The 72,089-nt window shown below is 26.3% G+C and overlaps 1 protein-coding gene across 4 annotated transcripts; it reads left to right on the forward strand.

The window, feature by feature from the left end:
• The first annotated feature begins 11,720 nt into the window (after positions 1-11,720).
• LOC108002350 (CYFIP-related Rac1 interactor B) lies at positions 11,721-38,703 on the forward strand. 4 transcript variants are annotated; one of them, XM_028669005.2, is made up of 7 exons: positions 11,721-12,422; positions 32,234-32,368; positions 32,542-32,766; positions 33,960-34,294; positions 36,393-36,472; positions 36,592-36,718; positions 37,322-38,703. In XM_028669005.2, the coding sequence occupies exons 1-7, from the start codon at positions 12,389-12,391 to the stop codon at positions 37,457-37,459; spliced, it is 1,074 nt and encodes a 357-aa protein (XP_028524806.1). In that variant the 5' UTR covers positions 11,721-12,388; the 3' UTR covers positions 37,460-38,703. The 4 variants fall into 4 exon arrangements, with proteins under 4 accessions (XP_028524806.1, XP_016919473.1, XP_016919472.1 ...); XM_017063984.3 differs by having other exon boundaries at positions 12,277-12,418; XM_017063983.3 differs by lacking the exon at positions 11,721-12,422 and adding an exon at positions 29,016-29,323.
• Positions 38,704-72,089: the final 33,386 nt, after the last annotated feature.

The raw sequence follows: 72,089 nt of genomic DNA on the forward strand, positions 1-72,089 counted from the left end.
ATATGTAACATTTTCTATTGTATGAATCATGAAATATATTCTATATCATTAAAAAACGATATAAAAATTTCGAATGAGGCGAAGAATTTAAACAATTATCTAATTATTTTTTAAATAAATCTTAATTCTATATTTTCTATCCATGTTCTTACTATATGCGAACATAACAAAACACGATTCTTTTACACCGTAAGCTTTTTCCTTCGTGCTCACCATCGATCGAACAAGATGGCTGCATTAGTTCTGCCTCGTTTCGCAGGTGCAACACACGAACTTGCCCCAATACGAGTTGCCGCACTGCAATTTCGTTGCAATGTACTCCGCATAATGTTTCAGAAAATGTATCGTTAGCATGATTGAAACGTAAAACGCGGGGCCTCGATGAAAGCTTCACGCCGAAACTGGCCAAGGTCCATATTTCGGGCAAACCGTGTTTTTTTACAAGCCGAAGCGAATTCCTTTCCCCTTCAAGTTCTTCTTCATTTATTTCTTTTTTTTATTTACACTTCGAAACTACACAAAATTTACACAGTCTAATGTCTTATTCTTTTTTCTCTACATTATAATAATAATTGTTCCAATAAATATTTCTTCGATTCCAATTGAAACCAACCGAATAATTAGAATATAACAGGAAAAGAAATTTTTGAAAAAAAAATAGAAATCTTCAAAAGTGTTACGATATCGCTATTCCTTTCAAACAACTTCCTCTAATTAAAAGAAAGTAAAAAAAAAAGAAGAAAAAAAGAAAATTTCCTTCTCAATTGAACATTCAAAGGAAGTGAACAATATCTTTTTATTAACCATTATTCCCTTCGAACGATGTACTAATAACACGTTATCAAAAGAGAGAGAGAGAGAGAAAGAGAGAGAGAGAGAGAGAGAGAGAGAGAGAGAGAGAGAGAGAGAGAGAGAGAGAGAGAGAGAGAGAGAGAGAGAGAGAGAGAGAGAGAGAGAGAGAGAGAGAGAGAGAGAGAGAGAGAGAGAGAGAGAGAGAGAAAGAGAGAGAAAAGAGAAATTCGGTGTTAACCACATCGTAAACCGTAGAGCAAAGCACGAGACGAGTTTCATCGCTGGTAAGAAATTAAAGGGATTAAAATCCCAACCGTTTCTTACTTAATTAATTCGCAATTCTCGCGGCACGTGTCCTCGTCTACTAGAATACTATTGCACGCTTCTCCACAGGCGTTTTTATGGTCGCGGAAGCCTTTAATCGCGCGATCTTATCATCAACGACCACAACGACGATGCCATCGTTTTCTTGGCCGTTGTTAGACCCCGCACATCGCGATTTAATGCAACGTTAAGGTTAAAATAAAACGAACAGCCAATTAAATTTCTCCGAGTGACCTCGGACTTCCTTACCAAGTTTATTCCTCTCTCCAGGATTTTTTAATTTCGTTCGAATGCGGGCGCCACCTGCTTACGCGGCTCTAGAACCTGCGCACACTCCATTGCGCATATTCGATTGCGCACGCAACCCAACCTAGGATTGATATAAGAAATTCGAATGAGTTTGCGTTCAGACCGATAAAATTTCAAATATATCGCGATAATATCGGGAAAATTGTATATATTTTATTCATTTTATTCATTTTGATTCATTAAGAATATCACAGAAAGAAAATCGCACAGGATTTTGATGATCTTAAAATATTAGAACGTTAATTATCTAAATTAATGGAATTGTCTAAATTCATTCGAACAAGCAATTCTTTGGACAATCAGAATCAATATCTAATGAAAGAAATAAAAATTAAGTTAAAAAGAACTTATTTACTTCAATTTTGCCAGAAGCGACAATCATTAATGAACGATATGTTTGCAATTATGTGTTTACCGAGAATTTTTTATCGTATATATCCTTTCAATTTTCTTTTATTTCGTTTTGTTTCAAAGGAGAATATGCTATCCCACTGTAAAAAATTCGAATCGCGTGATTTTCTGTCGTAACAATTCTCAATTCGTGGATCGTGATCATAGATTTAAAATAATTTTTTACGGACATTAAAGTTACGTGCAATCATTGACACGTATGCCGAATCGATGATGCACAGACTTGTCAAAGAAAGTTCATTGGAAAAATAGGAGAAAGTGATAATGATGGATAGATATTTTATATTATTTTGATGAATTAACGCTTGCGTGTAATTGTCGTATTTGCCAGTAAAGGAAATCGCTATCTAATGCGGTTATTTTGACATAGAGAACACGCAACATTTAAGATACCGATTCGCTTCAAATTTCATGCATAATTAATGCATATTTTGTGTAATAAGTGGTGTTTGAATGCGAAATAATTATGCTAACTCAAAATTCCATTAACTAAGTTGCATAATAAAAAAATGTTCTTTTACCTATTTTAATTTCAATTTATTTTCCAACACTTCCTTCATAACCGTATAACTTCCTCTTAAAATTTAATTATCAAGAAAATTGAAAAACAGTTCAAGGGGGTAGGTAAAGGAAAGAAAAATTTCTCTGCTTCTATTTCAATTTTAGTTCATTTCAAATTCCACCCGTATCTCGTACATTTCTTATCCTTACGCGACCAAAGTAAAATACAAAGTAAAATCAGAGGGTGAAGACTAAACCGAACTGTTTAATTATTCTAGAAACGATTAAGGAAATGTTATTCCTCGAATGAGACAGACACGGAGCTGCCATAAAGAACACGGCTAGACGATCGATAAGAAAAGTAGGAAATGGGAAATTTAAATAGGTATCATTGGCGCCAAGTAATTAACGAGCGTGCCTATGTCGAACACGTGTGTAAACGCGATGCGCCGCTCTTAAGGAAGAAAGTGCTTAGAATCGTTAATTTTTCCGTCGAATCTTTGAACGCAGGTTACTCGGAACAAGGACACAATATTTCACCATAATGGAAATTTTTCGATCGACTTCTGAACAACGTATCTAGTTACTGGAACTTCGATCACGATCGATTTAAATATTCGATAGATCGAGGAATTAAAATTAGACCTACCTACTTTCCTAAATCTTTGTGGATTTATGATCTTAATATTTGCTGTTCGTATGAAGCTAATCGAGTGGAAAGGAAGTTATTGCTCAAACAAACTCGAAATTACTATTAAGAAACTATATGATTATTTTGAAGATCGAACGAGTGGAACAAGTGGAACAAGTGGATAGTTTGTGAGAATTTTAAAGATATATTTTTAGCTAATATAACTTCAATCATTTTTATAATTGAGTAATAATATTATAATATTAGAAAATTGATATTACTCGAGAATTGATATTTATTAAAAAATATTTAATTGGAAATTATGTATGTAAAAAAATTATAATTGTAAAAAATATTTAATATATAATTAATAATTTTCGCATAGTAAGTAATTATAATTCATTATTTTTGACCCACATAACTTGAGAACTATGAATGAAAGACTCGACTATTACCTGAATTAGAACTTTAAACATTGTACCGACTATCGACTGGAAAACAGGTTCTGGGTTTGATTAGAAGAGAATGTTAAATGTGTTCACACGAAATAGTTTTAGGCGGTGAAACTTTGAAAGGAATCGAATGCGAAAACCTTGGAATTTAATACTTTGGACTATGTTAAAAGTTTTAAAGGAGAAAAGTTTTCTTTCTACTCTAATATCTATTAAAACTATATTCAATTATATTTTTCATAATTTAATTAACAATATATGTACAATTATATTTTTAATGAAAATAATATAAATTTATATATTATTACTATATATATATTTATTATATTTATATATTATAAAAATTAAATTATTAAAACTTAAAGAATATAATATCTATATTTTTTATCTTTAAAGATAGACATATTATAGTTTTAAAAAAGAATAATCAAATAATAAATAATTTTGAATGAATGAAATTAATATCTCGAATTTTAACTGTAGTTACCCGCAAAGTCCAAGATAGAAAGAGAAAAGTATGAAAAAAGGATAGAAATAAGTGCTAATATTGATATTAGCGCCATCTCTAGTGCCACAAATGAAACACATAAGAAAGGACAGTAAATAATAGAAAAGGATAGAAACGGGTAAAAAGGAACTGCTGGCGCCATCTGTTGAACGTTAAAGATACTTCTTCAAAAAAAATATAATGAGATATTATCGACACTCTGAAGATAATAAAAGTTATTTTATATTAAAAAAAATATACTTGATTCGAGAGATGGCGCTAACAATCAATTTTTACTCTATCTCTATCCTTTTTTCGTTATTTGCTATCTTTTTTTTTGGGTATTTCACTTGCGGCACTCTAGAGATGGCGCTGATTTCAATATTTTTATTCTATCTCTATCTTTGTTTAACTATTTGCTTTCTTTATCTACACTTTATAGAATTCATGTTTGAAAGAGAGTTCGAATATTTAATTAATGTTTTTCTTTACCTCTTTTAAATACAAACTACGAAAAATGATTAAAGATTATTAATTTTTTGTTTCATTGACAATGTTAATTAATATTTTATATATATTTTATTTTGTAATTAATTAATTAATAAAGAATTAAAATAAAACAATTTTAAACCTACAGAATAATGAAAATACAGATATTATAATAAATAAATTAATCCTACAGTAAGTAAATAATACTAAATTTTTTTTAATTTTAAAAAATTTCACAGAAATAAAATATGAAGATATTGAAACGCTAGTAAAAAAAAATATTAGGAAAGATGAAAATTTCTTTCAATATCTCATATACTTAATGTCTTCTATAATTTAATAATTTCACGTTTAATTATTTAATTCTCCTATTTCTTAATATTCTATCTACCAATATGGTATTACAGGTAATAGCTTTTCCTTTTAACTTGAGCGTAGTAATTTAGGACACGCTTTGATTAAGCTGAACATGTTGACTTAAATAGGCGTGGAAATGGCATTAGTCTTGCATAATGTAAATTAAATAAGAGTTGCATATATTCTGTGTCGATTTCGTTTGTATATGTATTGTGCACAATACGTCCTACGTAAGTACTTACAGAAGTAGTCATTCTAGAATGAATTGCAGAAACAAAGCTCTTCAACCCAGCCAAGTAGAGTTAAGTAGAACTAACTTTGAACTCTGCAATATCTTTTGTTTGTCATGAATTAATCAATTCGTGCATCTATTAATATTATTGTAGGTAATAGACATTTTGTATGGAGAGAAATTCATAATATTTGATCGTGATCAGCTTTATAATAAACAGTAAATAAAATAATTTTTGCAAAAATATTATATTATTAATATTTTATATTAATTTGGTATATCTTTAGATTTATGTCTTTTCTCTATTTAAAATTTAAATATTTTTAAATATTTTTGAATTAGTAATTTTGTCCATATGAGCTTTCAGGATATAACCTATAATGAAGATTATTTTGTGATGATAAGTTTAATATAATCATTATTTATAAATAAAAATTTTAGTTTTACCTCAAAATGACAATTAATTAAAAATATATTTTATGCCATATTATTTAATATGTATATATTAATATGCATAAATGTATATAAATAGAAATTGTTGACTGTCTGTATAATTGAAAGAAATCATTTTCTGATTATACTTGCTAAGTATTCTATGCTCTGTTTCGTACATAATTATTCAAGCATATTTAATGTAATAATTACTTAATCCATAAATAAGATATCGCTTTTTGAAAAAAAAAACTATGTATAAAATATTATGTATATAATTCTATGTATATAATTCTATTTTACATAAAAAATTTCGAATATGATTTATATTATTGTTAAATACCTAAATAAATTAAAAAAGAAAAGAGATATAACCTGATTCACAAACTTCTTTTTTCTAGAATTTAACATTAAAGAGATTGATATGTATAATGAATAATAATGAAATTTTCCTCGTAATACCAAAGATTGAAGATAAATTTTAAAACTTCTGAAGATTTATCTATATTCATTTACATATTACTAATCTCGTGCTGAATCATTTTTCGATTGTACGAATACAAGGATAAATATTAATAGATATCAAATCAGAGGAAAAAAAATATTCTAAGACTTTTCTTTATCGAATCAAATTATCTATTATTCTAACTCCCAACTCTTTAAAATTATTCATATTTCTCGAAATTATATAGACATTAACAAAAATAAAAAAAATATAAATAAATAAATAAATCTATACAATCAAATTTACTTAAATTTACAAATCGAATAATTTTTTTTAATTTTTAATATATCACGTAAAAATTATTATTTAAAAAAAAACTTTAAAAACAAATTAATAAAATAAGAAAAAAATCCAAGAAACATGAGAAAATATAAAATTACCTACATATTTAATAATTATGTATCACGCATGATATGATAATTATTATTTTATTCATAAAAGAACTTCAAAAATAAAAAACTAAAAAGAAATCAATGCAACGCGAAGAAAATGGATCAAGAATAATGAAAAAATTAATTTTCATTAAAATTACGTTCTTCGTTGATTGAAAATATTACATGTCTTATTTCGTGTGTATAAAAGGATGTGCATCCGTGGACAAGACAGTTGCGTTGTTTGCGTGCAGTTTGCCGTTTACCAAGTCATTGTACTCGGCATGCACAGATCGTTATTACATATGCACATTGCATTAAGGCAGGTCGCTGATGCACGTCAAGGAAGCACTTTCGCGCAACAATCAACTCCCTACCGATTTCGCTGTTTCCATTCGTGAAACACTTATTTCATCGAAAATAAAATCATCTCTCTTTATGAAAATCATCCATTCCCGTGGAAAACATCGACGAGCATTATTATTAAACGATTGCACGACGACATACCGATTTCTAAGCTTTCTAGATTTGATTTTTAATATTTTTTTTTAATGATATACTTTCACCCTTTGATTAGTATCTACTGAACACGACTTAATTTATGGATATATGTCGTATGTAAGTACGTTTATCGTTTATAATTTTTGATTTGATTAATTTGCTAGATTTTGAAATGAGGAGAAATTGACATTAGAATTAGAAACTAAGAGGTCATCAAAAGTATTTCACATGATATTCATGTGAAATTTGATGCAATAGAAAAGTATTATAACTGCTTTCTAATATTAATTAATCTAATTTAATATTTTAATTTTTTAACAAATATACAGAGCTTTATTTTTATTTCTAAAATTATATTAAATATGATTCGACAAAAAAATTTTCATAAATCTATAAGTTCTTTCCTTGAAATCTTTTTATCTCAATTGAATTATCTCCTCTATATTATTATTAATATCTGTAATTTTTATTTTCACAATAGAATTTTATGATTATTATTAATAGAAATTTTATTATATTTTGTTAAGTAAAAAAAAAAAAAGAAATTTACTTTTATTTTGCGAATATGCTTGATAAATCTTAATCTCAAAATAAATAAACAAATATTACTCATGATAAAAGATTTATTACGAACAGATTGCAGTTGCAGGCGTAATTGTCGTCCTTTGAAAAAAAGGTTTTACCACGTGATTCACTCGAAGAACAAAAAGAACGATCGATCGCGTCGCTATTTACGTCGGGTAACTCGATCGTTAAAATTGCTCGTCTACCCTCCGTTTTCTCTTTTACCGTCGATAATTTAAATAATTCATACGCAAAATTATTCGTCGCCTAATGAATACAAATCACAGCTTAATTCTGACAGCTTTGAATTATTTCGATTTCATTTTCGGTTCTTTTATCACTTCGACCTATGAATAAGATATATATTAAAAAATTGCCATTTAACGGAATCGTAGAAATCGTTAAAATTTAATTGCGAAAATGTAATAATTGCGCAATAATTTTGTAAAAATATTTAATAAGGAAAAGAAATCCTTCTTTTTATTTTATCTTTGAATTAATAAATGAATTATGGAATTATTACTAGCATATCATTATGAACAATTTAATATCACGTTTAATTCCTTCATTATTTATTGATAAAATTTTTTAATTCATTATTAATAATATTTATTATATTCATTTAATGAAATTCTGAAATTCTTCCTTATCGTTATGATTCGTTAGAATTAAATTTTCATTTAATTTTTTAAAATATCATCTTTTTCAAATTCTTTCATGTTTATTTAATGAAGGAATTGTTTAGATTTAATTACAAATATACAATTACAATTATAACATGTTTTCATTATTTCGAAGTATTTATATTTATGTTTAATTATTTGTACTTATTTGCCAATCACTTTGTCATATTCATTATTAATGTTTTCACATTAAAATATCAAAATCAAAATAAATTCTAATATATATTTCATTTATCTAAAATTTTTATAAAGATATTGAAGATATTGTTCTTCTATTTTATAATTATTTAATATCATTTTTTCTTATTTTAATTCTTTAAATTTTTTCCAATTATTAACCAAAATACTAAAGATTTCTTTTTATTTCATAATTATTCACAACTAAATTTTTAATTCTTTAAATTTTATGAACTACTGTATAATAAATAATATGAAATATTTATAAAAAAAATTATTAAAAATTATTAAAAAAAAAATAAATATATAAAAATTTCATATTTTGTTAGATTTCTTTCGCGTTTATCACGATTCATATCATCGCATTCTAAGCTAGAAGATAACTGTTTATCGATGCGTTATCCCGCGATATTCACATATGGTTTCTGAAAGCTAAAAAGAGTTAATCTTCGTCATGCCATCGTGTAATTTCGTATCTCACGTTACCTGCACCAACTTTTTACGTTCGTTGCTTCTGTATCGCGGTGCGTTATTACCGATGATTATCCAACGAATTCAACTTCGTAACGAGTTTCAATTCGAGCGAATATGATCCAGGTATATTAATATTTATAGATCCGTTCGTGCATGACTTTCTTTATCAAGTTTCTTCTCATAGATGATATAGATAGATGTAGACATGATTGTAATCGATATTATAAAGTTTCATATTAATACTGCAAATTTTATTTTGCATATTTATGATTTTTCGTCGATATTTCATGCAAATAGTCTTATTTCTTTGTTAAATACAATTTTTATAATTCGACAGAAAATTAATGATACGATAAGATAAAGAATTGAATTTGGATAATTTTTTTTTAATAAAAAGATAAGGAAATTTCTACCTTTTTAAAAAAATACTTATGATATTTAAGAAGTTAAGATAAATGTTTATCGATGTTTTTCATCCGTGTTTATGAAAATATGAATTTCCATAAACATCTGCAGTCTAGTACCCACTTAGACTAGATTGTCGTAAGAGGCAAAGAAAATGCAAATTATTTTTAAAATAGAAGGAGAAATAATTTTTCTTTTAAAAAATTCATTCAAAATATGATATCTTTATGATTTTTTACCGTTTAATCCGTAAAAAATTCATTTCTTATTTATGAAAATTTATTTCGTGCGATATAATCTAGTTAAAGATAATATTCCAAAAGAAAGGAATCTAATTTATCATTTATTAGTAGAATATTGCTGTACCAGCCTTTGTTTTCAAGAAAATCACGCCAGACATGCACACGTTTCATTAAATTTTAATTAAATTCACAGTCATTGTACTTGTAATACATGCATGCGTAATTAAAAAGAGTATTATGCTTGGACAAGTTATCTTATGTATTATTTTTATAAAACATTACACACGTTGATTCAACCGGTATTTAAATAAAATTGGAACAATAAGCATTTAAATAATATATCATAATTTACTTATTACTTAATTATTATTTATTTTCAAATAATTATGTAACAGTGTATTATTAAAACAATTTCTTTATTTGATATTTTGTAAGAATTTCTTGAAATGATCTCCATCAAAATTATTAATTGCATAATAAAAATAGGTCTCTTTACATAATTATAAGAAATTGTGGTGAAATCCTTATTTAAATCCTTACTGCAATTTTATTTAAATAAATTCATTCGAATAAAAAATGATTTATTTAATCTTCTAAAGTAATTGAACAATTATTTCAAATTAATATCTTTCATCCTTATTGCGAATTCTCAAGCCTCAAGACTTCTATTAAAATCATTTTTATTTAGAAAACGAAATTAATCAAATCCTAACCTCTTTTAATTTAATAATGGAGGAATTACTTGTGAAAGTATTACAATATTATATTGCGATGTACAACTTGTGAAAGTGCGTGTTAAATTTCACTATATCATTCTGTATACTAACTTTCACGAATATTACACATTATGGAAGAAGACATATACAAGTTAATACAGAATACAGATATTGAAACAAATAAGAGCAATGTAACAAGGTGCAAAGTCGGTTAATGAATCACTCTGTTTTTTCCCTTTTTTCTTGGAACAATTGTAGAAAAATATTTATCGATTGAAAAATGATGAATCATGAATTACGAAATGTTTTCACGTGCACAATGAATTTACGTAATGAAAACATATTATCGTAACAATTAAAATCACGAATTTTGAAAAATTGAATATTTTCGACTTATTGATCGGTTATTATAAAATAATGAAATAATAAATAATGAAAAAAAATGAAAAAAAAAAGATAAATAAAATGGATTCAATTCTGTTATAATTTTTACTATTAAATTCCCTTTATATTAAATTCTAACTTCTTTCAAAAAAACACAAAAATTTAAAACCAATTATACTAAAAATAAAGGATTGCCTAGACGAATATTAATCAAATCAAGTTGAAACATGTTACTAATTGCAATAATTTATAGATAATTTTCTGAAAAATATAAATATAAATATATATATATAAAATTATTTGCAAAAAAAAATATAAAAAAAGTAATTTTTCCATTCTAAATTCATAAAATGCATATTTAAAATTATATTGGTACAAGATATCAATCAAAATTCTCATATTTTTATATAATTTTCGATTATTATTTATAAAACAAATTAACACGGTGAATAAATCAAACCGATTTCTATAGTTGTGTGGTGAAAATCTAATGTATCAATCGAATAAATATAAGCGTCCATTAATCGGCATTTTTGTTACTTTTGCATACTTTCACGAGGTCACTAGGTAAAAATCGATTTTTTCCTGCCTGATCGAGAGTTAATGTATTTTCTTCGATTAAACAATTAGTCATAATTTTACATATAAAATATTTTAAACAAAAATCATTGAAGATAATTATTTTGATCATATCTTTTTAATAAATCTTGTAGATAATTATCTAAAATAATTAATTTTAAATTTCAATTTTTTACGTAGATGAATAATTCAAAATCTAAAATTTTTAAAAAATTCATGGCATATCTGTAATAAAAATAATACTTTACTTGATAAAAATGTCACAATATTTTCGAATAAACCATCCTATGATATTGATTTTGATTGATGATGCAAACGTATATTCTTTTATTCTTAATAACTCAACACGATTACTACACGGCACATGTCTCAATTATTTTCTTTTTTCTCTGATGTTTGTTAAATTGCAAATATTCATTTATTTCTTTAATGTAATAAACTCTACGTTCAATGATCGTGACACAAAGCTATATTGTTACTATTATGCATCAAGTATTCAAACAACTCGTCATCAAAACGAAAAAAAAAGTTTCTGAAAATACCTCCATTGTCTAGAGTACCATTTCACCTTTCGTTCTGAATAATCGAAATCACAGGAGAGAACGAGAAAATAGAAAAACCTACAGAGTGCACAGTGACGTATCAAGAGTGGGGGAGCGCCAGCTGACTGGTGAAACTGTCTCTTCGTTTGCCGCGCGCCGTTGCTTTGACAGTGTTATATCAACCTCCGCCAGAGTGAAGTCGTGTGTTCCCTTCGTTCATAAATCTCGCTCGAAAAAGAAAGAGTAAAACTTTGAGAAATTTTTTCTCGAACTTGAATGATTCACAAAGGAACCACCACGCTTTCTTTACGACAGTCTTGAAAACATTTTTAACAGAGAAAGAAAAAGAAAAAGAAGGGAAGAGAAACAACAATTCGGCGAATAAATAGACAAGAACGAGGAGAGAAGAAGAAGAAGAAGAAGAAAAAAAGAGGAAAGTTACCTCTTTCTTCTCTTTTTTAACCCGTTAGAAATACCCAAGACACGAGAGCAAACGAGATAAAACAAACATCAACGCGAGCATCACGGACACACAAGGGAATCTTTATTGAGACATTCTACGAATTTGTGCTGCGTGTTTTGTGAGTGATAAAAGCTTATCGTCGCGCGGCAACCGGAGACCTTTCGTGTCAGCATATAGAGAGGCGGATCGCTTTCCTTTTTCGAAAAGGCCTTCCCTCCACTACTGAGAAGAGGGTTGCTTCTTCCGGGGATAACCGGAAGTGGCTATTAAACTAAAGAAGGTAGAACAATGTCGACACTCGAGAACAGCCTCCCTTGAAGCTCCCTCTCACGTTCTTCAAGATAATAATTCGGCCCTGTTAAATCATGTTCTGTCTTCTTGCTCTGCGTCGAAAGGTAGGTAAATGTTTTTTCTTATCCTCCCTCCTTCCCCTCTACTTTTGCTTCGTTACAAAACTTGAATAGGAATGACTTTTGCTAAGAATCCTCATTGCGAAACGTGCACCTCAAAGAACGGTCATTATGCGCGGATTGAAGAAATTGCTACAAATTGCAATAATCGGCGCGGATAATACTGGGGATTCGTCAAAAGAACTGTTTTCAGACCGTGACGATTATTTTTGTACTTATTGTATTTCTTCTTTTGTTAACTTTTTTTTTACTGTAGCTGCTTTCAAAATTATTATGACAATTTAATGATTAAAGAATATTTATTGATATTATAAAATAGTTGCGAATATTATTAATGTTTTTGTGATATATTTGTTGTTAAAATTTCTGTACTTTTTTTTTAAAGAATATTACTTTGATTACTTTGAGTATAGATTTTCTTTATTGAAAATATTTTATCTATAATAAATTATAATAAATTGTAATCACGAGAAATTATGAGTAATTAGAAACAATGTGCCTGTAGTTTATATAGATTATCTTATATTATGTTTAATGTATTACAAGAGTAAGAGGAGATAAACGCAATATGATTGAACGTAATAACGAATCAACAAAACGTTATTCTTTATTACATTATAAACTTGATCTCTAACTACGTTAAAATAATAGCAGAAAAATCATAAACGAAAGTTAAATGAAATTATTTAGAATTTCTTCGTGAATATAATCAGTGTTATTTTCCGAAACACATTATTCAAATTAAAATATGAAATATGATATGCAATTTAGAAATATCCAATAAGCTTTAATCTATTGGAAATAAAATTTCAAATTGAATTTAATACAAATTCCTTTGTTGTTTTTATTGAATTTCATTCATTATTTATACCATGACTTTAATTCAATATGATAAGATATAAAGTTAACGAATTGATAAATAAAGTACTAAGCAATTACAATGAAAACTTGATTGTTCTAAATAAATACGAATCTTCTTTAACTTTATCAACTACACACGATTCAACTATTGTAAAGATTATGGCTCGGAATTAACATGTTACTCATAATGTCAAATTCGATTCGATTATAAATTGAAAAAATAAAAAAAAAAAAAGTACAATAAAAAAAAAAAGAATGTGATCCACGACAAAAATTCAACTCAAGAGAGTGCGTGAACGAATTCCCAATTAAGTGCAATTAACGAGTTCGAAGAAGAGAATAAATATTCCCCAGAAGGTAGCGAAATAATAGCGCGTAGAATGGAATGATCTTCGACATATGCATTCGTCTTCCGGCAGATGGAAGCAAAAATATAGTTCGAAGAGGCCATACGCGTGAAGGTATGAAGAGAAAATAGAAGAGAACTAAGGTGGCAAAATAAATGTTAAGACGTTTAACGTTTTAAATGATACGATAAAAAAATAGAAATTAAGCGAGTCTGCTCGTAATTAAGAATAATTAACGATAATCCTCTCGATAGAAAATGGAAAAAACACGAATATCTCGTTCGAGCATGCGAGAAAAACATTTTTCAAGTTTTATCTTCACCAATATGTCAATAATTTATAAAAAAAGTGATTATCTTATTAGATTCTTCTCGAAACTATTCAACTTTTATCTTTTATTTAAAAAATATTTTCAAAAGCGAGATATTTCAAGTGATAAAGTTTCATAAAACTCAATATGATTAAACAATCTGAAAAAATACATTTTCTCAAACAACAAAAGAATTCTTTTGATTGATATATGAATACATTTTCCAAATTAATTTTATAATGCAACGATACTCTATAATATATAAATGTACTAATCATAAAGAATCCTTTTATATTCAATTTCGAAATTAAAATTCAAAATGCATCCTAACAAAAATAAATAGCCGGATAGTTTTTAGCGCATGTATATGTAAGAGGAAAATCGTCTGACAAATCGACATCACGAAGGACAGGTTGGTATGAAATTGAGCCGTCACGCAGACTCGCGCGAATTTATTACTCGCTCGACTCGAGTTTCGCGGTTTCCTTTGTCCGACCGATAAAAAAAACTTTTCCAACATGAAAACACACGCGTCCCCCGTATGCATCTGGCGTATAGAGATTTCTATATTACCTCTCACTCCAATCTATCATCTCTGTCCATCCCTCTCGGTTCCCCCAAGGGTATAAATGGATCCGTCCTCGTCTCATCGAGAGGCCGATACGCACTTGACTTCCACGCGGAAATGAATCGTACATGTGATACAAGAGCCACTTCGTACGACAAAATAATTCATACATACATAATTTAGCGGAAAAACAAACAATCGAGCCCCGTTTCCATCGCATCTAGGGGATGAAAAATCGATTGTTAATGCTTTCGCGAATTCGTGCACGTACAGCTTGTGAATCGCGTAATCCATTAATATTTTGCGAAATATTTGTGAGAGGAGAGTTTATGGATCGGTGAATTGGTTCCTGATTTGGAGAAATTCGATTTCAATTCGCTGATTGCTGTAGGTGGTTACGAAAGATGGAAATTAATCATAAATAATAATAAATATGATTCGAGTTTAATAGTGAAATATGATTGTATATTTTATAAGGAAAAATTTCAATATATTTCTGAAAATGTAGATATGGAAGAATATTTTTACTAGAAATTATTAAAAATTTCTAATATATTTTAGTATAATAAATAAGTATTTAAAAAATTAATAATAATTAGTAATTAAAGTAATTAAAGTAATTAATACAATTTTATTTGGTCAATTATAAAACATAATACACAGGTTATATTATATTTTATAATTATATTTGTATGAGGTTCTGATTTGTTCGAATTTTATAAATTATATCAATATTGAAAATCAAGAATACGATATTATCTACATTTTTCTCCAATTAAAAATTAGAGACCATTTCTATCACGTTTCCTTGTAAATCTATCAATTGCATAGAATTATTAATGGTTTAAATTAAATTTTAAAATCGAAATATCTAGATTAAAAGAGAAACCGTGAATTGAAACTGTAATTTAGAAAGTTCAGATTAATCTTTGAAAATTTTGAAACGAAAAATAAAAGTTTTGATGAATAATTTTTGCCACAAATCTATTTTTAATTCTTGAAATCAATATTCAATTATGTTTCATCTTGTTAAAATTAATTTGTTTGCGCGGATAAAGAAGAATTATTATTTTTAATATAGGATGATTAATTTGATTTAAAAATAAATGCAATGAATATATGTTCGTAAAAAACAGTTCATAATGGTATATTTATCTATCTGTGATGAACGATAAGATACGTTATTTATATTTTCATTCCATTATTTATTTATTTATTTCCTTATATACGAGATAAATTCAATTATATACTAGATATTCACAGTATTTATGTTATCTACAAACTGTATGCATCACGGAAAAAATTAAAGCAAATATTCATAAAAAAAAGTTACGCAAATTGAATTCATTGCAATATATCTTTTCCAGATACAAAATTTTATTTGCAAATAATTAATTCAAATATTTAATAAATTTAATACTAATATAGTTAAATAACAATTTTCATCATTATAAAAAATATTAATTGAATTTAAAAAAAAAAGCTAAAAAACAAAAATTAAAAAATTTCGATCGATATCTTCGTTAAAAATGATCATAATTAATTTTTTTCATTCAAATAACATTCGTATCAAGATATTACTCATTAATATTGTTATAATTACGATACTCGGCACATAGTAGCAAAAAGATATTACGAAAGAAAATAACAAAAGCAAAAAACGATGAAAACAGTCTCATGCTTAGAATCACCGATTTTCATGAAATATTTTTTTATTATACGTTCGATTTTTACGCTGAACGACTTTTATCGAATATTTGAAAGGATCTCGTCCCTTTTTCATCGCGTTCGTAAATTCGTGGGCAATGATACGTTATCAGATTATCGAGGCGTGTTGGTCGTAATCAGGCCGCTCCTATCTGTCGGCCAATTAACAAGTAGGTCATCCGCTCGTTTGTGGCAACCTAAAATGGGGAACCATGAATATCGGTTAACGGAGAATCCAGACGATCTACCTATATTATGTATTCTTTTTCAGAATTTTATTTAATCGAGTCAGAAGCATAATTTACAAGGAAAAGAATTGTATTTCTTATCTGTTGTCAATAAATTTCGCTTTTGTTACGCATTCGTTCTGATTAAATTTCGTGATTCACTAATATTGCTGATTGAAGAAGCTTAATCCTTTGTGGAAACATATTTTATTATTCTTTTATATATGAAATGAATAACATATTCAAATATTTTCTTTATGTGTCTGAAGGATAATTAATTTTTTATGTATTTTTAAAATTGTAAATGTTTTTCATTTATTTATTATTATAATATAATAGAATTCTTGAATTTTGTTTATCTTAATTTTTTAAAATATTTTATATTTTCAATAATTTTGGAAAAAATTTACACTTATTTGATCTAATCAGTTTCATTTAATTAAAGATTAAAGATTTTTTTCGATAATCGGAATATCAATGAAATTTTTCTTATATTCAAATAAAAATTCAAGAACAATACTACAGAAGATATCGCGTATATTTTTAATTTGATATCATTATAACCGATATCAATACAACCGATACAATACAAAGTATACATACATAGCGTAATATCATTTTGAAATGGCCTTGGACTCGGAAATTTATTTCTGATTAAATAAGAAACATATTCTCTTCCTCATGAATCATGTGTGTAAGTTAATTGATATATATCGAGTATGTAAATAGCAGTTGATCCAAAATATTCTTTAAATTATCGGTCAACTAACGGAACCGGAAAAACAGTAAGTCGCACGCAGTGCAAAAGAATCGAAGGAATTTCTGTTAATTATGCATTATTAAGAACGATTTGAATGAAAAATTTGATTTATAATGATTCTTAGACATAACAGCGTTAATAGAATAATCAAATGCGAAAATAGAAATACTTCCTGTAATTTATCAAATTATATATAAAATTTATTTCGAAATTATCATTATTTTACTGTTTCAAATACTGTTGCAAAATAATATTTAATGAGTCTATCTGGAATTTTCCTATTTAAGAATTTCAAATATCAATAATATCGAATCCACTTTTATTATTTTTTATTTTTACAATTATTAATTTTATAACTATAATTTTTTACATATTTTCACCGAAATATATGAATTCTAATTCATAAAAAATGAAAAAATGTAAATTTTTGAAATTATAGTAAATAATTACTTGTAGAACAAAAAAAGAATATATAATAAATAAGGATAAGAAGAAAAGCAACAATTTTCTTTCTCAAATCTTGGAAAACAAAGTATATTTCATTCAAATGAATTGTCTTGCAGACAAATGGTTATGAATACGAATTTCCAGAGAACTCTGCTACTTGTTTGACATACCTAGTTAAATCTTTCCCAGTTTGAAATTACATCGAGACCTAGCTAGTGCATGCTGCAAATTGGTATTGATTTTGATTCTGTAATAGAGCCACATGGCGTACTCATTTTACTGGTTAACTACGGAGAATTTCATCGATCGAATTCCATCGGATTGTTGCTGTTCCACGTAGAAATTGATTCGCTAAACAGTATCACATATAGTGCATTCTTGGTCAATAACCTTGACCCGATACAACATTTTGTGATTTTACATAAAATTCAATCTAAATAATTTCTATAAGCTACGAATAAAAGGTAGAAATTTACAGAATATCGAATATTTCTTTAATTTCTTTAATTATTTGGATGTTAAAATTGTACATAACGAATAATATCAAGAGTGAATTTATTATTATTTCTTTTATGCTTTTTATATTTATGTGTATGTAATATATCTATTTAATAAGATACCATCTCTATCTTATTTCATAGAACATATGGTCAAACAACCGAAACTTATAGGATATCCTGTACAATTAACTAAATTTTTATTGAATTATTTATGAACGTTTTACCGGAAATAATCAACTTGCACAGGTACAGTTATCTAAAAACAAATAGATAATACAGAAAGATAATGTCAACATTTCTTACAATTTTTTCCATGTAATAATTCGTCGAAAAGTCGCTCATGATTAATTAAAAACAGAAACATTTTTCAAATTCTTCACTTATGATTGTAAAAATTGGATGAAGATAAAAAAAAAAAGAAAATAAGAATCGAGATCCACGAAAAAACATAATGAAATTCGAATCGTATATGTCAAGGTACTAGATTGTTTAAATACCGTACAATACGAGTTACCATGAGAACAAACCTGTATAACATCCTTCTATGGTGTATCACGAATAGGCGGATGTGGCGTGATCATGGGTGTGGAAATCATTATCGCACGTGTGCGGTTTGTATGCCATGACGTAATGGTGTTTATAATAAGAAAATGTTAAAGAATGTACACGAAATACATATCGATAGATCGAATAAAAGTTAAATTAAAATTCAAATATATATATATATATATATAGTCATGTATTGCGTGTAGTATAGTGTAAGTAATATGTGTATGTATTAACAATAAATATTTTAACTCCTTATATTTCCTGAATTATCTTCATTCTGAATATTTTAAAATTGTTTAGAGAATAATATAAAGTATGTAAAGTATCGTTATTATAATTTTTACAATATTAATAAGATAATTTTATTTAATTACCTTATTAATATATACTTGGTATATTAATTTTTATAATAATAATAAATTTTTTATATAAATACAATATTGTATAGAATTCTATGATACGATTTATAACATATATTATACATTAAAATAGTGTATCTATATATTAGAATTCTAAGCACATTTATTTCATATAGCATAATACTTTATGTTAGTGATATTTCTATGTAAAAAATTAAAATTAATATATAATTTTTATGCTTTAATTTCGAAAAATAAAAAAACAAAGATTATTCAATTTATGTAGTAACAATTGTTACGAATTTCAACATTTTTTTTTTCCTCCAGAAGACAAATATCGATCGATTTCTGTCAACTAATCGTGATCGTTTTGTAACGGTTCACTTCTTTTCTCCGTTTGCTTCATTTGTAATCAAGCACACATACACGTGTGTACATACGTAGAAAGGTTTGTCAAAGCAAACGTGTATGCGAGCAGAGGGGAATTTTGCTCGGAGGTTTCATGTCTTCGTCCGGGATATGACGATATCCCCCCTGCTTGGCCAGTGGCGTAAGCAACCATAAAAATATCCAGAGTACGTGTGATTCCTCACGGATGCAATGCCATCGAACAACAGATTACATAACGATTTAAGATTTGCTTAAAGAAATTTCACTTGTAATTTTATAAAACTTCCGATAATAATTTATTCAATGTTTAATTTTACGCCTTTTTTATTGATAGATTAAAATAGATTACATAAAGTTATATCATATTGTAAAATTTCATGTAAATCATAAATCTTGATACTAATGAGTAACATTATTATATATTTATTTCATTGATTATGAAAAATCGATTTATATAAATAATTCGATTTTCGATTTATATAAATAAAAATTGTATGTTTCAAAAAATATCATTTTACTTATAAAAGTTTAATCGAACTTTAAGTACATAAGTTCATTAAAAAAATACTTATTGCTAACTGCCAAGTAACCTACATTTTACTTTCTATTTATATTAATACGCGATTCACACTTTCTTCCTGAATTTTCAATTTACAATTTCATTTTACAACGAGAAGAGAAATGGCCCATTTCATGTCTGAATAATTAAAACATTTTTACGATGATAAATCCTTTCATAGATCGTTCTCGTTCACATGATTGTCATGCGATAGCTTATGGAAAATAAGCATATCGCGTGAGAAACTTTCACGTCTGCCGTATTTTGCTTCTGCATCACGTAACTCGAGTATCGAGAGACACGAAACAGGAACTCGAATCGATCCATATATCCACTTATAAGAGGAAAAAAAGAAAAAAAAACGAAGAAAATAAAATGGAAGAGAAGGACACGCTAACCATTGGATTTTGATCTATCTTCGAGCACGACAACCCTTTCTTCCCTTTTCTTCTATACAAATATGTTCACTGACACACGTCTCTCATTCATAGAACATATAGCAGAAATCAGAGTAACGAGCACCCGATGAAAGCTGTCTCCCGCTAATTCTCTGTTGCGACAAGCCCATGTTCTTTGCCACTCTACCCTCTGGGATCCTGAATCGTAATTACGAATCTATTCCGGAATAAAAAAAAAAAAAAAAAAATGAAGATGTCTTGTCCGCAGAAAAAATCAGCTGTGTCTAACTAATTGACAATATGTTGCTAAAATAAATGTTATTTTTTGGAATCGTCGAAAGAAATAAAATCGGTGTTAAATAATAAGAGTTCGATTTCTATGCTCATTTAAATATAAATCTTTTTTTTAGTTAGTTATTGTTAGATATCCACACATATATATTAGATTGCGAATGTTTATATAAATTCGAATTTTGATCAACCAGAAACTATGGAATTTACACAGAGATCTTATTTCTATTTTTTAAATAAAAATTCGCATCGTTTGTTTTTGAAAATCATTATTCCGTATCACAAGTTTCGTCGTGAAACGTTTAATGAAATATGAATTCGTTGGAATTGTCAGTTTCAATTTCTCTATTGATATTAAAACCAAGTATTTTCAATCGGTAAATAAAATATGTCTCTATCTTTCGAGTACGCTCAGAAACGCTCTCGAATACTTTCGGATGACATCGGAAATCCATAATCCCTACTTTTAGAATTTCACGGTTTATGACACGACGTCTGATCGAGTTCCCAAACAGACAGACGATTCTGAAGTGGTTTAATTGGTTTATGGGGTGAACAGGATGGCGCAATTAATTCAATTAATTGATACGATCAATTGGCCATGATAAATTGATAGACTTCTATGTAACATTGATTAATAGGGTTCACAAGTGTTATTTTAATTGAATTGAGGAAAAATAAAAGAGAAAAAGTCGAGTAAACCTTTACTTGCAGTTTCCTAAAAAAAAATTTATTTTAAATATAATGAAGAAGAAACTTATAAGATAAAAAATATTTTAACTATACGAGAGATTTTATATTTTAATTTAAGAAAAGTCTTCATAAAACTTAATGATCTCATACAATTCATAACTATACTATATATACGATGCAATGATAAAAGTAATTTATCAAAAATTTCTCTTTCATCAATCTTTTCAATTTCTTTTTATTTTTTTTATTTCTTTGCGGTAAAGACGATAATTTAGTCATGGTTCATATATGATTTTAGCGATATTTGATTTAATACGTTATTAATGCTTGCATGGGAAGCATGGTATAATCCGAGGTTCGGTCATTTCCTCTTTTCATTAGTGCCGCTTTTAATTAATTTGCCTCGTTCTTTAAGGAGGACAGGGCCACTGAAGAATAATAGCTTGCTCAAAGACTATGTACGATGCGAGTAATTTCTAAATTATAATTCTTTTTTGACTTTTTAATTTTGTAAAGTGACTTTCGCAACATTAATGCATTTCTATTTAACTTTGAAATTTTAACGAAAAAAAAAAAATAAATAAAAGAGTGAATAATTAAAACTACTACTACTTTAAAAAAAAAATAATTTTTGCTAGTTTAATTTTTTTTATTATATATCTTTATTTTGATATTTTTGGATTTTAAGTAAGGATTTTATATCGTATAAATATTAATACACTACAATCTTTCAGATATCGTTAATCATATGATATGTACTTATACGATGTGCTAATTCTGCTATATCTGTAATTTAAAAAAATTTCTACTGATATTAGTTGGTTTTATATTTCAGTTACTTGATACGAATGAGTCAAACAGACTTTAACTCTGTTCAAACAGAAACTGGGTGATCTGTATCATAGATCAATTAATCATTTTTTTAAACACGATGATTCCAACAATTAATATAGAGAAATATCTTTTAAGATAATTTTTTTATTTGCTAACCAAATTAAAATAAAAAGTGACAAAATATAATATATAGTATAAAAAAAGGGCATTTCTTTAAAATTCCTAAGTAAAAAACATTTATAAACATAATCATCTAAATAAAAAAAGAATCTCTCCTGTTCCACCTAATAACCTATAAACTCAATGAAGTTTCGAGAAGATATGTATAACCTTTTTTCAAATATCTTTCTTCTAATCTAATTAAATTTTCATCAATTTCTTAGAACTTTTCTTCCACACACCATTTCCCATTTCTAATTTTTCTTTCGATTTAATAATGGTATAACTTATTAACACGAAACGCACGTCGTTCGTGGCCCTGATCCTCTCACTGTTCCGCAAATAATTCGTTAAGGAGGCCATCGAGGATATACCTCGTATAGCTAGCCTGGTTTAGAGATCGGCCAGAAGACGTGTTACCATAACGCGACGTGTTGCCTCGATATGCAAGGAATACACCTTTGAATCACATATGTATACCTGGCAGGTATTTAAATCGCGTGCGTAGTTGCGTACACGTTTGCCTTATTAAGCACGCATGCTGTTGCGTAGCACGACTCATCACGCTCGTGAACGAGTGGCGTGCATAAGCGCTTGAGTAGACAGAAGAGGCTATTTCTTTACGTTATAAAGTGAGGAAAGACTATGCATAGTCTCCCTTGAACTTAGCTCGAACTGGACGAATAATGGTTCTCGAAAAAATTTGTAAATATTTGAAAGAAGGATGAAGCTTAACGATTCGTCAATTGTATCATATTGTTTAGAAATTTTAATTAAATTTTAGCAATTTATTTGATGATAATACGTATTAAATGCAGCGAAAGCATTATGGATGTTTACACGTATTATAATGTGGAATATGGTACGATGTGTCATATTATACGTCAATGATGACACGTCTTCTTTGATCATATTTATTAAAATACGATTCTTATTAAGGAAAGATAAGATATATACGTATTTTGCAGAACTGACTAACAGAAGTAAGCAAAAGTTATTCGGAAAGAGTATTAGATTGATACGATCTATTATGCATAAAAATTATATATAAGCTTCATATTACAATGCTATAATTAGGAAATTAAACACATGCAAATCGTTATTTTTCTTTATTTGCTTTAGTGATAAAAGCTGTGGTAACTTTTCTCTATATTTACATAGTATTTATCTCATAACAGCGTTCTATACGCGATGTGTACCTTATATAAGAGCGTTAATTCTTTCATATACATAGATGAGATACACATTTCATGACAGTATATCCATCATGCAAACTTATGAACCAGTTTCTCTATCTTTTTATCACGTGATTCACACTTGTTTGTAATCCTACAAAAGAAGTTTTTATAATATATAAAATTTTTACGATAATCAAATTGTATTTATACTTTCTATATTTTCTAAAATTTAAAAAAGAATAAATTGTATCTAGATTTATATTTATGTAAAATATGATAAAAATATCTATTTTCTGAAAATATTTGAAAATCTAGAACAGCTCTTGAATATTTATGATAAGGGATATACAATTCCTATAACAATTGATTTAATGTGTCGTCAATTATCATATATGATATAAATAAAATTATTCATATTATTTAATCATTTGAACGTAACTTAGATGAATTTCTTTTTTTTTTCAATAAAAATTGAATGGCATTGAGAAACATTGTTATGGACAAGATATCTGTCTTAATGAAAAAAGCACATAAGATATCTCATCCATAAATTCAATAAGTAAATAATAAATACCAATAGACACATATGGATACAATGATATATCGCATGGGTTCCAGCTATTGAATGATTGAACCAGAGTGATCCATTTGATTCTGGGAACTTTCATGGGTTCGTAAATTGGGTTTGCATGCAAGTATGAGTTCGTGAATAGATTTCATGCAAATATGCGGTTCATACTATGGTCGATCGTGGTTAGTGATTTATTTTCGGTGCAGGATATTTGATAGGCGAGCTTTTAATTGAAATTGATCGGTTGCGGTTTTTCTTGTTATTAAAGATAAAATATTGGATATACTCCTGTATAAAAATGTCGATAAGAATATCTAAGAAATGTACCGATTTATTTTTTGAAAATATCGATTCGAAATTTTATATAAATTGACGAATTTATAATAAATTTTGTATTATAAAAATGATATATAAGTATGATAATATAAAAAGTTTCAATTAAATCTCAAAATATCAAATATCATTTCTTTGTGAGAATATTAAATGTGAAATTTCTGAATTACTGATCCTTTTAATTTTTAAAAATTCCTCTTTTTTTTTTTGCAAACGAAAAAACATCCGATACAAAATTATTCAGAATTATTAACACAAACGAAAAATTCTTTGAATTTAAAAAAAGAAAAGCAGATACATACGAAAGAAAGATTCTCAAACAAATCAATAAAAATTATTATGACAAATAAATAAATCAAAGATACATGCATTCGATTACGCTATCACAACCGGTAGCACGAAAAAGAGGCGGAATGTTTCTGCAAAACCTATGATAAAAATCGAACCAGTTTATACCCTTTGCTTCTTTCACTTTCTTCCACTCGATAAACCTGCTTATTAGCTCTGTCTTGCACAGTTCATCCTGAGAACGATGCAATGAACCGGATAAAAACCATTCTCAATTTCTATTAATAATGATGGAAGGGAAGAGAAAAAAAATTGGCGGTCAAAGTCGTGATAATATTCAATGTATATCTTCGTTCATTGTATATTACAGCGTGTATACTACACATATCTACATACTGTAAGTAACCGGTGGAATAGTCATCGTGATCATGATTGTTGGTTCGCTTATGGTCGTAGCGACGAAAATTAAAGTTGACCGAAGGAAGGGAGAGTGTATCCGAGGGTTATGGTGGGAGGTGGGTGAGGGTTTCAATTGATTTGCTGGAATTGATACACAAAAAGGTCTTTAATAGGCGTCGATTATCTTCGCCCACGGTTTCCGACGATTATCCAATCGTGTACTTGAAAGAGGTGCAAAAATCACAATGACACCGCGACGATATTTAAACGATGCACTATGTAAACTGACGATTCTCGTCTTCTAAGTATACAAGAATAAAAAGAAATATACTGTAAGTTATTATATATACATATTCGATATTTTGTTAATTAATAAAATTTTGATGATTCTGAATTTTTGGTTGATTGTATGAATGCATATTGAATGATGTAATAATTTTGATAAAATTTTATATTGTCTGTTGAATTGTTGTTAAATCATAATAGTTTGTTATGTTTATTGCAAAATATTGTTAAGGCTTTCACAAAGTTACTGTATTGAAGTTTTTATAACCCGTCTTCTTTTTGTAATAAAAAGATTTCGTAACCGAATTACTTCATCAAATATAAACTGATTTTTAATATTATATATTAAAATACGAATGAAATTGAAAATTAATGCAATGCAATATCTAATATTTGGTAACAAACTTCAAATGCAATATTATATTTAAAAAATTGTACAATATATAGATATTTAAAGCTGTAATAAATCCTATCATAGATTTACTGTTGAGGCATTCTAGTTCATTTTATCGAAAAATAAAAGATACATTGATAATATATTTGTGATAATGAGTAATATTGGTATATCTTTGGATTCTCTGCAAAATGAGTTGTGAAACGTCAGAATTTTTATTCTAAAACGATAAAATATCTAATAACTTTGTTATTATATTATTATAATATAATTTTATTATTACTATAAAATTATATGTATCTTTTATCTTTAAATTTATCGTAGATATATTGAAACTTTAATTTACTTGTTTGTAAAATTACAGATGATTTAATGTATTTTTACAAAACTAGAATTTTTAAAACTGATTTATACACCTCTATTTTTGTTAACCCTTCGTGTATAAGTTTATTGACGTCATTAAAATACGTAAAGGCATAAATTATTTAAAATACGCTCGTATGTAAAATAAAATATCGATTTTCTTAATATTTTTAATAGCTCGGAGTGCGTTGTCAATGTTTTCTGCAATTCTGTTAATTATAAGGAATGAAAAGTTAACACGATTTTAATTGTATATATAATAAAGTACCTAATCTAAACTTATAAATTTTAGTACGCAATAAATTAATAATTTTGAAATTTAATAATTTTCAATTTTAATAACTCTCCTTCAAAATAAATAGATTGTTATATATACTAACTAATTTCATAAAAAAATTCTTATCTTTCAACTATATATTCTATTTCGATATTTCATATAAGTTAAAAAAAAAAAACAAACAATTTTTCAAAATTTCCCTAAATCAAAGATAGTATAAAAAAAACTTATCACATATAAAATAAAATTTTTAAAAAAACGTTTCGTCAAAAAGATACGTATACTTTTAATTTCTTTTTAACCTTGCATGCACAAATGGAAGGAATACATTATGATACGTATGTTTTAACGGAAAAGCAGTCATACTTTAACGATATACTGAAAGAGAGCATTTGCAGATAAGGCTAGGTCTATCATATGTGCTTCAAATACTAAATGCACGTGGAGGGTTTCGCGCATAATGTGGGGTAGGTTCGTGTAATGTCAGCAACGATTACTGTTTTATCGGAAAAATGGAAGTGAAATCACGATGGTTATCCACGTCGTTGGATGCTCTTTCACTGCTCGATAGATAATACGAACTAATTCTCTCTTGACACGGAATTTCCTTGAAGCAAATAACGATCTCTCCGCGTCTTGTTTGAACGTGTCACTTTGTGCAATGGTCTAGGGGAGAATTGGAAGGTACGATGTTCTTCAAGTATATGCGAGTTTCCATTTACATTGTTGTTGAAGATTATAGGAAATTGAACTTTTTTTTTTTTATATAGGAAACTGAAGGTTATAGGAACGTGTATTTGTATTATTTTTTAATTATTTTTGCTTCTTCCGGATATTTTTTACACAAGGACATACGCGAGCAAAAAAGCGAAATAAGAAATATATTTTTTAAAAAAGAAATCTTATATCTATTAATTAAATCATTCGTGTTGTTGATTGTCTACTGATGTTTAATATAATTTAATTAAAAACGATAAAAGATATGGAAACTATAGAAAAAAAATCGAATATTATATAGCAAAATTATAAAAAACGATATTAAGCTATATTTTAAAATTTTTTCACTTCTACAACGACTGCAATGATGAAATCTTTTTATCTTGTATTATTTTATAGAATTATATAAAATAAATCACTATTTAAATTCCAATTTTTTAATTGTGTACATAAAAATATAAATTTGCAGATATTAATCTACCAACAACGAATAAAACAATAATTTTCGTGTAATCCATAAATGGAACTGTCGTTTCAATGTCACGTCTATCCCATAAGCGTTAACCCATAAAAGTATTGACACGAAAAATTCGAACAAAGCCGTTTAAATATTAACACGATTGATTCTTGGTAACTCGGTCAGTTTATACCCGGTCAGGCAATATTGTTCACCCTTATGAGTTTTATCTTGACCGTCAGTGACAACCCGTTGGTCTAGGACGAAAAAAGATCAGCGTATCCCCTCCTCATGGATGAGTTGGTCATAGGTTGTAGAGAATTTCTAAATTTATAATCGTATTTTGAAATACGTCTTTACTATAGCGACATCTATACATCTTCACATTCGAGTGAAAACATTAAAAGTTTTGATATATTTGGAATTTGTTACTTTTGTAAAAATTTATGTTTGCAAAACTTAATAAAAAATTTGAATAAATATCGAATGAAGGAAATACTTGATAAAAGAACAATATTTATTGAAAAAGTACTGATCTAGTAGAATTGAAAAAAATTAAAGAATGTTGGAAAAGATAATATGCTTTTAAATTAAATACGATGTACACTGTTTATTATTTTCTAAAATGATATACGATACTTTAGATAAAAATGTTAAGACAATTAAAATAAATTCCACTGAATCAAATACGAAAAACTGGATAATGAATAAAAAGATGGATAAAAATTTTCCTAATATTAATGATGAATTGCGCGCAATGATAAATTAATAATTTAAACTATTTAATATATTAACAATTTAAAACTATATATTTTGAACTATATCAAACGCGTTAAAAGTTTAAAGTATTGATTAAAAATTTTACATAAAATTTTATGTATTAGTATCCATAAAAAAATTGTTAAATTATTAGTTATTGTAAACCTCATTTCAAAAGTTTATTTTCCCTAATTAAAAGTTTTTCCACTAATTCAAATTAGAATTTTATTTAGCGATTATTTTTAAACTGATCACATTCTAATCGTTTTTCTTTACTTTTTTCTGATACTATATAATCAAAAAAAATATTCCACGTTAAGTAATTATTCCTACAACAATTACCCGCAATTTCGTTACTTCAATTCGAAACTTTTTCAAATTTCTCATTAATTAAACTCACTTACATGTAATATAAACTTTCCACAAAAAATCCAGAATCCTTTATTATTCATAAAACAATCCTATCCAAGATATATAATTATTCATAAAAGCCAATATATTTCTATAATAAAATATTTTCGAATCTATCTCTAAAATAATTCTTATAAAAATTCTTTCGAATCTAAATCAATAATCCTCTCGATTTTTCGAACAAAGGAAAATTTCGAAATTCTAAGCGAGAGTAAATGATGGTAGCAGCGTCACCTTGAGGTTGAACCGGTGAACTAACCCCCCATTGATTTTTCGCGCGAACGTCACGCCGCCACTGTCGTTTACCAAATAAGGAGAGGGCTCGAACCGCGCCACTACACAACGCAACCCCTTACGAACAGCAACATGGCCGTCCGTTGAATGACAGTTGTTGCACTCGGTTCGCGTATACTTGTTGACCATCCCCGGCCTTCGACGTGCACCTGTCAGCGTCATGTATTCGCGTTCTCGAATACGACCACGCCGACTCTTCTCCACGGTGAGTTCTCAAGGGAAAACTCTCTCTTCTCAACGTCTAAATAAAATTATCCTTTGTGCTATTAGATCCGTATCTATATCCTGTCTTCGTCCTTGCGTAAAAATTTCACGATTTTTCTCATCCTTCAATTTTGTTCCATTTTATTGATTTACTTTTTTTTTGCTTTTCGATCGACTTACAAACTTTTTCTTTAATCGTGGGTGAATTATTTTTCTGTGATTTTAATTAAAACGCGAATGGCATGCGAAGTGATTCGTTAAATGCGATATCTGAGAAACGGTTTGTAACAGTTTGTTTGTATTTGATTGATCGTGAGGGAATCACGCTGTTTGGAATCGTTACGAGGGAAGCGATGATTATTGTGCCGTGCCACTGTGGTAATATTTTCCCGATTCCGGATACGCTTCTGTGTTAAATCGTCCGCGGAATTTTCAACGTAAACATTTATCCTCGTACAGGATCGAGTTATTTTCGATTGCATTTGATATTCGATGGGATAAAAAAGCGATCGATGGTGGATATGTCTGGAAGAGTTACGATGGAGTATTTTTAAGGATTTCATTCAGGATAATTAGTGAATTCGAGCGATTTAACGTGACGTTACGAGACTTTCGCGAAAGGGACACACACAATTTTCTGCTAAAAATAACGAAGACATTCGCCGGTACATTGGAATCCCTTGGTGCACAATTTTAGATCTAGCAAACTCGATCGTCTGTCCCCTCACGTGTGTGACAAGCTTTCACTCGAGCTCTTCTCATCGTCAAGATTTTATCGTTTCTACATATCGTTGATTACGACCACTTTACGCAATAAAAGGAGATTTTTTTTTTTAAATTTATTTTCGATAATAAAACGATTTGATACGATTGCATTTCGCGAGTGAAACGAAACTAATTGCTTTTTACAACGAAAGTTGATAACGTCCCCTTATGTCACGGAAAACTAACTAGTTTCGCCGGTAATTTAAAATTGTCTTTATCTAGCTACTCGTTTCTAATTGCTTTTCATTTGAACTTTGTAGTTTCTACACAGATACTGACAGAATAAAATTTTCCGGTTTTATTGGCGATAATTTCTGGATGTTAAAATGTACTTTTTATTTCACACATTAAACGTAAATGCATAAATTGTACGATATATGTACTAATTTTTCTATAAATGAAACGTGTATTTTATAATATTATTATTGTTAGTATTACGATAATTTAAATCGATATAGATATTTGCATTAGCAAAAATATTTTTTAATTCAATATTAATACGTGACTCATAAGAGTTTGAATTACTTAATTTTGAAGCAATTTATTTCAATTTGCGCAATAAAGGTTATCAGTTTAACAATTTACCACGTAAAAAAAATAAAATGAACATATTAACAATTATATAGATTATTAATTTTGTAACTCGTATTATAGTATCGCAAATTTGCTATTTTTGCTCTTTTATCAATATTTTAATAATCTTGCTTGAACAATATCATCGAATCTAATTCATAACTTTAAAAAAAAATTAAAAAGTTCATAAAACTTTTTCGTTAAGATTAGAAAAGTTTTCCTAGTAAAGATATAAAACATAACGTAAAAAGTAAACTAAATAAATTATGTAAAATATAGACTTTTTCTTAAAGATTTCTCAAACAAGGGTTAAAAATTAGATCGTCACGAATGAGAGGAGTTAGTAGTTCTTAAAATCCCTAAGCGTTTCAGGTGAGGTCAGCATAGATTAACTTTGTCGGTTGGAAATTAACAAAAGGTTCATCCCTTGTTGACGAGTTCGGAGAATTCATTCGCTCTGCGATCCTGACACGCGCGATTTGCCTAATGTGCACGTATACTTACACGTACGTACATTAAACACTAACGTGTATGCACGCGTCGTTTGCCTGGAATTAACACTTCGACATGTACAAACGGATCAGTATAGGAATCGAGCCAGAAATTCAAATTCCGCTCTGACTCAGACCAGTCACTACGCAAACTCCGACCAGGCCAACTGTCTCATAGTACGTAAGTACTTCGTTCCATTTTTTCCTTTCCGGTTTTGGCAATCGTTCGATCATTTCTTATATTTTCATGGTATATTACAATATTTCTCAACGAGCTTTTCTTTAAAAATAGTCTTCAATTTTAAATATTTTTCTTCGTCGAAAAACTTTGATTAGACATTTATTAGACTTCGATGTATATCGATTTTCAAATTATTTTATATCCTTTTTCTGTTATTATTTTCTTTTTTTGTTGTACAATTTATCATTAAAAATAATTTGAATTGTTTAAAGAGAGAATTGTAATTAAAGATTGTAATGTTGTGTTTGAAAATCGAGTATTAACTATTTATGTTTTAAGATATATTTAATCCCATCATTATGCGAAAGAAGGTAACGAGATGGTGAAATCTTAAAGGAAAACCATGAGCAAATCCTTCTTGAACGTTTTAAGAAATTCTTATTTCGAAGGGCTTAAAAAAGACCGATTAGCGCGGATCGATAGATTCTTCGTAAGAAATTAAATTCGTTTTAGTATTCCATAAATTTTATTCTCGTTAAACTTACTTCAAGTAATCTTTTTTGATAATCTTTTCTTCTAAACTCAGCATTTCTGCATTATCCTATAAATCGTACTTAAGAATATAATAGGATAAAAATTTGACAAGTCTATTTATTTATTTTTTTCACATCATCTAAAAGATTTTTCAATACTTCAAAGTTGGAAAGATGAAAAATTTAACACACTCTAAAGTGACAAAGAAATAATTTGAACTTTAAAACTACTCCCACTAAAAAAATGAAGATCTATCTCATTTTTCTCTTACGGTTTTTAATTCATTAAATGGATGAAATCAAATAGCGAGTTATTTTATTTTTCCAATTGATTATTAAACTTTGCATTTTTGTCTGTTATAATTTAGATGCCTTTCGTGTTGTAAATAATACTGTGAAAAGAAACCTCAGACCGAAGATGGGCAAGCTTTTGAGCCTTTTGGCTCGAGATGAGTCTACCTGTTGCACGCCTCAAAAGTACGACGTCTTTTTGGATTTCGAAAGTAAGTTGGATGAATATATTCGTATATAAATTCTTTCAATCGTTCTTTGAACTTTTTTCTTCGATTTCTCGCAAGTTTCTCTCACCATAAATGAAACGATATATTGGACGATTTCTATAAGAGAAAGCTATTTTTAGAGAATAAAAGAGGGTTTCTTATCGAATTTTTTTTAGATGCACAACCTTCCGATATAGAACGGGAAACCTTTGAAGCGGTGCAAAGAGTTTTGAAAAATTCAGAATCTATTTTAGAGGAGATTCAATGCTACAAAGGTGCAGGAAAAGAAATCAGGGAGGCGATTTCGGCTCCCACGGAAGAGTGTCAACGAAAAGCTTACCTGACTGTTGCACCTCTAGTCGCCAAGCTGAAAAGATTCTATGAATTTTCATTGGAACTTGGTGAGTCTCTATTTTTGTACATAGTTTTGCTTCTTTCGTTTCAAGTATTGTTTCAAAATTTGTTCATATAATATTTTCTAGAATTCTATTTCTATAAATTTAGAAATTTGATTCCAAATTTTTGATAATATATCTATCTATTCTTATGCAATAGTAAGTGAACAAAATTAATATTTAAGTTTGCAAAGTTTAACGTTTAAAAGTTAATAGACATTCACTCTTCATTTCTCTTATTATTGAGTATTCAAATGATTTCGTCTAGACTATTTGCTTTTAATATTATATAGTTCTAAGGGACATTTTTATTCCGGTTGCATGTTATGCAAAATAAAGGCAATAAATGCATTTGAAGTTTATAAACGGTTGAAAGTTTCGTTCGTGCCAATGCAACGATATTGGATTTCCAATCACCGTGTGTACGGGAATATTCAAGCTACATTCAACCTAAACAATAATCCCCCGCAGTTCGTTGCTCAACCAATATCGGCATTTAAGTTCTTACACTCTTGTTTGATTTCAGCGAATGACATTGTAATTAAAAGTAAACAAAAAATGTATATTCTTCGTGAAAAAAAGAGGAAAGGTACAATAAATTTCAGCGAAAATTGAAAATTTTCAGCGGAAATAATATAGAACTTGAAGAAAAAAATTATTCGTCTTAACATTGTGTTTCACTTACTTAGTTTTTTGCACAAGTAGTGATTTTTGTTAATGCACGATCATCATCATATTTAAGCTAATTCCAATAATTTAACAAAGAAATAATTAAAAAAAAAAATAGCATTGATATCGAATTATTTATTGATATATTTATTTAAAGAAAATTTGACTATATAATTTGACTATTTAAAGATCACAATTATTCTAATTATTTATAGAAGAAATTATTTCCTATTTATAATTGTTTTTTGTATAATTTGGAAAGAAGAAATATTAAAGAAAAATATAATCATTTAAAAAGATAAAAGCTAATATTGCAAAATTTTTCTTGTTAAATTATTAGAATGAATCCAAATATCATAAAAATTCACTTACATATGCAAACTCTCTACGTAAATTAGAAAAATTATTAAACTAAAAATTAATTGGAAATTCTTTATCCGTATAAATAACAAAAAAAAAAAAGAAATAAAAGAAAGAGATCGAAAGAATCGTAACCCTCATCTTACGATCACCGTTTTGATATTTTCCAGAGAAGGTAGTACCAAAAATCTTAGGCCAACTGTGCTCCGGTAATCTCTCCCCGACCCAACATCTCGAGACTCAACAGGCTTTGGTGAAACAGCTGGCGGAAATTCTGGAATTCGTCTTGAAATTTGACGAGCACAAAATGAAGACACCCGCCATTCAAAATGATTTTAGTTATTACAGAAGAACGTTGACCAGAGCATCCCTGGCGCGACAAGAAAGCGCTGAAAAGGACCTCGTGGTCGGGAACGAGCTCGCCAACCGAATGTCCTTGTTCTACGCCCACGCGACACCCATGCTTCGTGTTCTGAGTCACGCGACCATTACTTTCTTGATGGACGTAAGTGCTATCTCTTCTTTCTATTCTCCCCTATCTTTTCGCCGTTCCTTCACTACTATCGATCCATCCGGATGCTAATCGATACCAGCCGCGATGAATTCTATTAGATACAAAGTTTTCTCCTGTTTTTCTTTAACGCGATGGAAAAGTAGTAATTTGAATATAAATTTTTCGCGATCAACAGCTTTTTCTATATCTTCTTTGCGAAATTTATAAAAAGAACATAGCAAATAAATATCAGCAAGATACGAATTACTTTTTCTCGTTAAAAATATTGAATGAATGTGTAATAAATGTAATTAAAATTCTTTCAAGTGTTTTCAAAAATTAAATTAAAATTCTCGAAAATCCTACTAAACTACACATAATAAACAAAGAAAAAGTATTCTATCTATTCTACATATAAAACGTAATTTCATGCGGAATTATCATCTTCTAACCATTCAACATGTTGTAAAATCAACTTTGTTAAAGATAAAAAGCTCGTAACGGAGAGTGGAGAAACGTAAAAGGTCTTTAGAATCTTTGAAAATGAATTTACCTGGTTCGGTAACACTGAATAGGCGGCATTGACGCGAAACCTATTCTTCGCCCACATATGTGCGCCTCTGTATAACTTGTTTTCTATTCTATAATAATAATAGATACCGAGTTTTATATTTTGTTTCGCTGTAATTGATAATTAATTTTTTCTCCATTCTTTATTGAATTTTTTAAAGAAAGACGAAAAAAAAACATTGCCTCGTATATTAAATACGAATATTAAACGAGAGATTCATCAACGATCACGAAACTTGTGGCAATACGAGCAAAATAGGTCGGTATAAATAATGACGAGCACTGAACCGGAAAATTAAAAGCTATTATTCCAAGTGATTCAGGATAAAACAGTTCTCGGAACATTTACCAGCATAATGGATAGCAGATTCGTAGGCAATAAATGTATATGTGTATTTTAATTGGGACGATAGAGGAAGTGATTGTTTGTGATTTCAACCTCGAATTTTAAGCCTTGGGATTGAGGAATCCGATGATCTCTGTATATTATTGTGTTTAATTTTTTAACTTAATCGCTTCTTCTTGTTAGCTTTTTTTTTCTTAGTTAAATATTAATTCTTAGATTTCTTAGTTTATTCTTAGAAATAAAAATTAACAAAAGTATTCGAATTACATTTATGAGAATAAACATCATAAATATCTATGAAAATAAAAAATAGAAATCTTCGTACTATTCTTGGATCCATTTTCGTACTAAATCTATTGCTATTTAAAAAAGAATTTTCACAATTACGATTTGATAATCTAAATACCTAATTGATACATAAATATCTATCTATTTCCTGAACTATTTTTAATTCTTGAAAGATTAAAAAAATAAAATTGAAAAATTTTAAGATGAAAATATAAAGCAGTAGTGAAGATAAGTTCAGAATATTGAAATTAAATTAAATTATTATTCTTGTTAAATTTTACAAGATGATATTATTGTTCAGCGGAACAAAAGATTTAATTATGAAAGAATAGTAGATACATTAATGTTAGAAATAGTACTATTGTGTACGACTCGATTAAATTATTCTGAACAATGCTGTTATGTTAACGGGCTAGCAACTAGGCATTAAACAAATGATGGAAGTTTAGAGTAACGAATACAATAGATACGATACTCGATCGCATGGATACCGACACTATTGTAATTTGACTTTCTCTACTTCGCGTTTCTCTGTTCACATTAGACTTGTCACAATAATAACAGTTATAAGAATTTATTACAGTATAACGTGAAAAAAACAATACCTACATTATTTACTGTGAATAACGTTGGAAGTATTCAAATTAGAACTATCAAAGAGATCGATCATCAAATTTTTTGTTTTTGCAATAACTAAAAGCGAACTAAGCTAAAATTAATATATCATTATATCTATGCATATATTTAAGTATCCATTCTTATAATACATAAAATTTTTCCACATTTTTGTCATCAATTGAACGATTAATTTTTCCACCGTTCAATTATTATGTAGATAATATTGTTATGACATTAGAATCTCATCAAATTTAAATTATTAATTAAAAATATACGTATTTATTTCAGAACGAAGATGTAGCACGTGAAAATATTACTGAAACTCTTGGCACCATGGCCAAAGTTTGTCTGCGCATGTTAGAAAATCCGTAAGTAATATTAATCTGACGATACAATTGAGTCAAAGAACTTTTCGTCTAGACAGAAAGATTTCTGAAGAAAATAAAAAAAGAAAGCTGTTTCAGATAAGATATATTACTGTTCTTAGGAATTTATTGGCGCAATTCCAACGAGAAGAAACTCAACTCTTTGTTCTGAGAGTGATGGTAGGGTTAGTGATCCTTTATGATCATGTTCATCCCCAAGGTGCCTTTGTTAAGGGTTCGAATGTCGATGTAAGTATAGATCGTTTGAAATAAAAATTAAACTACGTCTAATGTCACGTGTATTGGAAAAAAAGGGACGTGTTTAATAGTTTACTGACGTCAATTGCTGGATTAAACTATTTTAGAAAAATAATTTAAAAATAAAGTATCAGAAATTGAACTGAAAATATTGTATCGGATTATGGATATTTATATATATCCGAGCAAAAATAACTATTAGATAAAATTATATTCGCAAAAATAAACACTACAGTACTTTTACCGTGAAAATGATTATTTCAAATCGATAATTAATAGAAGAAAATTTATTAAAAAAAAAAAAGATAGAAGAAACTATAAAATAAATATTTAATAAAAAGTAAAATTAATTAATTAATGCGAGTCACTATATTGATGAAATATTTTTCTTTTCAACTTGAAAAACGATTTTGAATCAGAAAAAATTTATTCATCTATATTTGCATAGAACGATCATCTCAAGAAGAATAAAACTTATCCTACGTTTCTTTTTCTATATTCGAGCCTTTTATAAATGCTAAACTTATTCATATTTAATTTAAATACAAAGTACTTGGCCACATATTACTTCACAGAAAGTGCATATTTTTCCAGGTTAAAGGCTGTGTAAAGCTATTGAAGGATCAACCACCTTGCAAAAGCGAGGGTCTTTTGAATGCTCTTCGCTACACCACCAAACACCTGAACGAGGAGAATACACCGAAAAATATCAAGAACCTTCTAGCAGCATGATTACCAAAGCAGCGCGGATGCTGCATCAGAAGCTAAGACAAATTGAACGAACGACATCCTTTCAAATTTTGTGTGTACGAGATCGTCGAAGCGACTTTATATGACACCAAACAAGCAATCTCCTGTTTCTGATCGTGGCTGGGTGGTGGACCATTAAAAAAAAAACGTGTCTTTCGTAATCGAGTCTATAGCTGCCCGAAAACTGCCGACTTCTACATACCTTCTGACGAAAAAAAGAAATAAAAAAAAGTAAAAAAAAATAAATAAATAAAAAAAAAACAAAAAAAAGTAAAAAGAAAAAAAGAAAAAAAAATAAAAAAAAAGTAAAAAAACAAAACAAAAAAAGTAACAAAAAAGAAAAAAAGAAGAAGACAGATAGGAAAATCGTAGAAAAGCAAACGAATCGAAACGACTGAACCATCAGAGGAATTGTTGCACTCGTTCTTAAGCGATGTCTTTGTGAGAGTGTGAACATTTAAGTTATTATTATAACATTACAAATCTTTTTCTCTCACATACACACATTACATCTTGATTATATTATCGATCATTGCTATTAATTATTGCTATTATTGCAATTTTTCACGTTCGTTCGAATTATTATTGTCACCCAAGTATTATTACCCTGAAATAATTAACATCATCACGTGTAACAACAATTATGTATTTGTCTTCCCTTGTGAAAAATGGGAAGGGATCGAGTTAATTAGACCATATCAATAGTATTTTAGGGTAATTTTTACGATTATCACGAATGATTCTCGAGAAAAACGTTACAATGAGATGTTTAATAACGTTGTAAGATATATTGCGCAGATTTTTACTAATTGTTTTGTTTGTTGAACGATTGTCATTCAAGGCAAATGGACGATTAAGAGAAATTGTTGATGAATACAGGGGGCTGGATATTGAAAATTAAAATAGGAGGACAAATGTTTACTTTGTTTCGTTGATATCGATGTATTTTATTATAGATTTTGTTTTATTAATTTGTTAATAGTAAGTTATTAACACGCGTATTTCGTTGAAAAATGAATTACGCTGATATATTTTCTTCTTTTGTTTTTTTTTCTTTCTTGTTTATCTTTTCTTGTTCGTTTCTATATATTTCGTATATAAAGAAAGTTAATAACCAAAGATATTGTTGCTGAACATTTATAATGTCGCTGATTTTATTGTGAATTTATTATCGCAGTATTTTTTGAGGAAATGCGTTATTTATAAGAGGAAAAAGTTATCGAAAATGATTTAATGTGGAAAAATTCATCTGTTTTTTCACAAAAAAAAAAAAATCTATGTGTGAATAATATTGTTGTTGACGCTGAAATTCGTGTCGCATACTCTTTTTCAAAGTGCACATTTAAGGATTCTAAACGTACATGACCGATTTACATCATAAGTTTTCTTGCATCAAGAATTTTACTATATACCAGAAGTTATAAAATTATATTATTACGTAAACTATCCGTTTTTAAAAGCTGTCTATCATTTTTCAAATTTAATCAATAAGTCATGTTCATGAACTTTTACATAATTTTTAAAAGCTACATTATATAATTAATTAAAAATACAAAAAAAAATATTAATAATTTTTTCTATTTTCAGATAAAATTAAAAATCTGAATTTATCTTTTATACTTTTACAAGTATATGAAAATAAAATTATTCCTATTATAAGATAGATTATATAACAAAAATAAGAGAAAGGTAAGATAGCTTTTAAAAAAGGAAATTCTCAAGTATTAGTTTGTAGTTCGAATTTTTTCAGTGATATTTATTATAACCTCATGTTGCTTTCATATGGAGCTAATTACGAATACATTTTTTTATATTTACTATATAATTGCATAGATCTTTTGATACGATATATGCAAGACAGACTGATGACAAACTATTTTTCTGTGAAACATTATCTTGTAATTTGTAAATCGCTTGTCGTAAAGACAATTTTAATTATCAAGTAATCCGATTGATCGTTTTTAATTAACAGTCTTCCCTTATTTTTCTTCTATTTAACAAATATTTGTTATTAAATAATTTCATAACGTAATATATTATATACATCTTTCTATGTAAATTATTTGTTCAATTATAAAGACAAATAAAAATAATAAGTATATTTATAAGTCTAACTTCGTGTAAAAACTTAAAATCTCTGATAGTAAACTGCAATTAAAGATATTTAACTAACATCCAACTAATATTATCGGGTCATTGTTGTTAATTATCTAAAGACCCAAAGAAATATCGATTAAAATTGAAGCAGAGCAGAGAAAAATTATTCAATTTTATATTTCATATACACAAAATACCTATTTTCAAATAGGCTATTTTCCTAAGTGCATAGAAAATAAAAATGAAAAATATTATACTTCTTAATTGCAATTAATGATATACAGAGTGTAAATATATTCACAGATTCATCTATTAGAAGATTGAATCTAGAAACAAATATAAAAATTAGTGCATAAAAATATCAGTTGAGATTCATTTATTAAACTATAAGCAATTTAAGCTTATGTTAAATGAAACGAAACAGAGATTAGTATCTCTTTTTAAATAATTAAAAAAGTCTCAACAGAAATTTTTATACATCAGTGTTTCTGTTGTTTCAACTTCTGAAACTAACTTCGAAGAGAGAATATTTCACGAATATATTAACATGCTGTATAATGTTTTCCATGGTTATCTTTCAGCAATTGTATTAAAGACGATCAATCTACGTTCCATCTTTTTAATAATAGCATAAAAAAAAAGATTGTTTGCAAGATTGTCGTAACTAAAGAAAATGTTACTAACTATAGTTATGGAAATATATTAATTTTTACAATCACGTTAATAATCGATACTCGAGGTTTATTACGCTTCCATTGATCCATGAATTTAATTGCATCGTTGTACAAAAAGGATCAACAAGGAAGCGCGAAAGTTGCATAAAATAAAAATTTAATATAATAATGCGGATATATCTCCAGGAATACAATTTTTCAGAGTGTAAAGAAATAAACGAAATAAATTCTGCATATATATAAAGGATATAAAGGATATTTATGTGTGAGTGAAAATATTGTACAAATACAATATTTCTTATAGACATAAATATTTGCATTTGTCTGTCAATAAATTTGCTATGAATATTAATTTGATCACGAGTATTTCAGAAAAAATAAAAATTATAAATTTTGTTTCGTATTCACATTTTTTATAAATATATTCTATTTATGTAAAATTTTAAAAATTCCTTCCAACATTTTGTGTTAAATTAAATTAAGATAAAGAATATTTAATAATAGACGAGTTGTGCACTAGAATTTTGGATTTTCAGTATATTTACGTTTAAGTAACATTTATTATTAATATTTTAAGATTATTGCGCTATATTATGCATTTATAAATATTGTTATTTGAAAATGAAATTGTAGAAATCCGAAAATTAATAAAACACACTACATAAATATTTTTGTTTTGATAATACTGATAAAAAGAAATTGAAAAAATAAAACGAAAACGAAAAAAAAGGATCACATATCTATTCCAAATCACGTTGATTTTTATAATATATAAAAGATTCGAATAATTAAATTATATTTAAAACATTATTGAGTATGAAAAAAAAACTTTCGTTATATAATAAAACGCGATACATAAACGAATTTAATTTAAAATAATTAACGAAATAAAAAAAAAATATTACTTTATAATAGTATAACAAATATCTGTGATGACAGTGCTCATAAAAGAATTTGTAACGTATCAATTATTTATGTCGATTCATATTTCACCTTACAAACTATGATATTATTAGATGTGGAAGAATTTTCCGATAGTTATTGACAAGGCTGACATCAAACGAAACGTGATTTGTAATATTTTATGAAGATCTCACGACGACTTCTTATAGCAAATATATATGTATATACCTGAACTTCATAGATATATATAAAATATATGTATCAAATTCAATCTATATGTAAAAAGTACTTGAAGAGAATTTTTTCAAAGTCTAGACTGGATTAAGTATGCGTAGTTCTCGGCTTGCCATCGTTTTCCAAATACTATTATTGATAAAATATATAAATGGTATTTTTAAATTTCCAAAATTTTTTAATGAAATATTTCTAATATATTTTTTTAAATTCTTTTAAAATATTTTGAAAAAAGAATTCAAGAAAACGATGCCAATTACCAGGTCTCACCGACGAGGAGGTGACTACATTGAGACCCATATAATTATAAACTATAATGATATAAATTAAAAATTAAAGGAAATTAAAAATTGAAAATTAAATCAAATTATATAAATTAAAAATTTAAATTAAAAGTAAAGTTAAATACTAAAAATTGAAAGTTAAAACAAATTAAACTAAAAAGTAAATCAAATTAAACGAAATTAAAAATTAAAAATTAAAGCAAAATAAAATTGGAAGTTGAAATAAATTAAAAATAAAATTTAAGACAAATAAAAAATTAAAAAGTAAATCAAATTAATTAAATCAGATTAAAAATTTGAAGTAAACTAAGAATTAAAAATTAAAAATTAAATAAAACGAAAAGTAAAAGTAAAGTGAGAATAAAATATATATAAGAATAAATGATAAAAAATTAATCTCTACATTGTAAAAATTCAGTTAAAGTGTATTAATATTAATGTTATCGTCAGGAGAGTCGATTAAGAAATACTCGTCCTCTCGTGACTTGCCTCGTATTTATAGACGAGCGCGAACCGAAGTCTACCGAAAATATACGATTATTATCGATTTCATTAAAATCGATTTTTCTAATGTATTTGTCAACAATTTATCGATTTTTACATTTTTTATTGTTAATTCATTGACTTAATAATTTTTTACGATATTACATGTAATAATTAAAATATATTTTTACGAAATAAAATAAAATTTATTATTTTATGGTATTAATTTTCGATTTACAACTATGTTAAAAAATTCTAACTATTATTTTACGCAAAAAATAGTTATAAAAATAGTCACAAGTATTTCTAATGCTTAATAATTTAATAATTTAATAATTTTTAAATTTTTATTCCAATTTTTACGAATTTATTACGATAATAAATATTTTCATAAACTTTTAATAAGATCTTCTAAAATTAAATTTGCTTTTTGTTATATTATTATTATTATTTTTCGAATCTTTTGCCAATATAATACAATATTCTAATTGTCATATTCGCAAGTATATTTATAATGGTCAACAATTCAACAATTTTTATATCTTTATTGCTAATTTATGTATCGAACAATTTATTAGAATAAATATAATTATTATTATTAACGTATATTTTTACAAAATAAAACTAAATTTGTTTTTTAATATTAATTTTAATATATTAATTTTTAATGTAACTTTTTTAAAATATTTCACGCTAAAAATAATTGTAAAATATTATTTTAAAATAATAAATTTATAAATAAATTTGTAATTATTAATAATTTAATAATTTTTAGATTTTTATTGTTGATTTATAAGTTCAATAATATTTATATATTTCTGTATATTTCTGTATATTACATTTACATTCTTACAATATACTAGTTTTTCTTCTTTTATATATTTTTTAATTTATTTCTTAGAATTTATTTCTTTATTCGTTCATTTATTCATTTATACACATTATTATTTATTTGTAGACAAACTTATTTATTTATTGATTTAATTAGGTAATTATTTTATTATATATTCATTTAATTATCTTTTTAGTTATCCATTTTAGTTATTTATTTATTTATATAGTTTTTTATTTTTTGATATATTTATTATTTCTCTTTTATCTATTCACTTATTTTTTAATTTGTATAATTTACTTTGTATCCATTTCTATAATTTCTTTATTTATTTAATGATTTATATATTCGTTTATTTACTATTATTATTATTATATTAATTATTATGAATTTTAAAAATTTATGAGTAATGTAGTATAAATCTGTAGTATAAATAGATTTTAAAATCTCACACTCGATAATCAATATATCGGGGTATGTGTATAGACTAAAGAATAAGAGCAAATAATAGGATAGTAGTGCCATCTCTAGAGTACCGTAGATAATACAAAAGAAAGAATAAACAAAAAAGGATAGAGAACAATTTAGACTGCAATGCCATCTTGCGAGCATAAAAGAAATCTCTTTTAATATTTCTTTCTCTCTGTGGTTATAACAATTTTCTCTATTATCGACAATTATCGACTGCGTCTATTACTACTATGTAATATTCGAACGACAAATATAATATCTCCGAGATTACGCATCTTACAATCTGAAATACCGACTTCGAAAAAACAAAACGTCTTTTATATCCTACTTAGAGAACAATTTAGATTTAGACTGCAATGCCATCTTGCGAGCATAAAAGAAATCTTTTTTAATATTTCCTATTCTATGGTTATAACAATTTTCTTTATTATCGACCATTATCGACTGCGTCTATTACTACTATGTAATTATGTACATTAACTATGTATATTCGAACGACAAGCATAATATCTGCGGAATTACGCATCTTACTGTCTGAAATACGTAAAATACGTGAAATAAATTGACGTAGAAACTATAATTATCTCATAAAAGATATTAATATATGCTGGCAAAAAGCTGTCAATTAAAAGAGGAAATAACAGAAAGATCAACCAAAACTATATCGATAAAATATACATGCATACAAAATAAATTTTTAAAAATTAAAATAAAAGTGCTATCTATATAACTTAATAAATCATAATATCTACGTAAAAACAGTAATAGTTGCAATCGCGTGCGCAGCCAATTAGCTCATATTATTTGCTATAAAATTTATAATCGTATCATGGACACGATTATGAATTATATAGTAAATAATGATGATTTCCCAGGTCTCACCACGGGGAGGTTGCTGCGAATTGGAGACCCACCCTATCCACGATCCCATCCACCCACCTTTACGTAAAAATTTATTTAAAAATCAATGATAAACTTTCCTTTTGATGTAGCTTTGCAAAACGTTCAATCTTTGATCGTTGTGCAAAACAAAAAGCAAAAGGAATTCTAAAGAAAACCGACGCGACAAGCTAAACCTGAAAATAAAAATTAAGTTAATTGTATACTCTCAACTCTACTTGAAATACAAACACATTATACTTCTAAGATATATCAATATTTTATATTTTCATTTTCATAAATGACAATAAAATATATAAAATATTGATAATTATGAGATTTAAAATAAAATAAATAAATAAATAAAAATAAAAATAAAATGTATTTCACACAGAGTTATATTTATTGACCATTACCATTTTTAACAATACTATTCCCACTATTACTACCATGCATGCAATACATTATTCTACTTCAAGCATTTTTATAACAGCAATTTTACGAGTCATCTACTTATATTCTAAAAATGCTTAGATTTTCATTTAAAAAAAATTTCATGAACTTAATTAAATTTAACATAATTAATAATATTCTAATTGATCTTAATATGATCCTCAAGAAACATCTTTAATTTAAAAGTTTTATCTAAATTCACAATTTTTTTTAGTTTCTATATATACAGTTAAATATTTATTTTAATTCCTGTTAACCATACATATTTAAAAGTAATACCTTCCTATCTATAATAACTCAAAAAATTTTTTTAACCTACCTAAAAATCGAAAAAAAAAATCTCAATAGAATTAAGGGGATTGTACAAAATACGATAAATAAAAGAGTATCCTCATTAATTTCACATTCATCTCTGAAACAAAAAAGAATACAAAAGATAAAAACCTTCATAAAATATAATTACTTCCTAATTAGTATAATTATATAATTCCTATATACAGAAAAACTTCAATTTCTTTCTATTCCTAAAGGAAGATACTATCTATCTATATAAAAATCTAAGATTTGTTTAGGGGCCCCTCCTATAAAAAAATACTAACAAAAATATTAACTAATAATTTAAGATAATAAAGGAAAATAAAAGAGATATCGTATAACGATGACAATGTAAACGATAAATGATAATTGATAATTCTTAATGGTATTTGAAACAAATCAAAACATAAATAATTAATAAAATTATACAATGGATATAATTAATTACTGATATAATAATTTACTGATTAATGATAGATTCAAATATAACATTTTCTTGAAATATATAAGTGATGGTATCCAAAAGATAATACATCTGAAACAAAGTATAAACTAAGTATTTAAAAGATTACCATAGTAAGAAAAAAAAATATACAATATAATAAGAAGAAAAAAAACAATCGAAACATTATCATCTAAAAAATATAACAATATAAAAAAAAATAACTTTTATAATGAACACTCACCATTATTGATCTCAAAAAATTTAATAAAAGAAATTTAAATTAGATATTTTTATAAAAGATTAAATTTTCACCATGAAAAATGAAATGAAAAATATAAATACCATACCAATATTTTTTGCAATAAATGCAGAAGATGACAAGGAATGCTGAAAACAATAGTATTACAATATAATATAACAATTAGTAGTCAGAAGGACTACTAAAAATATTTTCCACTCGATATAAATATATAAACGCGAACAAGAAAACCGCAAGTGGAATATTCATTTTGCATTTCGCAACACTAATAAACTAATATATTTGTATAAAATAAAAAACTTTTTAAATCAATCGCGATGAGTGCTTTATTATATTTGCAATATTAACTAATTTACAATGACAAAAAAAATCATAAAAAAAAAAAACGATCAATTATTTATGCAATAGATAATAGAATTCTAGGCACTCAAATTTAAATAACGCAACATTATTGTCGAAAAATCAAGTGCAGTCTTTCTTGACTACTATCGTGCAGCCACCTTTGACTGCTATCGTGCAGCCTACTTGACTACTATCGTGCAGCCACCTTTGACTGCTATCGTGCAGCCTACTTGACTGCTCTATCGTATAATCATCCTAGTAGCTTTTTTAGCCACTCAAGATGATTCAGGAACAAACAGGAACATGAGTACTTCCACAATTTCAATGGAAGAAATTTGGGCATTCAATATTCGCAACACTACTTGAATAAACGCGATTATTCATCAACGCAACACTACTTTTAAAAATGAATTCAATCAAAATTATTATTTCTGACTAAAAAAAGTATATTTAAATAATAGTTAATAGGTAAAAAAATAGTTTAAAATAATGAATTTTAATTACAAAAGATAATATAAATTTTATCATTAGATAGTTTATAAAAAAGCTATAATATAAAAAATTTATAAAAACATAAATAATTTAAAACAAAAAAACCGTGAAATTTATAATTCGCAATACTAATGCAAACGCGATTATTATTTTAACGCAACGCTAATGCAAACGCGATTCTCATTTTAACGCAATTCTAATTCAATCCGTAATTAATCATTCGCAACACTAATAAAAAAATCGCGATGCCCATGATGACTGGATTTGGATGATGGGCCGGCATGCAAATCGGCCAGACAACACAACAATTACTACATATTACTAAACGAGCACAATGACAAAATAGTAACAATGACTTCCCATTCTTTGCACCTAAAAAGATTCAAAAAATGGGGAGCCATTCGTTGCAGCCCTCTTCGTGACAGTTTGTCGGGCCTCTTCGGTCTTCCTCCTTCGGGCGCAATGCCCGCTGAAACTTAAATCTAGGCTCGAGATTCACTAATCGTAAACCAAAGAAAAAAAGAAAAAAAAGGACTAAATCGCGGAAGCTAAGTGCATGGACGACCAACGATCGCAATGATCATTCTCCGTACATGCACAGAATCTCGAGCGCAACGTTCGTTTCGAAAGCAAATCGCGATCGCGACCACGAAACTCGAAAAATCGACAAGCAAAGCCAGAGACGAATAGCATTGTCATCCATTCGACTCAGCTTTACCCTCGTTTTCTCAAATTTTATTCCCTGAAACAGATTGTCACGCGAAAACGCGCCTACCCGACCAGAGACTGTGACAACCTGCCCGGCCCTACCTACTTAAAATTAACATTCGTACCAGAAGTATACTACCTATCCTACCTAGCTCTATATTTAAAAATGGCAAAGCAGGCACACCAACACACTCATTCCACGATTCTCACACATAATACTCGGGCGCAAAAGCCTAAACTAGGGAAACGTCCCGGGACGCCTCCGACACCCGAGCTTGGCACACTACTCGCATACTCTAACTTTACGTACCATTTTCCTGAAATCGACTGACGATAGCTAGTGACCATTGCGTGAAAATGCGATAAAAACGCATATATTTCTTAAATTTAATACATATATTTCTCATATAAATTTAAATTTATTAATTTGATTTAATAATAATTTAATAATAATATTATTGAAATTAAATTTCAATATTTATTAATGAAAAGTATAATAAAACTATTTATATTTTAATATTAATTTTTAATAATATTATAATTTAATAATATTTCAATTTTAAATATACAATCAATATTTATTAATAAAAAGATACACCTTTTTTAAGGCAATTAAATTTGATATAATTGCAATTTAATATAATAATAAAAATTATAATATCCCGTATAAATTATTATTGAAAATTGAAAATTGTAAATAAGAATAGAATCAGTCATGAATATCTTAAATGTTTCAAATTACATTGCATGAAATGATATACGAAACGACGCAATTCCACAGCCTAACGACACACACAATGTGGAAAATACGTCGTGCACGATACACTACGCATCGTCAGTCGCTGAAAAATTATTATTATGAACTTATGAACTATGATCATCACGCCCATCGCCTTTCTTTCACCCAAGTAGCACCTGGGCACGTGAGTGAGATCCTGGCAATGGACATGGAAAGGATTAAACCTGAAAATCCTGAGCTAAAAAAAATATTAATTTAATTATTTTCTAACGGACTAACGTTCTTTAATTCAATATTTGCTTACATTATTTCAAACTATATATATATATTTATTTTGAAGACTTAATTGAAATTATTTCATTTTCATTTATACCAATATTAATTTTTCTTTCAGAATACATTTATACATTTATATGTATATGGTTCTTTATTATTAATTTTAAGAAGAAAATATATTTAAAAATAAGAAATTTATTTATATCAATTCATGATAAATTTATGTATGGAAATCAATAATAAAAAATTGGCTTTAAATGGAATATTAAATAAAAATAACCTCAGGGGATCTCTTCATCAAAGCATGTTTTTAAAAATATAAAACAAACGTTCAAAATTTTTTGCTCTGATTTAGAAATCTGCCTGTCGCGAAGTATCTTCTTGCACATAATATTTCATACATTTTTTACGAAGAAAGAAAATAAAATATCTATTTATTATTTTCATATTTCAAATCATTCTTAAGTTTATAATAACAAATCAAATATTAAAATTTAAAATATTACAAAAAAACATAAGATAAAATTAACAATTGTTTATACCAACATAATGCATAACCAATATTATTGTATAGTAATTCATACTTTCATACTTGTAACGAAGTCGGAGGATATCCGACTTCTATACTACAAGAGATTTAATTCATGTCATTTCATCATTATTTCATTTTCATTTATTAATTTATTAATTTTTCACATTAATTTTTTCAGAAATATATAATAATTTATATCGTTCTTTGTATGTCTTAATTAATTATATCATTCATAGTAATTAGATGTATTATATTATATGTTATAATAATATGTTATTTCATATGAAATTAATATCAATTAATGTCAATATCATGTTAAAAACGCGACGTGCAAGAAGATCTATCCTGATCTAATAAATAAAATACAAGAAAAAGAAATGTTACTACTCACGGGTATAATTAATACCCGCGGTCATTGTGCTCGTGCAAAAATCTACGTATACAACCAATCACTCGTGTCGATTCGGATCTTTCATCCTACGACATGATTGAATGATCGGAGGGACATAAATGCATGCGACTCACCAAAGATGCGAAGATATAGATGCGAAGTGCCATGAACCATAGGAGGACCCAGTATCATCGCCAAATAGGAGGAAATGAAATCTATATCAATCAAAACATGGAATATCATAATTTAAATAGAATACTCATTTACTTAAGAATGATAAAATAAATGGAATATATATTAAAGTAATTACCTCTTCGCGTGATGGATGACCGCCTTATTCTCTTGAGAAGCACTGACTCTACCATATACCGAATATGAAATATATAAATACATTTAAGAAAAATAAAAAAATTATAAATAAAAAACTATTAACATATTTATTTAATTTATGATAGGCGAGCAAGCACTGACTCTAATTTTGCGATTATAATGAATAAATTTAATTAGAGCTATTATGCTCTAAAATATCAAAAAACTATTACGAGACAAACACTGAATCTACCGACCGCATTGCGCGCGGTCACAAAATCATCTGAAATGAAACTATATTATAACAAAATAAAAGAGACATAAAAACGACAATAATATATAAGATAAATGATAATTGACAATTCTCAATGGTACCTGAAACAAAACAAAACAAATAATTAATAAAATTATACTCGTTGTATAATTATTTATTGAACGATGATAGATTCAATTATAACATTTTCTTGAAATATATAAGTGTTGTCCGAGAGATAATATATCTGAAACAAACTTATAACTTATATAAAATTATTTAAAAGATTATTATACTAAGAAAAAAAAAACAATCGAAACATTATCATTTAAAACAATATAAAAAAAAATAACTTTTATAATGAACATTTACCATTATTGATCTCAAAAAATTTAGTAAAAAAAATTTTAATTCGATATTTCAAAAAAGATTAAGTTCTTACCAATGAGAAATATAAATATAAATACCATAGCGATATTTTGTGAAATAAATGCAACGATAATGAATGCTGAAAAGAGAAAACAATAGTACTACAATTAGTAGTCAGAAGGACTACTAAAATAAAAATATTTTCCACTCGATATAAACCCGAGCAACAAAACCGCGAGTGGAATATTCACTTTGCTTCGCAACACTAATTATACTAATATTCTTTTATAAAATAAAAAATTTTTTTAATCAACCGCGATGAGTGCTTCATTATATTTGGAATGTTACTAATTTACAATGAAAGAAAAAGAAAAAAAAAAAAAAAGAAAGAAACATTGAAAAAAAAAATGATCAATTATTTACGCAACAGTAATCTAGGCACTCAAATTTAAATAACGCAACACTATTGTCGAAAAATCAAGTGCAGTCTCCTTGACTGCTATATTGCAGCCTTCCTTGACTACTATCGTGCAGCCACCTTTGACTGCTATCGTGCAGCCTACTTGACTGCTCTATCGTATAATCACCTAGTAGCTTTTTTAGCCACTCAGGATGATTCAGGAACGAACAGGAACATGAGTACTTCCACAATTCCAATGGAAGAAATTTGGGCATTCAATATTCAACGCAACACTACTTGAATAAACGCGATTACTTATCAACGCAACACTACTTTTAAAAATGAATTCAATCAAAATTATTATATTTCTGACTAAAGAAAGTGTATTTAAATAATAGTTAATAGTTAAAATATAGTTTAAAATAATAAATTTTAATTACAAAAGATAATATAAATTTTATCATTAGATAGTTTATAAAAAAGCTATAATATAAAAAATTTATAAAAACATAAATAATTTAAAACAAAAAAACCGTGAAATTTATAATTCGCAATACTAATGCAAACGCGATTATTATTTTAACGCAACGCTAATGCAAACGCGATTCTCATTTTAACGCAATTCTAATTCAATCCGTAATTAATCATTCGCAACACTAATAAAAAAATCGCGATGCCCATGATGACTGGATTTGGATGATGGGCCGGCATGCAAATCGGCCAGACAACACAACAACAATTACTACATATTACTAAAACGAGCACAATGACAAAATAGTAACAATGACTTCCCATTCTTTGCACCTAAAAAGATTCAAAAAATGAGGAGCCATTCGTTGCAGCCCTCTTCGTGACAGTTTGTCGGGCCTCTTCGGTCTTCCTCCTTCGGGCGCAATGCCCGCTGAAACTTAAATCTAGGCTCGAGATTCACTAATCGTAAACCAAAGAAAAAAAGAAAAAAAAAAAGGACTAAATCGCGGAAGCTAAGTGCATGGACGACCAACGATCGCAATGATCATTCTCCGTACATGCACAGAATCTCGGGCGCAACGTTCGTTTCGAAAGCAAATCGCGATCGCGACCACGAAACTCGAAAAATCGACAAGCAAAGCCAGAGACGAATAGCATTGTCATCCATTCGACTCAGCTTTACCCTCGTTTTCTCAAATTTTATTCCCTGAAACAGATTGTCACGCGAAAACGCGCCTACCCGACCAGAGACTGTGACAACCTGCCCGGCCCTACCTACTTAAAATTAACATTCGTACCAGAAGTATACTACCTATCCTACCTAGCTCTATATTAAAAAATGGCAAAGCAGGCACACCAACACACTCATTCCACGATTCTCACACATAATACTCGGGCGCAAAAGCCTAAACTAGGGAAACGTCCCGGGACGCCTCCGACACCCGAGCTTGGCACACTACTCGCATACTCTAACTTTACGTACCATTTTCCTGAAATCGACTGACGATAGCTAGTGACCATTGCGTGAAAATGCGATAAAAACGCATATATTTCTTAAATTTAATACATATATTTCTCATATAAATTTAAATTTATTAATTTGATTTAATAATAATTTAATGATAATATTATTGAAGTTAAATTTCAATATTTATTAATCAAAATTATTTAATTTTAATTTTAATTAAGTATACAATCAATACTTATTAAGAAAAAGATACAAATTTTGATATAAATGCTATTTAAAAATAAAAATTATAATATTCCGTATATATTATTATTGGAAATTGTAAATAAGAATAGAATCAGTCATGAATATCTTAAATGTTTCAAATTACATTGCATGAAATGATATACGAAACGACGCAATTCCACAGCCTAACGACACACACAATGTGGAAAATACGTCGTGCACGATACACTACGCATCGTCAGTCGCTGAAAAATTATTATTATGAACTTATGAACTATGATCATCATGCCCATCGCCTTTCTTTCACCCAAGTAGCACCTGGGCACGTGAGTGAGATCTTGGCAATGGACATGGAAAGGGTTAAACCTGAAAATCCTGAGCTAAAAAAAATATTAATTTAATTATTTTCTAACGGACTAACGTTCTTTAATTCAATATTTGCTTACATTATTTCAAACTATATATATATATTTATTTTGAAGACTTAATTGAAATTATTTCATTTTCATTTATGCCAATATTAATTTTTCTTTCAGAATATATTTATACATTTATATGTATATGGTTCTTTATTATTAATTTTAAGAAGAAAATATATTTAAAAAATAAGAAATTTATTTATATCAATTAATGATAAATTTATGTATGAAAATTAATAAGAAATTAGCTTTAAATGGAATATTAAATAAAAATAACCTCAGGCGATCTCTTCATCAAAGCATGTTTTTTAAAAATATAAAACAAACGTTCAAAATTTTCTGCTCTGATTTAGAAATCTACCTGTCGCGAAGTATCTTCTTGCACATAATATTTCATACATTTTTTTACGAAGAAAGAAAATAAAATATCTATTTATTATTTTCATATTTCAAATCATTCTTAAGTTTATAATAACAAATCAAACATTGAAATATTACAAAAAAAAAAATTAACAATTGTTCATGTTAATAAACAATACATTATCAGTATTATTATATAGCAATTGATATTTCTATTGTAACGAAGTCGGAGGATATCCGACTTCTATACTACAAGAGACTCATTTCATATCATTTCATCATCATTTCATTTTCATTTACGCGAATATTAAATTATTCTTTCAGAATTTACATTTATACATTTATACATTTATATGTATATGATTCTTCATTATACGATTCTTTACTTAATCATTTATATCATTCATAATAATTAGATGCAAAAATATTATATTGTATAAATATGTTGATTAATATAAAATTAACTATCAATATCATCTTAAAAACGCGACGTGCAAGAAGATCTATCCTGATCTAATAAATAAAATACAAGAAAAAGAAGTGTTACTATTCACGGGTATAATTAATACCCGCGGTCATTGTGCTCGTGCAAAAATCTACGTATACAACCAATCACTCGTGTCGATTCGGATCTTTCATCCTACGACATGATTGAATGATCGGAGGGACATAAATGCATGCGACTCACCAAAGATGCGAAGATATAGATGCGAAGAAGTGCCATGAACCATAGGAGGACCCAGTATCATCGCCAAATAGGAGGAAATGAAATCTATATCAAAACATGGAATATCATAATTTAAATAGAATACTCATTTACTTAAGAATGATAAAATAAATGGAATATATATTAAAATAATTACCTCTTCGCGTGATGGATGACCGCCTTATTCTCTTGAGAAGCACTGACTCTACCATATACCGAATATGAAATATATAAATACATTTAAGAAAAATAAAAAAATTATAAATAAAAAACTATTAACATATTTATTTAATTTATGATAGGCGAGCAAGCACTGACTCTAATTTCGCGATTATAATGAATAAATTTAATTAGAGCTATTATGCTCTAAAATATCAAAAAACTATTACGAGACAAACACTGAATCTACCGACCGCATTGCGCGCGGTCACAAAATCATCTGAAATGAAACTGTATTATAATAACGGAGGATCCAAAAAAAAAAAAAAATATTTTCCTTCTCTTTTCTATCGAACATTTATTTCAGAAAATGTTACCATTTCTTCTTTTTAATTATTTATTAAGACTTATTTTATTAATTTCAAATATTAATATTTGTAGTAAATGTTCATTGTAAAAGTATAAAATATATTTCGAAATAAAATATATTATGCAAATGCAATCGAATAAAAACAAAATAAATACGTACAATACACAGGTGAAAAATCATACTATTTTTGAAAAATATGGTGATATCCGTATTGAAATTTTTCTCATCTTTGAAGTTGGACAGTAAGTCAGCTAATAATCTGTCCAAAAAAGGAAAGAAATAAATAATATAAAATTTTAACAAATAAATACATAAAATATATAAAAATTAATCGATCATATTAAAATAAAATAAAACACAAGATACCGTTTATATCGTTTTAACAAGTCATAATATAAACTAACCGGGATTAGAGCCGTCAAATAAGAGAATAAAGAAAATACGAATAATTTAACTTTTCAAATATTAATAACAAAAATTTCAATAAAAACAATATACTACGCAGCAAACAGGCCACATTCATTTTATATAGATTGGGCGAGTCCATTTTTCCTCTAGGGGAGAATGGAATAGTCCAATCAATATCAATATCGATACCACAATGACACGCCAATTTATATGAAATAAAATTAAATATTTCAGTAAAAAAATATATTAATTAAATAATAATATACGAAAAATAAATGATATATAATTAAAAAAGAAAATATGTACGTAATACGAAGCAAACAGGCATATTCATTTCATATAGATTGGACGAGTCCATTTTTCCTCGAGGGGAGAATGGAATAATCCAATCAATATCGATAGTACAATATCGGCTCAATTTAGATGAAATAAAATTAAATATTTCAGTAAAAAAATATTAATTAAATAATAATATACGAAAAATAAATGATATATAATTAAAAAAGAAAATATGTACGTAATACGAAGCAAACAGGCATATTCATTTCATATAGATTGGACGAGTCCATTTTTCCTCGAGGGGAGAATGGAATATTCAATATGAATATCGATAATATAATGATGCGTCGCAATTTTGATGAAATAATATTAATTTTATATATTCGTTTTAATACGGACGAAAGAATTATAGAAGTCTATTCTAATAAAATCTACGTTTCTTAAAAATAAAACATCAAAATTAGCTACGAACCATGTTAGCATATGAATGTATAAATCATTTTTCCTTCAATTCCGACAATCAAACGATAATTTTTCCAAATAAAAATAAAAATTATAAAACAAAATGTGTAAAAACTATCATATTAAAATGAAACAAGAAATTAATTCCAATTAAGGCCCAAACAGAAATGAATTATTACGACGCAATTTCGACGGAATAACGATGACGTCATAATTATCGACGAAAAAGAAACTCCCGATAATAACTAATTTCGTTATTATAATTATAAACAAATAATTAAATAAACAAAATTCATAATAATTTATAAAATTTAATAATAAAATATGAATAGAATTACTTACTGCGTAGTAGAATCACCGAAGCTAGTCGAGTCACATCAGCCAGTCACATCACAGAATCACGATCACACGTCCTTTCACGATGACTTTTCACAGGAGACTGACCCTGCGCCGCCAAAAATCCGCCAAAATTCTCTAAGAAGCTCTCTGATTGGTTGACATCGTAAGCCACTTCGATAATCGAAATCGAGTGGAAAATTAATATATCGCATAATATATTTTAATTATTTTAATTAATAATATATTAGAAATAAGTTATTAATATATTTATATATTATTAATTTTTAATTTATAAATTATTTATATAAATTTTATATATTTTTTTTAATAATTTCTATATTTATTGATTTATTTACCGATTATCGATTAATCGATTTATTTATAATATTTTTATTTACTTCATTTATATATATATATATATATATATAACATATTAATAGAAAATTATTAATATATTTATATATTATTAATTTTTAATTTATAAATTATTTATTATTTATAAATTTTAAACTTATATATTTTATTTTACTAATTTCTTTACCTATTACGATATTTACTTATCGATTATCGATTTATCGATTTATTTATTTATACATTTTTATTATTTACTTTATTTATATATATGTATATAATGAAAAAAAATAAATGCATTTTATTTATTTTCCACGTTAATACTATATTTAATTATTAATTTAATTTATGCTTTCCTATTTCCTTTAAACTATTGATTTATATATACATAGTTTTCTATCCATTTCCTCTTTAGTATGTACCTTATATATATATCAATTTGTTAATTAAATCATTTTTCCACATAAAAATATCAATTCATTTATTGCTCTTGTCCATTTCTTGATCTTATTGCTATATCTATGTTCATTGTTCACTGATTTATAACAATACTACTTCTGTTTCCACATAAATTTATCAATTTGTTTATTGAATAAATTTTCCACATAAAAATCTTCATTTATTTATTGTTTTTATCCATTTATTGACTCTATCATTTATTGATATATCTATTGATTCATTTGTTCACCTTTTATAAACATTCTACTACTATTCCCACATAAATTTCTTTATTGAATAACTTTTCCACATCAAAAAATCTTCATTTGTTTATTATTTTTATCCATTTATTGATCCTATCATTTATTGATTTATTTGTTTGTTTTTTCATTGATTTATTTATTGATTGATTTATTTATTGATTCATTTATTCCAACATCAATTTATCAATTTGTTTATTCAATAAATTTTCCACATAAAAATCTTCATTTATTTATTGTTTTTATCCATTTATTGACTCTATCATTTATTGATATATCTATTGATTCATTTGTTCAAACTTTTATAAACATTCTACTACTATTCCTAATTAAATCTGTTTATTGAATAACTTTTAAATCATTTTACAAAAATCTTCATTTATCTTTTCTCTTAGTCCATTTATTGATCTCACCATTTATTGAATTTTATTGATTCATATAATTACTTGTGTATAAACAATCTATTTGTATTCTCATATAAATTTATCAATTTGTTTATTAAATAAATTTTACAAATAAAAATCTCCATTTAATTATTGCCTTTGTCCATTCATTGATCTCACCATTTATTGATTTATCTATTGATTCATTTGTTCATCTATTTATAAACAATCTACTTCTGTTCTCACATCAATTTATCAATTTTTTTCAATTTTCATTTTTGTTTATTAAATAATTTTTCCAAATAAAAATCTCCATTTAATTATTGGTTTTGTCCACTCATTAATCTCACCTTTTATTGATTTATCTATTGATTCATTTGTTCATTTTTTTATAAACATTCTACATCTCTCCCAACATCAAACTATCAAGTTGTTTATTGAATAAATTTTCCAAATAAAAATCTCTATTTAATTATTGCTTTGCCTTCATTCATCTCACCTTTTATTGATTTATCTATTGATTCATTTGTTCACCTTTCTATAAACATTCTACTTCTGTGCCCATATCAATTTATCAATTTGTTTATTAAATAATTTTTCCTAGAGAAATATATTTATATCAATAATATTAATATATATATAAACATTCCTAATATAAAAATCTTATTCATTTTTTATTCTTTAGTTCCATTTATTGATCTTACCATTTATTGCTTTACCCATTGATTCATTTGTTCATCTTTCTATAAACAATCTACTTCTGTTCCCACATCAATTTATCAATTTGTTTATTAAATAATTTTTCTAAATAAAAATCTCAATTTAATTATTGTTTTTTTCCACTCATTGATCTCACCTTTTATTGATTTATCTATTGATTCATTTGTTCATTTTTTTTATAAACATTCTACATCTATTCCAACATCAAATTATCAATTTGTTTATTGAATAAATTTTCCAAATAAAAATATCTATTTCATTATTGCTTTGCCTTCATTGATCTCACCTTTTATTGATTTATCTATTGATTCATTTGTTCACCTTTCTATAAACATTCTATGCCCATATCAATTTATCAATTTGTTTATTAAATAAATTTTCCAAATAGAAATCTCCATTTAATTATTGTTTTTGTCCACTCATTGATCTCACCTTTTATTGATTCATTTATTGATTCATTTCTTCATCTTTTTATGAACATTCTACATCTGTTCAAACATCAAATTTTCAATTTGTTTATTAAATAAATTTTCCAAATAGAAATCTCCATTTAATTATTGGTTTTGTCCCATCTTTGATCTCACCTTTTATTGATTTATTTATTGATTCATTTGTTCAACTTTTCATAAACATTCTACTTCTGTTCCCATATCAATTTATCAATTTGTTTATTAAATAATTTTTCCTATAAAAATATATATACATAAATAATATTAATATATTATTATTATATTATTAATATTAATATTGATATATATATAAATATTTCTCATATAATAATCTTTTTTTTTTCCCTTTACTTCTGTTTATTGATCTCACCTTTTATTAATTTATCTATTGATTCATTTGTTCATTTTTATAAACATTCTACATCTCTCCCAACATCAAATTATCAAGTTGTTTATTGAATAATTTTTCCAAATAAAAATCTCCATTTAATTATTGCTTTGCCTTCATTCATCTCACCTTTCATTGATTTATCTATTGATTCATTTGTTCACCTTTCTATAAACATTCTACTTCTGTGCCCATATCAATTTATCAATTTGTTTATTAAATAATTTTTCCTATAAAAATATATATACATAAATAATATTAATATATTATAAATATATTTTTAATATTAATATTGATATATATATAAATAAACATTTATATATATATATATATATATATATATATATAAATATTTCTCATATAAAAATCTTTTTTTTTTCCCTTTACTTCTGTTTATTGATATTACCATTTATTGCTTTGTCCATTGATTCATTTGTTCATTTTTTTTATAAACATTCTACATTTATTCCAACATGAAATTATCAATCTGTTTATTGAATAAATTTTCCAAATAAAAATCTTCATTTATTTAATTTTGTTATCCATTCATTGACTCTATCATTTATTGATATATCTATTGATTCATTTGTTCATCTTTTTATAAACAATGTACTTCTGTTCCCACATAAATTTGTTTATTAAATAATTTTCCTATAAAAATATATATATATATATAAATAATATTAATATATTATTAATACATTATTAATATTAATATTAATATATATATAAATAAATATTTATATGTATATATATATAAAATTATTTCTAATATAAGAATTTTACTTTTTTTTCCTTTAGTTGTGTTTATTGATCTTACCATTTATTGCTTTGTCCATTGATTCATTTGTTCATCTTCTTATAAACATTCTAAATTTGTTCAAACATCAAATTTTCAATTTGTTTATTAAATAATTTTCCAAATAAAAATCTTCATTTAATTATTGCTTTTATCTATTCATTGATCTTACCACTTATTGATTTATCTATTGATTCACTTGTTCAACTTTTCATAAACATTCTATTTCTGTTCCCACATCAATTTATCAATTCATTAAATAATAATTTATTAAATAATTTTTCCACATAAAAATCTTATTTATTTTTCCTTTATTTCCATTTATTCAGCTTACCATTTATTGCTTTGTCTATTAGTTCATTTGTTCAACTTTTTTTAAACATTCTACATCTAGTCCCTTATCATTTTATCAATTTGTTTATTATATAATTTTTTCTATAAAAATATATATGTATATCAATAATATTAATATATTATTAATATATTATTAATATTAATACTAATATATATATAAATAAATATTTTTATATATATATGTAAAAACATTCCTAATATAAAAATCTTTTTTTTTTCCTTCAGTTCTATTTATTGATCTTATCATTTAATGCTTTGTCCATTGATTCATTTGTTAATCTTTTTATAATTAATCTACTTTTACTCATCATCAATTTTTGTCAATATACTTATTAAATAATTTTTCTATATTAAAATTTTATTTTCATTCTTTAATTTTTGTACTTTTAATTATTTTGTTATTTATTTATTTGACTTTTGATTAATTTATCCATTTGTTTAAAAAAAAATAAAATTTAAAGAAAAAAAATAGACAAATGAATGGCTAAATGAATAGGTTATAGGATTGAATTAATTTAAACAAAAAAAAGAATTATGGATGTTAATAAAGAATCTGATATCAATTTGAATGAGATTTTAATGAGAAAAATAAATAAATAAGATAAATAATAAAAATATGTAATAAATAAATGTGAAAACATGAATTACTAAATAAGATTAACACATATTCAAATGAACAAAAATGAGAAATAAAAAAAAGAACAAGTTCAATAATACATAAATGAATAATAAAAAAAATGAAATCAAATGAAATGAAATAAAATCAAATAATAAATAAAAAATGTAAGTAAATTAAGAATTAATAAATATATCTCTAGAAAATCTTTAGAAAATCTCTAGAAAACTGAAATAAATCAAAAAAGAAAAAAAATAAATAATAAAATCAACAAACGGATAAAATCGATAAATAAATGAAGATTTTAAAGTGGAAAAATGATTTAATTAATTAATTCATACATACATAAGACACATGCAAAGAAGGAAGTGATTACAAAAAGGTGTACAAATAAATCAATAAGTTAAATGAAAGCATAACAAAATAAATTAATAAATAAATGTAGAAACAATGAGAAAAATAAATAAAATGCATTTATTTTTTTTTCATTATATACATATATATAAATGAGATAAATAATCAAAATATATAAAAAAATAAATCGATAAAACGAGTGTCGGTAAATAAGTCAATACGTATAGAAATTAGTAAAAAAAATATATGTAAATTTAAAATTTATAAATAACAAATAATTTATGAATTTTATATTTATATATTTTAGAAAATAATAATATATAAATATATTAATAACTTATTCCTATTGTATTGTCAGTTAATATAATTAAATATATTATGCGATATAATAATTGATTATATGAATATGAATAAATAGACAAATCAATAAATGATAAAATCAATAAATAGGCAAAAATAATAAATAAATGAATATTTTTATATAAAAAAGATATAATATAAATAAACAAATTGATAAGGGAACAGATGTAGAATGTTTAAAAAAAGTTGAATAAATGAACCAATAGACAAAGCAATAAATGGTAAGCTGAATAAATGGACCTAAAGAAAAAAATAAATAAGATTTTTATGTGGAAAAATGATTTGATTAACAGATTGATAAATTGATGAGAGAACAAAAGTAGAATGTTTATAAAAAGATGAACAAATGAATCAGTAGACAAGTGAATTAATGATAAAATCAATAAATGGACAAATGCAATAAAAAAATGAAGATTTTTATGTGGAAAAATGATTTGATTGATAGATTGATAAATTGATGTGGGAACAGAAGTAGAATATTTATGAAAAGTTGAACAAGTGAATCAATAGATAAATCAATAAGTGGTAAGATCAATGAATAGACAAAAGCAATAATTAAATGAAGATTTTTATTTGGAAAAATTATTTAATAAACAAATTGAAAATTTGATGTTTGAACAAATTTAGAATGTTTATAAGAAGATGAACAAATGAATCAATGGACAAAGCAATAAATGGTAAGATCAATAAACACAACTAAAGGAAAAAAAAGTAAAATTCTTATATTAGAAATAATTTTATATATATATATATATAAATATTTATTTATATATATATTAATATTAATATTAATAATGTATTAATAATATATTAATATTATTTATATATATATATATATTTTTATAGGAAAAATTATTTAATAAACAAATTTATGTGGGAACAGAAGTACATTGTTTATAAAAAGATGAACAAATGAATCAATAGATATATCAATAAATGATAGAGTCAATGAATGGATAACAAAATTAAATAAATGAAGATTTTTATTTGGAAAATTTATTCAATAAACAGATTGATAATTTCATGTTTGGAATAAATGTAGAATGTTTATAAAAAAAATGAACAAATGAATCAATGGACAAAGCAATAAATGGTAATATCAATAAACAGAAGTAAAGGGAAAAAAAGATTTTTATATGAGAAATATTTATATATATATATATATATATATATATATATAAATGTTTATTTATATATATATCAATATTAATATTAATAATATAATAATAATATATTAATATTATTTATGTATATATATTTTTATAGGAAAAATTATTTAATAAACAAATTGATAAATTGATATGGGCACAGAAGTAGAATGTTTATAGAAAGGTGAACAAATGAATCAATAGATAAATCAATGAAAGGTGAGATGAATGAAGGCAAAGCAATAATTAAATAGAGATTTTTATTTGGAAAATTTATTCAATAAACAACTTGATAATTTGATGTTGGGAGAGATGTAGAATGTTTATAAAAAAATGAACAAATGAATCAATAGATAAATTAATAAAAGGTGAGATCAATAAACAGAAGTAAAGGGAAAAAAAAAAGATTTTTATATGAGAAATATTTATATATATATATCAATATTAATATTAATAATATAATAATAATATATTAATATTATTTATGTATATATATTTTTATAGGAAAAATTATTTAATAAACAAATTGATAAATTGATATGGGAACAGAAGTAGAATGTTTATGAAAAGTTGAACAAATGAATCAATAAATAAATCAATAAAAGGTGAGATCAAAGATGGGACAAAACCAATAATTAAATGGAGATTTCTATTTGGAAAATTTATTTAATAAACAAATTGAAAATTTGATGTTTGAACAGATGTAGAATGTTCATAAAAAGATGAAGAAATGAATCAATAAATGAATCAATAAAAGGTGAGATCAATGAGTGGACAAAAACAATAATTAAATGGAGATTTTTATTTGGAAAAATTATTTAATAAACAAATTGATAAATTGATGTGGCCATAGAATGTTTATAGAAAGGTGAACAAATGAATCAATAGATAAATCAATAAAAGGTGAGATCAATGAAGGCAAAGCAATAATGAAATAGATATTTTTATTTGGAAAATTTATTCAATAAACAAATTGATAATTTGATGTTGGAATAGATGTAGAATGTTTATAAAAAAAATGAACAAATGAATCAATAGATAAATCAATAAAAGGTGAGATCAATGAGTGGAAAAAAACAATAATTAAATTGAGATTTTTATTTAGAAAAATTATTTAATAAACAAATTGATAAATTGATGTGGGAACAGAAGTAGATTGTTTATAGAAAGATGAACAAATGAATCAATGGGTAAAGCAATAAATGGTAAGATCAATAAATGGAACTAAAGAATAAAAAATGAATAAGATTTTTATATTAGGAATGTTTATATATATATTAATATTATTGATATAAATATATTTCTAGGAAAAATTATTTAATAAACAAATTGATAAATTGATATGGGCACAGAAGTAGAATGTTTATAGAAAGGTGAACAAATGAATCAATAGATAAATCAATAAAAGGTGAGATGAATGAAGGCAAAGCAATAATTAAATAGAGATTTTTATTTGGAAAATTTATTCAATAAACAACTTGATAGTTTGATGTTGGGAGAGATGTAGAATGTTTATAAAAAAATGAACAAATGAATCAATAGATAAATCAATAAAAGGTGAGATTAATGAGTGGACAAAACCAATAATTAAATGGAGATTTTTATTTGGAAAAATTATTTAATAAACAAAAATGAAAATTGAAAAAAATTGATAAATTGATGTGAGAACAGAAGTAGATTGTTTATAAATAGATGAACAAATGAATCAATAGATAAATCAATAAATGGTGAGATCAATGAATGGACAAAGGCAATAATTAAATGGAGATTTTTATTTGTAAAATTTATTTAATAAACAAATTGATAAATTTATATGAGAATACAAATAGATTGTTTATACACAAGTAATTATATGAATCAATAAAATTCAATAAATGGTGAGATCAATAAATGGACTAAGAGAAAAGATAAATGAAGATTTTTGTAAAATGATTTAAAAGTTATTCAATAAACAGATTTAATTAGGAATAGTAGTAGAATGTTTATAAAAAGTTTGAACAAATGAATCAATAGATATATCAATAAATGATAGAGTCAATAAATGGATAAAAACAATAAATAAATGAAGATTTTTATGTGGAAAATTTATTCAATAAACAAATTGATAAATTTATGTGGAAACAAATGAATCAATAAATAAATCAATCAATAAATAAATCAATGAAAAACAAACAAATAAATCAATAAATGATAGGATCAATAAATGGATAAAAATAATAAACAAATGAAGATTTTTTGATGTGGAAAAGTTATTCAATAAAGAAATTTATGTGGGAATAGTAGTAGAATGTTTATAAAAAGGTGAACAAATGAATCAATAGATATATCAATAAATGATAGAGTCAATAAATGGATAAAAACAATAAATAAATGAAGATTTTTATGTGGAAAATTTATTCAATAAACAAATTGATAAATTTATGTGGAAACAGAAGTAGTATTGTTATAAATCAGTGAACAATGAACATAGATATAGCAATAAGATCAAGAAATGGACAAGAGCAATAAATGAATTGATATTTTTATGTGGAAAAATGATTTAATTAACAAATTGATATATATATAAGGTACATACTAAAGAGGAAATGGATAGAAAACTATGTATATATAAATCAATAGTTTAAAGGAAATAGGAAAGCATAAATTAAATTAATAATTAAATATAGTATTAACGTGGAAAATAAATAAAATGCATTTATTTTTTTTCATTATATACATATATATAAATAAAGTAAATAATAAAAATGTATAAATAAATAAATCGATAAATCGATAATCGATAAGTAAATATCGTAATAGGTAAAGAAATTAGTAAAATAAAATATATAAGTTTAAAATTTATAAATAATAAATAATTTATAAATTAAAAATTAATAATATATAAATATATTAATAATTTTCTATTAATATGTTATATATATATATATATATATATAAATGAAGTAAATAAAAATATTATAAATAAATCGATTAATCGATAATCGGTAAATAAATCAATAAATATAGAAATTATTAAAAAAAATATATAAAATTTATATAAATAATTTATAAATTAAAAATTAATAATATATAAATATATTAATAACTTATTTCTAATATATTATTAATTAAAATAATTAAAATATATTATGCGATATATTAATTTTCCACTCGATTTCGATTATCGAAGTGGCTTACGATGTCAACCAATCAGAGAGCTTCTTAGAGAATTTTGGCGGATTTTTGGCGGCGCAGGGTCAGTCTCCTGTGAAAAGTCATCGTGAAAGGACGTGTGATCGTGATTCTGTGATGTGACTGGCTGATGTGACTCGACTAGCTTCGGTGATTCTACTACGCAGTAAGTAATTCTATTCATATTTTATTATTAAATTTTATAAATTATTATGAATTTTGTTTATTTAATTATTTGTTTATAATTATAATAACGAAATTAGTTATTATCGGGAGTTTCTTTTCGTCGATAATTATGACGTCATCGTTATTCCGTCGAAATTGCGTCGTAATAATTCATTTCTGTTTGGGCCTTAATTGGAATTAATTTCTTGTTTCATTTTAATATGATAGTTTTTTTACACATTTTGTTTTATAATTTTTATTTTTATTTGGAAAAATTATCGTTCGATTGTCGGAATTGAAGGAAAAATGATTTATACATTCATATGCTAACATGGTTCGTAGCTAATTTTGATGTTTTATTTTTAAGAAACGTAGATTTTATTAGAATAGACTTCTATAATTCTTTCGTCCGTATTAAAACGAATATATAAAATTAATATTATTTCATCAAAATTGCGACGCATCATTATATTATCGATATTCATATTGAATATTCCATTCTCCCCTCGAGGAAAAATGGACTCGTCCAATCTATATGAAATGAATATGCCTGTTTGCTTCGTATTACGTACATATTTTCTTTTAATTATATATCATTTATTTTTCGTATATTATTATTTAATTAATATATTTTTTACTGAAATATTTAATTTTATTTCATCTAAATTGAGCCGATATTGTACTATCGATATTGATTGGATTATTCCATTCTCCCCTCGAGGAAAAATGGACTCGTCCAATCTATATGAAATGAATATGCCTGTTTGCTTCGTATTACGTACATATTTTCTTTTAATTATACATCATTTATTTTTCGTATATTATTATTTAATTAATATGTTTTTTTACTGAAATATTTAATTTTATTTCATATAAATTGGCGTGTCATTGTGCTATCGATATTGATATTGATTGGACTATTCCATTCTCCCCTAGAGGAAAAATGGACTCGCCCAATCTATATAAAATGAATGTGGCCTGTTTGTTGCGTAGTATATTGTTTTTATTGAAATTTTTGTTATTAATATTTGAAAAGTTAAATTATTCGTATTTTCTTTATTCTCTTATTTGACGGCTCTAATCCCGGTTAGTTTATATTATGACTTGTTAAAACGATATAAACGGTATCTTGTGTTTTATTTTATTTTAATATGATCGATTAATTTTTATATATTTTATGTATTTATTTGTTAAAATTTTATATTATTTATTTCTTTCCTTTTTTGGACAGATTATTAGCTGACTTACTGTCCAACTTCAAAGATGAGAAAATTTCAATACGGATATCACCATATTTTTCAAAAAATACTATGATTTTTCACCTGTGTATTGTACGTATTTATTTTGTTTTTATTCGATTGCATTTGCATAATATATTTTATTTCGAAATATATTTTATACTTTTACAATGAACATTTACTACAAATATTAATATTTGAAATTAATAAAATAAGTCTTAATAAATAATTAAAAAGAAGAAATGGTAACATTTTCTGAAATAAATGTTCGATAGAAAAGAGAAGGAAAATATTTTTTTTTTTTTTTTGGATCCTCCGTTATTATAATACAGTTTCATTTCAGATGATTTTGTGACCGCGCGCAATGTGGTCGGTAAATTCAGTGTTTGTCTCGTAATAGTTTTTTGATATTTTAGAGCATAATAGCTCTAATTAAATTTATTCATTATAATCGCGAAATTAGAGTCAGTGCTTGCTCGCCTATCATAAATTAAATAAATATGTTAATAGTTTTTTATTTATAATTTTTTTTTATTTTTCTTAAATGTATTTATATATTTCATATTCGGTATATGGTAGAGTCAGTGCTTCTCAAGAGAATAAGGCGGTCATCCATCACGCGAAGAGGTAATTATTTTAATATATATTCCATTTATTTTATCATTCTTAAGTAAATGAGTATTCTATTTAAATTATGATATTCCATGTTTTGATATAGATTTCATTTCCTCCTATTTGGCGATGATACTGGGTCCTCCTATGGTTCATGGCACTTCTTCGCATCTATATCTTCGCATCTTTGGTGAGTCGCATGCATTTATGTCCTCCGATCATTCAATCATGTCGTAGGATGAAAGATCCGAATCGACACGAGTGATTGGTTGTATACGTAGATTTTTGCACGAGCACAATGACCGCGGGTATTAATTATACCCGTGAATAGTAACACTTCTTTTTCTTGTATTTTATTTATTAGATCAGGATAGATCTTCTTGCACGTCGCGTTTTTAAGATGATATTGATAGTTAATTTTATATTAATCAACATATTTATACAATATAATATTTTTGCATCTAATTATTATGAATGATATAAATGATTAAGTAAAGAATCGTATAATGAAGAATCATATACATATAAATGTATAAATGTATAAATGTAAATTCTGAAAGAATAATTTAATATTCGCGTAAATGAAAATGAAATGATGATGAAATGATATGAAATGAGTCTCTTGTAGTATAGAAGTCGGATATCCTTCGACTTCGTTACAATAGAAATATCAATTGCTATATAATAATACTGATAATGTATTGTTTATTAACATGAACAATTGTTAATTTTTTTTTTTGTAATATTTCAATGTTTGATTTGTTATTATAAACTTAAGAATGATTTGAAATATGAAAATAATAAATAGATATTTTATTTTCTTTCTTCGTAAAAAATGTATGAAATATTATGTGCAAGAAGATACTTCGCGACAGGTAGATTTCTAAATCAGAGCAGAAAATTTTGAACGTTTGTTTTATATTTTTAAAAACATGCTTTGATGAAGAGATCCCCTGAGGTTATTTTTATTTAATATTCCATTTAAAGCTAATTTCTTATTATTAATTTTCATACATAAATTTATCATTAATTGATATAAATAAATTTCTTATTTTTAAATATATTTTCTTCTTAAAATTAATAATAAAGAACCATATACATATAAATGTATAAATATATTCTGAAAGAAAAATTAATATTGGCATAAATGAAAATGAAATAATTTCAATTAAGTCTTTAAAATAAATATATATATATAGTTTGAAATAATATAAGCAAATATTGAATTAAAGAACGTTAGTCCGTTAGAAAATAATTAAATTAATATTTTTTTTAGCTCAGGATTTTCAGGTTTAACCCTTTCCATGTCCATTGCCAGGATCTCACTCACGTGCCCAGGTGCTACTTGGGTGAAAGAAAGGCGATGGGCGTGATGATCATAGTTCATAAGTTCATAATAATAATTTTTCAGCGACTGACGATGCGTAGTGTATCGTGCACGACGTATTTTCCACATTGTGTGTGTCGTTAGGCTGTGGAATTGCGTCGTTTCGTATATCATTTCATGCAATGTAATTTGAAACATTTAAGATATTCATGACTGATTCTATTCTTATTTACAATTTCCAATAATAATATATACGGAATATTATAATTTTTATTTTTAAATAGCATTTATATCAAATTTGTATCTTTTTCTTAATAAGTATTGATTGTATACTTAATTAAAATTAAAATTAAATAATTTTGATTAATAAATATTGAAATTTAACTTCAATAATATTATCATTAAATTATTATTAAATCAAATTAATAAATTTAAATTTATATGAGAAATATATGTATTAAATTTAAGAAATATATGCGTTTTTATCGCATTTTCACGCAATGGTCACTAGCTATCGTCAGTCGATTTCAGGAAAATGGTACGTAAAGTTAGAGTATGCGAGTAGTGTGCCAAGCTCGGGTGTCGGAGGCGTCCCGGGACGTTTCCCTAGTTTAGGCTTTTGCGCCCGAGTATTATGTGTGAGAATCGTGGAATGAGTGTGTTGGTGTGCCTGCTTTGCCATTTTTTAAATATAGAGCTAGGTAGGATAGGTAGTATACTTCTGGTACGAATGTTAATTTTAAGTAGGTAGGGCCGGGCAGGTTGTCACAGTCTCTGGTCGGGTAGGCGCGTTTTCGCGTGACAATCTGTTTCAGGGAATAAAATTTGAGAAAACGAGGGTAAAGCTGAGTCGAATGGATGACAATGCTATTCGTCTCTGGCTTTGCTTGTCGATTTTTCGAGTTTCGTGGTCGCGATCGCGATTTGCTTTCGAAACGAACGTTGCGCCCTGAGATTCTGTGCATGTACGGAGAATGATCATTGCGATCGTTGGTCGTCCATGCACTTAGCTTCCGCGATTTAGTCCTTTTTTTTTCTTTTTTTCTTTGGTTTACGATTAGTGAATCTCGAGCCTAGATTTAAGTTTCAGCGGGCATTGCGCCCGAAGGAGGAAGACCGAAGAGGCCCGACAAACTGTCACGAAGAGGGCTGCAACGAATGGCTCCCCATTTTTTGAATCTTTTTAGGTGCAAAGAATGGGAAGCCATTGTTACTATTTTGTCATTGTGCTCGTTTTAGTAATATGTAGTAATTGTTGTTGTGTTGTCTGGCCGATTTGCATGCCGGCCCATCATCCAAATCCAGTCATCATGGGCATCGCGTTTTTTTATTAGTGTTGCGAATGATAAATTACGGATTGAATTAGAATTGCGTTAAAATGAGAATCGCGTTTGCATTAGCGTTGCGTTAAAATAATAATCGCGTTTGCATTAGTATTGCGAATTATAAATTTCACGGTTTTTTTGTTTTAAATTATTTATGTTTTTATAAATTTTTTATATTATAGCTTTTTTATAAACTATCTAATGATAAAATTTATATTATCTTTTGTAATTAAAATTCATTATTTTAAACTATTTTTTTACCTATTAACTATTATTTAAATATACTTTTTTTAGTCAGAAATAATAATTTTGATTGAATTCATTTTTAAAAGTAGTGTTGCGTTGATAAGTAATCGCGTTTATTCAAGTAGTGTTGCGTTGAATATTGAATGCCCAAATTTCTTCCATTGGAATTGTGGAAGTACTCATGTTCCTGTTCGTTCCTGAATCATCCTGAGTGGCTAAAAAAGCTACTAGGTGATTATACGATAGAGCAGTCAAGGAGGCTGCAAGATAGCAGTCAAGGAGGCTGCAAGATAGCAGTCAAGGAAGGCTGCAATATAGCAGTCAAGGAGACTGCACTTGATTTTTCGACAATAGTGTTGCGTTATTTAAATTTGAGTGCCTAGATTACTGTTGCGTAAATAATTGATCATTTTTTTTTTCAATGTTTTTTTTTTTTTTTTTTTTTTCTTTTTCTTTCATTGTAAATTAGTAACATTCCAAATATAATGAAGCACTCATCGCGGTTGATTAAAAAAATTTTTTATTTTATAAAAGAATATTAGTATAATTAGTGTTGCGAAGCAAAGTGAATATTCCACTCGCGGTTTTGTTGCTCGGGTTTATATCGAGTGGAAAATATTTTTATTTTAGTAGTCCTTCTGACTACTAATTGTAGTACTATTGTTTTCTCTTTTCAGCATTCATTATCGTTGCATTTATTTCACAAAATATCGCTATGGTATTTATATTTATATTTCTCATTGGTAAGAACTTAATCTTTTTTGAAATATCGAATTAAAATTTTTTTTACTAAATTTTTTGAGATCAATAATGGTAAATGTTCATTATAAAAGTTATTTTTTTTTTATATTGTTTTAGATGATAATGTTTCGATTGTTTTTTTTTTCTTAGTATAATAATCTTTTAAATAATTTTATATAAGTTATAAGTTTGTTTCAGATATATTATCTCTCGGACAACACTTATATATTTCAAGAAAATGTTATAATTGAATCTATCATCGTTCAATAAATAATTGTACAACGAGTATAATTTTATTAATTATTTGTTTTGTTTTGTTTCAGGTACCATTGAGAATTGTCAATTATCATTTATCTTATATATTATTGTCGTTTTTATGTCTCTTTTATTTTGTTATAATATAGTTTCATTTCAGATGATTTTGTGACCGCGCGCAATGCGGTCGGTAGATTCAGTGTTTGTCTCGTAATAGTTTTTTGATATTTTAGAGCATAATAGCTCTAATTAAATTTATTCATTATAATCGCAAAATTAGAGTCAGTGCTTGCTCGCCTATCATAAATTAAATAAATATGTTAATAGTTTTTTATTTATAATTTTTTTTTATTTTTCTTAAATGTATTTATATATTTCATATTCGGTATATGGTAGAGTCAGTGCTTCTCAAGAGAATAAGGCGGTCATCCATCACGCGAAGAGGTAATTATTTTAATATATATTCCATTTATTTTATCATTCTTAAGTAAATGAGTATTCTATTTAAATTATGATATTCCATGTTTTGATATAGATTTCATTTCCTCCTATTTGGCGATGATACTGGGTCCTCCTATGGTTCATGGCACTTCTTCGCATCTATATC

Source organism: Apis cerana, linkage group LG11 (assembly GCF_029169275.1).
Source record: "Apis cerana isolate GH-2021 linkage group LG11, AcerK_1.0, whole genome shotgun sequence".
In the NCBI taxonomy this organism is placed as follows: domain Eukaryota; kingdom Metazoa; phylum Arthropoda; class Insecta; order Hymenoptera; family Apidae; genus Apis; species Apis cerana.

Bases quoted from the DNA above. Each gene is read 5' to 3' on its own strand.
- LOC108002350 (XM_017063983.3), top strand. From the start codon at position 29,206: ATGACAGTTGTTGCACTCGGTTCGCGTATACTTGTTGACCATCCCCGG. The intron at 32,369-32,541 runs GTAAGTTGGATG...AATTTTTTTTAG, and splicing joins CGTCTTTTTGGATTTCGAAA to ATGCACAACCTTCCGATATA. The intron at 34,295-36,392 runs GTAAGTGCTATC...TATTTATTTCAG, and splicing joins CCATTACTTTCTTGATGGAC to AACGAAGATGTAGCACGTGA.